The 72,089-nt window shown below is 40.4% G+C and overlaps 1 protein-coding gene across 3 annotated transcripts; it reads right to left on the bottom strand.

The window, feature by feature from the left end:
- Positions 1–27,493: 27,493 nt before the first annotated feature.
- On the bottom strand, positions 27,494–41,212 carry LOC131329089 (PH, RCC1 and FYVE domains-containing protein 1-like). Of its 3 annotated transcripts, none has more exons than XM_058362159.1 (9): positions 40,732–41,212; positions 37,768–37,875; positions 34,011–34,100; positions 33,796–33,882; positions 33,577–33,696; positions 29,953–32,052; positions 29,722–29,868; positions 28,341–28,876; positions 27,494–27,917 (listed from the first exon to the last, which is right to left on the bottom strand). In XM_058362159.1, the coding sequence occupies exons 1-9, from the start codon at positions 40,777–40,779 to the stop codon at positions 27,755–27,757; spliced, it is 3,399 nt and encodes a 1,132-aa protein (XP_058218142.1). In that variant the 5' UTR covers positions 40,780–41,212; the 3' UTR covers positions 27,494–27,754. The 3 variants fall into 3 exon arrangements, with proteins under 3 accessions (XP_058218142.1, XP_058218144.1, XP_058218145.1); XM_058362161.1 differs by having other exon boundaries at positions 37,768–37,854; XM_058362162.1 differs by lacking the exons at positions 33,796–33,882; positions 34,011–34,100; positions 37,768–37,875; positions 40,732–41,212 and adding an exon at positions 33,186–33,279 and having other exon boundaries at positions 33,577–33,618.
- Positions 41,213–72,089: the final 30,877 nt, after the last annotated feature.

The raw sequence follows: 72,089 nt of genomic DNA, 5'->3' as shown, positions 1-72,089 counted from the left end.
CTAGAACACGAACTAAGCGTGGACTCTTTCGTGATCTGTTTGCTCTCTCTAAGCCTGCCTCTATTTACTGAATAATAGAAAAACGTCGTCATTGACCTAGAGAGCATAACGTGTATATATAGCGCTACGATAGGGACCTAAGGAGTAATAAGTCTGGACTCCCAATGTAAATAAGAAAACCTAATCCCGCCCGCATTCTATTTCTTATTTCACTAATTATAATTCACCCCACTATAGAATTATAATTGCATTCTTGTCCTTATCTCAATTATATTACGAGCTCCATGATATTAAATACTTATTAATCTCCCCACATTAAGATTACAAATACTCGTTGATTAAAATAAATTACTAACAATCTCCCACTTAATTAACATCTTAACTTGAGACTATCCGCTTAACTTATTCGATATGTTGGATACAAATATCCACCTATAGGATTTGACATAATCGAAACTTATAAGCTTACTCAAGGGGTATCATCAATCTCTACCGGGACGTGGATTCCATCAATAATTAATAGTTGTCATATACATAATGTTGCTACCCAACTCACTGAGACTATTGATCGTATAAAGATCTCACTTTTTAATGAATCAAAGTCAACAAATTAAATATACACCTCTAATAATTATTTTTGGATTAAGAGCATAAGCATTCATAATAACCATGAGGTTCCAATTGTCTTATAAGGGAGTATAAAGACAATTACCTCAATGCAGTCCCATTCAATACACACAAAGTGTACTAGCACAATGAGTTAGAACTAGACCGTTCCCTGTAGTCAAGACAGACCTACTAAACATTGTACTATAGTCCTATCGATGGTGTGTCTAGTTCCATCTAAGACTGTGAACCATATCTTATATTTCACAAGAACCGATGATCCAATCTTCTGTGTGTAAGCCGAACTCTACACACCGAATCATCTACTTTGTAAAATAAAAGACACACATGCACAACATACAATAATATTATTCAAACATTGCCCATAAAAGATTCTCATCAAAAAGGGATAAAACTAATTAATACATAACAATATTAATCCATCATATAAAATCATAACTTTTACATAACCTCATAACAAACTCCCACTAAGACTCAAAGTCATACTGTCATGCATTTCACTCCCATTCCCTCTACGTGTGTGGGCAGCGTGCCCGGAAAAAAGAAGGGCAAATCGATGAGCGCGCTTTTCTGACATACGAACGCTCAATTCAGAGTCGCCACTTGGGTTTGAAGGTCCGACACCTAAGGAATCGAACTTGAAATGCTCACTGCGCTATTTGAATTTTGAAAAAGGTGAAGGCACTAGTCCGTCATAACCATATTTGGGTTCGGGAGCCAGGTTATGAGAGGGGAAGGGTTTTAAGGCACCCCTCTCGCCCAATCCAGAGATCGATCTCTACTTAGGCATTTGCAAAAATGTTTGCGATTCTATTTGATTAATCAATTATTTAGCCAATTATGGGTGGGGAATAGTTTAATGGGGATTAAAACTGTAACATGTTTGCAAGATGTGATAGATAGCATGTATGAACAGTTAGTATAGGATGAGAACAGACTGCTGTGGAAGTTTAAACAAACTAGGAAGCCCCTGTTTCGGAATGACGTGCGTAAGAAGAAACCAGCATGCACCGAACAAGTCACTGCATGTTGTTCACTCATGCGCGCACAACTCCAAGACAAGCGCGCGACAGTGAGCTCAAATCCACAGCTCTTATTCTCAAACCCTCTGGGCTCTGGAAGGACCAGTGCACACCTAGGACAAACCAAGCAGTCTATATAGCAAGGCAGACAGTTCTAAGCAGTTTAAAGGCTGAAAGAGCCCTACAAATTAACAAAACACCCCATAAACAGTGTGGGGACAAAATAATGGCCTAAAGCCGAGTTACCCGTGCAAAGCCACTCACTGGTCAGAGGCAGACTATCGCACGCTTATCTCACTCTGGCGCGCGACGGTGCGCGATGGTGCGCTCTGGCGCGCGATTGTCTGAGCCTTCTAACCAGTGTTTGGTTTACATGCTTCAAGGTTCTGGTACATGTCCAGAACGATCCCTGGGGTACTCCAAGACAACAGAAATGCAAATTAACTACAAGGCTAACAGTTTTTACTAAGGAAAGCAGTAAACTAGTTTTTTACATGCTTGCAGAGTGATCTATACGTAAATAAATACACAAAACAGTAGGACACCAATCCCCACGCGGTCCATCGCGCACAACCGCGGAATGTCTCGCGCGAGAGTTGGACCATCGCGCACTGGTTCGTACCATGACGGTTTTTGAAACCTTGCCAACTTTAGGACCAGGACTAATATTGATTACCAGCCTTGGCCCTGCCAGCCTCCCTCAGGGATCAGAACAGAAAACAGAACAAAGGTAAGCTATACCTTTGGTTTTTGAGTTTTGAAAGGTGTTTGAGCTTTGAATTGGGGTTGAGGTTGTTTGAGGTGTTTGAGTTGAAGAAGAACAAGTTATGCTCTTTGTGGTGCTTAGGGTGTAAACCTTTGAATGCCAATTTTTGTTAACCCTTTAAAAGAGAACAAAGGGGGATATATATATAGGAAGAGAGGGAGGTAAATCTGGTTGGTGCAAGGAGAGGAGCTCAGTCATTCCACAAGGCTGGTTGAGGTTTACTTGGTGGTTAAGCTTACCAACTGATAAAGGTGATGGGGACAGTTTGGACCGTTGCGCGAGGGAGTCAGTCCGGCGTGCGATGGTCAAGGGTCAAGCTTTGACTGTTGAACACCACCTGCAGTTTGACCGTCGCGCGATGGTGCGCCCCGGCGCAGGATGGTTGCGCCCTGGCGCGCGTGTACCACCTACTCACTCGTTGGTCAATGGTCAAGCTTTGACCATTGACCAGCACTTGTCAAGTTGATCTACGCGCGCAGGCTTCAAATCAGTGCGCACCAGTAGAGTTTTTGGCTTTTGAAGTGGCTTAGGCTAGGATTAGGTTCAAGGGTTTTGCAAACACTCAAAGCTCAAACACTTATCATTCCCGGGGTGTTCTTGATCCAATTCATCATCGGGGAATAAAAAATCATAAGTAAACTAATCTGGAAGCCCAGATTGGGCTGTCTACAACGTGACTATCAAAAGTCTTAGCCAGTAAGCTCTTCGTAAAAGGATCTGCCAAGTTGTTTGCCGATGCGATCTTGGTCACAACAACATCACCTCTCTGCACGATCTCTCGAATCAGATGATACTTACGCTTGATGTGTTTTCCCTTCTTGTGAGTCCTTGACTCCTTCGAATTAGCAACTGCACCGCTATTGTCACAATAGAGTGTAATGGATGATTGCACTGAAGGGACCACTTCCAGATCCAACAAAAAGTTTCTGAGCCAAACAGCCTCTTTAGCTGCTTCAGAAGCTGCCACATACTCTGCCTCCATGGTAGAATCAGCAATGCAATATTGTTTGATACTCCTCCAACTTATGGCTCCACCTCCCAAGGTAAACACATATCCCGAGGTAGACTTTCTGGAATTCCTATCTGACATAAAGTCTGAGTCTGTGTACCCATGAGGTACTAGACTATCTGACTGGAACACCAACATATGATCTCTAGTTCTTTTAAGATACTTGAGTATATGTTTCACTGCAGTCCAATATTCTTGCCCTGGATTAGACTGAAATCTGCTAACCATGCCAACGACAAAGCAAATATCAGGTCTAGTACACAACATAGCATACATAAGGCTTCCTACTACCGAGGCATAAGGAACTGCCTTCATTTTCTCCATCTCCTCGGGTGTTTTAGGACACTAATCCTTGGATATGTTGATTCCATGTCTAAAAGGGAGGAACCCTTTTTTGGAATCTTGTATGCTAAAACGGACAAGAATGACATCGATATAAGTAGCTTGTGATAAGCCTAACATCCTATTCTTGCGATCTCATATAAGCTTAATCCCTAGGATGTGACCAGCTTCTCCCAAGTCCTTCATTTCGAATTGGCCGGATAACCACACTTTCACTGAAGACAACACTCCCACATTGTTTCCGATGAGCAGGATATCATCGACATATAGTACTAGAAACACCACAACTTTTCCGTTGCGCTTCTTGTACACACATGACTCATCCGGACATTGATCAAAACCAAAAGACTTGATTGCTTGATCAAAACAAATGTTCCAAGATCTAGATGCCTGCTTAAGCCCATAAATAGATTTCTTGAGCTTGCACAACATGTGCTCTTTGAGCCCATTTAAACTACTTAGAATTGTATATAAGCTGTATATAGAACTGCTTGGTTTGTCATGGGCGTGCACTGGTATTTAAAACCGTGTCCAAACCGTGTGAAGTAATGACAAGGCCTATTTCCCAAAAAAGGAGGCTTGGTCAAACAAAGGCATCTGATGTAGAGATTACTAGTGTACGCTTATCTGCTATTTCTGATGATGGACGTATGCTGGTTCCAAACCAGCGTACACCAATCCAAAATAGCAGAAAACAGTTTCTGGCAACTACTGCCTTCAAATGATCATTTTTAATTCCATGGCCTATTTTGCACTTTTTTATGGTTCCAACAAGTCACAAGTGATATTTGGGACTGTGTCGAAGCATCAGATTCTGAATGACGCGCTCAACGAGGATTTTGGGCCTCCAACGGCCCGTTTCAAGTTCATTTCAAGGTTTTGGAGAGTCAAAATCCGTTCTAGAGATTTTTGCCAAGTTTTGTCATACAATACGCGTCATATGGACCTAATGTGACTATACGGGGGTGTTGGTTTCAATCCGGAACTTAAATTTGTTATCTTTGGCATCTTATGTCCATTTTTGCGACATTTTCCCAGTTTTTTAGTCAATTTCTTATTTCGGTATGCTTTTCTTGATTTTGTCGATTCGTACAGGTCATTGTACACCTATATGACCTTACAAAAGTGTCAGTTTCAGCTTTCAAAGGACATTTTGAGTTTTAGTCCATTAATACCCAAAATTTTATTATTTTGCATGTGTCCAAAGGTTTCCGTCGTATCCTAGGACTATTCTATCCTTTTCTTTCGGGCTAGGTCAGTCTGTACATATACACGTATGTCTATTTGTCAATGCAAGTTTGATATTAGTGGTTCGTTTATACGTTCTTTTATCAGTTTTCTTTACAAAAGAGAATTAATAAACAGAAGATGCAAATTTTATATACTACTATGTCGATATCCAAGAGCAAAAGGTGGAACAATGTATGTAGCAGCGCAACGGCCCAAGCAAAAGTAATATCAATGGGGCACATCTGCCCAAAAGTCAAAAAGGGCACGCAGGCCCAGCCATTCTCCAAAATATCAAGTCTAGGGCATGCTAGCCAGACATCAAGTTTATATCTATGCAGGCGCGCAGGCCCGAATCAAGTCAAAAAGACAGTAAAATGAATGAGGCTCGGTGATAGTCCTCAGTCGTCTAAAAGGGTCCTCGTCGTCATCGTCCTCATCCTCGTCCTCGTTGTTATATCTCTCTCTTGGGTCTATCTTGTACTAGGATCATCGGCGGAGTCGTCGGAGCCGCTGCTAAAGGCCGAGCACTCCTCCTCTTCTTCCTCCTCCTCACTCTCGCCCTCCTCACTTTCGCTCTCTGGAGTCCAAGATGTCGTGGCTCCTTTCCTTCTCTTTTGAATTGGCTTTAATTGTGTCAGCCTCTCTCTCAGCTTAATTTGGAATCTCGTCTCTTCGCGAGTCGTAGCGCTTTCTGCCCCTCTCTGCACACTCGCTGCCGGTTGTGAAGCGCTCACCTATCTCTGGGCTGTGGCATGAGTGGTAGAGGCGCTCACCATCTTCTTTGGAGGAAGAGGCTACACACTCTTTCGCCTAAGAGCCACCCTAGCTTGTCCCTTCATTGTCAATTCATTCAATCATTTCAGCATATATTGTGCATGTTGTATATATTAAATGCTAAAAATAGGAATCAAAAGCAGGTATATCATATATCAATAGCGAGTTTATCTAGTATCAAATGCAGAATTGAACAAGTTTCCGAGGATATACCTGAGGTCTCGTTTGTATAGAAGCAAGAGCTGGAGTCACTGGTGGATATTTCAGTCGCAGAGGTGTACCGCTTGCTATTTTGTGAAGTTCCTTCTCCATTGCAAGCATCAAGCGGACAGCCTCCTCCGCCCATTCTGCTGGTACTTGAGAGACATTTTTGGGAAAAAGTTCAGAACACAGTTCAAATATGGTACAAATGAAATGAACAAATTGGAACTATGTCTTACCGGTCTTGTGACCCGAGTAGGCTCATCTTGGTTGGCTCGAACTCAATTGTGGCAACCTCCCCCGGTGCATCACGTACCGCTAGCGTCCAAGAAAGCCAAGGTAAGCCAGTCGCCGCTGCATAGCTGGACCTCTCTCTCGAGTGAGCCATCTCATCTCTTGACCTTGCCTCTCATGGCCTGCTTCCATAGCTTCACCAGCCATGGCCTGATGCGCCATCACCCCAAGTGGCTCTGTCAAATACTGCCTCCAATAGATGGCGTAGTCGCGCTCCAGCCTTAAAAAGACTGAAAGGTCTGTCGGAACAGTAAACTGCTGCAGCTCAACCAGCGTGTACTTGCCTGTGTGGGAAGCATGAAGCAGAAGTGGCCCAGGGACTTGGAACTCGGACAAGCCAAAAGACTAACGTGTCACCCGGTCGCCCAAGTACCACTACCACCGGAAAGCCGACTCCAACAGTACTCGGCTCGTAGTTACTATCTTGCTCCTTACCACGTACTCCGGCCAAGGCACCACACCGCCCCATGTTCAATCAGGTTTTGTTAAAAGTAGGAGGATTGCTGATAATATTTTCCTTATCCAGGAGCTTTTGAGAGGGTATCATAAATCATCATCCTCTCCTAGGTGTGCTATGAAAGTAGACATTATGAAGGCATATGACAATGTGAGATGAGATTTCCTTTGGGATGTCTATCTTCCATGAATTTCCATCCCACAATGATTAAATGGCTTCAAGCTTGTGTTACCACTACTAATTACTCCCTTACAGCATCAATGGGGAAGTCATTGGTTACATTCTTGGGAAAAGAGGGCTTCGGCAGGGGGACCCCTTGTCCTTATACTTATTTGTCATTGTGCTGGAGATTCTCACTTGTCTTCTTAGGGAGAAATCCCTTCTTCCCGATTTCCATTTTCACTGGAGATGTGGAGCTACTAAGCTTATAAATCTCTACTTTGCAGATGATCTCATGATTTTTTGTAAAGGAGATCTGACTTCAGTCAATCACATCCAGGATGCTCTCACTGAGTTCCAGGCTTTGCTCGGTCTGTCACCTAGTCCTGGGAAGAGTAGCATCTATTTCTCTGGGGTCAACATGAGCTCTAGATTGGCCATCCTGGGTGTCTTAGGGATCAGAGAAGGCACTCTGCCTATTAGATGCCTTAGAGTGCCTCTCCTCTCCAATAAACTCAAAGCCTCTAACTGCCAGCGTATAATGGATAGTATTATAGCTAAAACTAAGTCCTAGGCTAATAGGGACCTCACTTATGCTGGCAGGATGCAATTGATTAAGAATGTCCTTTTCTCCATTCAAACCTATTGGTCCTTTCTATCTGTCATCCCAAAAAAGGTGATTAAGGAAGTTGAGTCAATCCTTTGGGCTTTTCTTTGGACAGGCCCTGACCTTAGGAAAACTAGTGCTAAGTTTTCCTGGGAACATCTGTGCTCCCCTAAACAGGAGAGGGGTCTTGGTTTCAAATCCGTGCAAGTTTGGAATAAAGCAGCTATTGCCAAGCACATTTGGTTCTTTATTTCAGGTGTGGAATAGTACATGTGGTGTCAATGGGTTAAATCTTACTTAATAAAATGGAGGAATTTTTGAAACCTAAAAATTCCTGGTGATTGCACTTGGGTTTGGAGGAAACTTTTGAACATTAGACCTTTGGTGCAGCCCTTTATGCTTAGTGTGCTAGGTAATGGCCATTCCACTTCTCTATGGTATGATAATTGGCATATCCACTTGGCCCTTTGGTAGACAAGTTTGGTCCCAGAATTGCCTTGGACTCTGGTATCCTTAAAGATGCTACAGTTCCAAAAAGTCCACCTCAGGATATGTGTTTACCTTGGGAGGTGGAGCCATATAAGTTGGAGGAGTGTCAAACAATCTTGCATTGCTGATTCTACCATGGAGGCCGAGTACGTAGCAGCTTCTGAAGTAACTAAGGAGGTCGTTTGGCTCAAAAACTTCTTGATAGATCTAGAAATGGCCCATTTAGTGCAATCAGCCATTACACTCTATTGTGACAAAGCGATGTAGTTGCTAATTTGAAAGAGCCAAGAACTCATAAGAAAGGGAAACACATCGAGCGTAAGTATCATCTGATTTGAGAGATCGTACTAAGAGGTGATGTTGCTGTGACCAAGATTGCGTTGGTAAACAACCTGGTGGATCCTTTTACAAAGAGCTTACAAGCCAAGACTTTTGATAGTCACATAGAGAAAATGGGAGTGAGATGCATGGCAGCATGGTCTTGAGTCTTAGTGGAAGTTTTTTAGGAGGTTATGTAGAAGTTATGGTTTTATATGATGGATTAATATTTAATTATTAATTAGATTTATACCTTTTTGATGAGAATCTTTTATGGGCAATATTTGCATGATATTATTGTATGTTGTGCATGTGTGTCTTTTATTCTACATAGTAGATAATCTAGTGTGTAGAGTACGGCTTACACACAGAAGATTGGATCATCGGTTCTTGTGGAATATAAGTTATGGTTCACAGTCTTAGATGGAATTTGACACACCATCGGTAGGACTATAGCACAATATTTTAGTAGGTCTGTCTTGGTTACAAGGAATGGTACTAGTTCCAACTCATTGTGCTAGTTTACTTTATGTGTATTGAACGGGACCGTTTTGAGGTAATTGTCTTTGTACTTACTTCATAAGACAATTAGGACCTCAAGGTTGTCATGAATGCTTATGCTTTTAATCTTAGAGGTATATATTTAATGTTATTGACTTTGATTCATTAAAGAGTGAGATCTGTATACGGTCAATAGTCTTGGTGAATTGGGTCGCAACATATGTATATGACAGCTATTAATTATTGATGGAATCCATGTCCCAATAGATACCCCCTTGAGTAAGCTTATAAGTTTTGATTATGTCAAACCCTGCAGGTGGATATTTGTAGCCAACATATCGAATAAATTAAGTGGACAGTCTCAAGACATTTGAAAGATATTGATTAAGTGGGAGATTGTCAGTAATTTATTTTAATCAACGGGTATCTGTAATCTTAATTTGGGGAGATTAATAAGTATTTAATAACGTGAAGCTCGAAATATAATTGAGATAAGGACGGGAGTGCAATTACAATTGGGCAATTTTTCGTAGTCGTCACTCTAGTTTTACGGTTGTCTCAATTTCGTCCCTATAGTTTGTTTTACGTTCCAAATTGGTAAAATCGTTAACACCGTTAATGAAACTAATGGAAAAAATATGATTAAAAAATTAAGTGCTCCAATTTTCAATCCAGTTGAACCGGTGCGAAGATCTTATTTTTCTGATCATTTTATCTTAAATGGTCATAATGGATTTTGGGCTCTAAGACCTTTCAATGAGCACCCTAAAAGAGCTCTGAAACTAAATAAGGAGCCTTTGGATGTTCGTTGAAAGGCCTTAGAGCTAAAAATTCATTACAACCATCTAGGATAAAATGATCAAAAAAAATAGAATCTTTGCACTGGTTCAACCGGATTGAAAATTGGAGCACTTAATTTTTTAATCATATTTTTTCCGTTAGTTTCATTAACGGTGTTAACGATTTTACCAATTTGGAACGTAAAACAAACTAGAGGGACGACTACGAAAATTTGCCGATTACAATTCTGTAGTGGGGTGAATTGTAATTTGTGTAATAAGAAATAGAATCTTGGTGGGATTCAAATTTCTTATTTACATAATAAGGAGCCCATATTTTTTTCTCCTAAGGTCCCTACCCTAGCCCTATAAATATACCGCTTTGTTCTCTAGGTCACACATTTTTTGAGAGATCAGAAAAATGGGTTATGAGAGAGAACAAACAATCACGTAGGGTTTTCCACAAACGGGTACGTGATTCAAGGTATAAGGGAATACAGTAGATGATCGTAAGGTACGGTTGAGCAGAATTCGTGTCATACAGCAAGGTGTGCTATAACAAGTTCAACCAACATTCGTGACGTGGGATTTGTGGTGAAACTCTTACTCCACCTTGTGGTGAAACTTTTTTTCCGCCTTGTAGGATTTTGAGTTTTTTCCCAACAAACACAACAATCACAGCCACCATGATCTAAGATTTGCAATCAATCACAGCCACCATGATTTGAGAACCTTTCATTAATGCGTCTGGAATACCTCATTCAATTAATACCTCTTCCAAAGGGACTTGCACGAGATAAAGTTTGAACCAAGCAATGGCCACCTGGATTGGCATACGACCTGTTAAGCCACGAATTTTTCATTAATGTTTTCACTGTTTGTGTACATTGTGTGTGCCTCTATAAATTGTGTCCAATGTTTCTCTTTCCTATTGTGTCCACTGTTTCTCTTATGGAAATTAAGAAGTAGTGTGCATTCCATACAACCATTGATTCATTTCAAAACAAAATAGATCCATTAATTTCATTCCATTTCCTTTTACATGTATCATTTGATCAAAAACTACTTTCATCCCCCAAAACTTACATATCATTCACAACTTACATCTACAACAAATCACACTTTCATTTCACTATAATTAGGATGAAGATGATTCTAAAAAGCAAATGAAGCTCCATTTGCTTTCTAGTGTTTGGAGCCTTGCCAAATGCATCACAAGCCATAGCCACATTTTCCATCTTCAATTGCCTCCAGGTTTTCATTGTTGAGTGTTCATCTGGGGTTGGGGTAATTGGTTGTACCAATCCCAAAATGTGCATTTCTCAACTGAGTAGGCACATGAATAGTAGTCTCCCTTTATTAGGCTCTGATCTAGCAAGCCTTCATTCCACTATGACAAATACGCTCCTATACTTGAGAAATTTGGTTCCACTGTTTGAAGAAGATATGCTCATCTTGTGCTGTGGAAGCTGAGAAAATAAAGACAAAAATGGGATAAGTGTTATGTTGTAGTGGTTCAATAGTTATAGGAATAGAGAGAGGGGGTAAATAGGGGGTATTAATGGCATTTAAAAGCAATGGAGGGGGTTCTGTTTCTATTGTCAGCAAAAGCAGGAGAGGGCAATGGAATTTCCAAAAACCCATGGGAGATCAGTGTATTTGTCAGAAACCTCAGGGAGGTCAGTGAAATTTCCTCCATACAGTAAGTCAGAGTTAGACATAAATATATAATAATGTCTTATTGAAGATATGACATTTTAACCATAAATTTTTTTTTGGTAAATCAGCTTGAAATAAAAAAGAGTCTAACCGAATATACTACTGTAGAAACCCCAATCCGGACCTCGAAGGTCTTTGAACATCCCGATGATGAAATAAAGGAAATGATACCTTTGAGAGCTTGGATAAAGGACTCCTTCAGCCCAAACCCCAAAGCCCAAACCAAAAGCCCTGGATTGGATCTAGAATACCGCGCGGAACACTTCTACACCGCACGGCATAACAGAATTCATTATGCCGCACGAGGTCATGAGGTTAACCGCACGACATTTCAGGTAAAGTTCTAATTGGCTCAGAAAGCTGTCGGCCACGGCCACTTGAGCCACAGCTACAAGTTGGCTAAGCTGAAAAGGCACTTCTGGCTCACCCAGAAAATACCTCCACCATTTGAATTCAAAATCCTTGGCTCTTGCCTATAAATACACCCCTCCACTCAAGGGAAAGGGTCTTGAACTCTCTTTCTCTCTCATCATGCTTTCACACCCACTCCTCACTTCCTAGTCTTGAAAAAGTTTGCTCCAAAAACATTCTCTGGGCTTTTCCTTTCTCAAAGTCCCCCATTTTTCTCATCACCATTAAAAGTGAGTCCTTTTACTCACTTTAAAATCCCAACTACCCAATATACCCATCTATTACACATATCCACACCTCTCTTTTCTCAACCGATCTTATCAATGCTCATCCACCGTCATCCGTCCTCATCCAAGCTCAAGATCGGCGGTAAAAACCAAGTTTCCTTGGGTTAGGCTCAGTCTTGACCCTGAGGGAGCTTTTTCTGCTGTCAGGCTTAGACCCCTTTGGTTAAGTTTTGACTCAAAAATCACTTTTAGAAAATAAAACAGCCACTGTCCTGAAGGCACCACGTCGCGCGGCGTTTCAATGCGTTGCGCGGCGTAGTGTGTTCAGACGCACGACTTTTCATCAGCTACTGTTTCTTGTACAAACTGTCTGAACCAAAGCTATCTTTTGTAAAGCATGTTTTGTTGTTGAGGAATCAATCATCAGTGTCTTCAGAAATAAGACCATATCTACAAGCCATGTTTCGTTTTATAAACAAGGTTTTCTTAAACATATCAAGTGGAAAAGTATACTAAAAGTTGTTTTACGTTCATGGCTTGATGAAATGGTATTGTCTTGAGACGATCCAATGATTGTGCATCTTCTGACACCTCTTAAAAATGTTGCATGTGATATCCTGAGAGCTGATGACAGTCTGATAATGGAATAGATACCCCGCACGACATATTGTAAAGCCGTGCGCGACATTACAGTATGCCGTGAAGGAGCTCACAGTGGTCCAGACAGTTTGTCCAGAAGCTTCTCTTCACTTTTATGCACTGTATCATCTTTATCACCTTTGTACAAATAGCACCAATACACGTCAACATGATATATTTCCCATGTCCCTTCCCCTCTTACTTGCTTATTAAAGAGCTTTATTTTCCAAAAGATTCATGAAAATTTTCTCTTTTGAAAATGTTTAGTAGAGATCGGTGTCATCGGGCGAGTGGGGTGCTTTCGACAAAACCTTCTCCATTCGTAATGTGGCTCCCGGACCCAAAGTCTAGACGTTTTTCGCTAGACCAAAAGCCTTTTTCAAATGAGTCATCGATTTCTCGGATCATCCATCTCAAAAATCCGGGTGGCAACTCTCTCGGGCGCGCTGGTCAGAGTCCACAACAGCCTATTAGGGGCATACCCCAGGAGGAAAGAAAGGAAAAAAAGAAAAAGAAGAGTAAGCAAAAGTAAAGGCCAAATCCATCGACTACTAGAAATAGACTACGTAAGTTTCAAGTCCATCTAGAGAGACGGAAAGGAAACTAACTAACAAAGTGATAAGATAACACTAATCTAAGACATTCGGCTACAAAAGAGGGCTTTCACACCGCTAAGACAGTTGCCACATAGGAGGACTAAGTTGATGGCTAATCCTTTGGCAATACACCATGAAAGGGGATGACAATACACCTTAGAAGGTATCTAAAACCTGGTACACATCAGAAGATAGCACCACAAGATGCACCCAATTTTAACCATAAATTATTCATACGTGCACAACTTTTAACAGTCAAATTTGGACGAAAGGAGAGAATTTGTAATCAACCATATATACTACTCCCTGTGTTCCCATTTTTTGGTTTTACTGTCCCGAAATATTGTCAATGTTTCAAAGTAATGAGCAAAGGGTGTCAAAATTACTCTTTCACCTTTACTATGTTGAAATTAAGTACTAGCAATGATAATGTGTGGGCACACGCCCCAAAAATCGCATTGACAGATGGGTGCACCCCTTTTAGCATGTGAAACGCTCAATTCAAAGTCGCCACTTGGGTTTGAAGGTCCACCACCCAAGGAATGGAACTTGAAATGTTACTCTGTATTGGATTTGAAAAAGGCTTATTTCCAATCCGTCGTCACCAGAATATCTTAGGTTCGAGAGCCAGGTTATAAGAGAGGAAGATTTTTAAGGCACCCCTCTTGCCCAATCCGGAGATCAGTCTCTACTCGGGTATTTGTAAAATATTTGCGATTCTATTTTATTAATCAAGTTTTAGCCAATTAAGGTGGGGGAATAGTTTAAGGGGATTAAAATTGTAACAAGTTTATAGGAATTGATAGATGACATGCTCGCTTTATTGAAGCAATTAGAATAGGATAAAAGAAGACTCTTGTGGGGATTTAAACAGATTGGAGGCCACTGTTTTAGAGTGATGTGCCCAGGAAGAGACCAGCATGCATTGATCAAGTCACTACATGCAGATCAAACTTGCGCGCGTCAATCCCAAACCTGCGCGCACCAATAGGTTTAAATCCACAACTCTTACTTTCATCCCTATGGGCTCTGGAAGGACCAGTGCACACCCAAGACAAACCAAGCAGTTTAATGGCAGATTAATATACAGTTATTGATGATTGAATGGACTTGGAAGCCACTAAAAGAATAATACACCCCATAAACAGTGTGGGGGATAAAACAATAGCCTAAGGCCAAGTTACCCATGCAAAAGCCAACCACAGGTCAAGGATGAACCAGCATGCGCAGGTCACCCACTATCGCGCGCAAGTTTGAGCCATCCTACCAGGGGTATTTCATTAAAACAAAAATGAGTATTGAAAGACAACTAACAACTTTAGCAAAGAAAGCAGTAAACTGCTTATTAGTCATGCTGACAATGGTGTATAAATAAATAATAAAGCAAAAGAACAAGGCCCCATTCCCCATGCAAGATCTGCATGCGCAGCCACAAAGTGGTGCACGCGAGCTATGAACCGGCACACATTGGTCCCAATCACAACGGTTTTTGAAACCATGCCAGCTTTAGGGCCAGAACTAATATTGATTACTAGCTTTGGCCCTGCCAGCCCCCTAAGGGATCAAAACAAAACATATTGTAGGTGTTTATACCTTGGATTTTTGGGTTTGAAAGAGTGATTGAGCTTGAGTTTGAGGATTGAACGGTGGTGTTTGATGGATGGTTTGTGTGTTGTTGTGTAGAGAGAACAAGTAAAAAGTTGGATGAGAATAGTTTGATCTTACTTTGCTATGACTTCTTTTGAATAAATAAGATGAACAAAGTTAGTAACCACTTGGAAGAACACCATGGAGGGATATATATAGGTAGGACTGTAAATGAACTGAGTCATTCACGATTTGTTCGAGACTCGGTTTGGCAAGAGCTCGTTTGAGTTCATTTCGTTTGCTAAACGAACTGAACCTGAACCTCAATTCTAGGCTCATTCCGTAAATGAGCTGAACCTGAGCCCAACGGTATTTAGCTCAGTTAGGCTCACGAACCTATACTTAAATTTAATTAATAATTCAATAGGGTCTATTTTTAAATATAAAAAATTTTAAGATTGTATATATAATTCAATACTTATTTTTCTCCCAAATTCTATACGATCAATGAGAGAGTTTGTGTTCACTTAAGTTTAATGAGCCGAGCCGAACCAAACCCGAGTCTTGATGAGCTCAATTCGAGCTTTGATTCGGCTCGGCTCGATTCGTTTGAGTTCAATGAGCCAAACTCGAGCTAAGATGTTCAAGTTCGAATCGAACCTGAGCCGAACTCGAGCCAGACTAGTACCTTAACGAACCCAACCGAGCCAAATCCAAGCCTTGAAAATTTTTGATGAGCCGAACTCGAGCCAAGTTGTTTAGGCTCGAATCGAACTCGAGCCGAACTCAAGCAAGACTAGTACCTTAACAGACCCAAGCCTAACTAGTTCGGCTCGATTTGGTTCATTTACAGCCCTATATATAGGGGATGAGAGAGAGAGAGAGAGGACTTCAACTAGCCATTAGATCGTTGGTTTACTTGCCTCCTAAGCCTCCCTCACATTAGATGAGAGGGGAAAGGGGAAAGTAATTGGATGTGGACATGTCTGGTTCGGAGACTACTTTTTTGGCAAAGTGGAAGCTTCTTATGTGCTGTACACCCCTAATAATGGCGACTGCATGCTGAATAAAGGTGGTTTGACCAGAGCTCTGACCAGCGCACGCGAGTATAAAACCTGCACGCACCAGTCAACAAGAAGGGTTGACCAGCGCGCCCAAGCTATGAACTTGCGCGCGCGAGTCAAAGCTAACCTGCCCTAATCAATGGTCCAACCTAACCGTTTGACCAACACCTAGCACTTTGACTGGCACACATTGAGATTGAACCAAAGCACGACAGTAGGGTTCTAGCTTGAATTGGCTAGGCTTAAAAAGGTATCAAACACTCAAAGCTCAGCCACTTAATATTCTCTCGGTGTTCTTGATCCGTTTCATTATTGAGGAATCAAAAATAGAAAGTAAACTAATCTGGAAACCCAAATTGGGGTGTCTACATTAGCCCCTCTTTGACAGAACTTGGAGCACCATTGACTTAGTACAAGTAACGTCAAAGATTCTAGACACCCCGCAAAGGCTATCCAGACTTCGAGAGCAAAGTAGAATACCGTTCGATGAATAGACGAGGACGGACGGATGGACCGGCATTGCGGACTGAATAGATGAGGATGAGTGGACCGTCATTGCAGATTGAATAGATGAGGACGGGTGGACCATCGCTGTTGAGGATAAAACTAAACATGACACATATAGTTCCAACAACCACGGGTAGGTCGTGTCAGGTAGGTTAAATTCCATCCATTGGGAATCAGAACCAATCTCCTTATCAAAGGCCATCCGAGACAGAGCAATAAGGTTGTTGGAAGATGTGCTTAAGGCTAGACTAAAATAGAGGGAATCGTTCGGGACGGGCGGACCATCATTGTGCATTGAACACAACAGGACTGACGGACCGTCGTTATGGATTGAACAAAATGGGACGGGCAGATCGTCGTTATGGATTGAATAGAACTGGACAAGCAGACCGTTGTTGTGGATTGAACAAACTGGCAGAGGAGCCTATGCGCCGATCTCAACAAGACATGTCACATACTATTCCAACAACCACGGGTAGGTCATGTCAAGTAGGTTAAATTTCATCCGTTAGGAATCAGAGTCAATCTCCTTATCAAAGACCATTCGAGATAGAACAATAAGGCTGTTGGAAGATGCGCTTAAGGCTAAACTGATTAAAGTGGGACGGGCGGACCGTCGTTGCTGATTGATTGGACAGGCGAACCATTATGGAAGTTGGTTGGACGGGCGGACCATTGTTGTGGATTGATTGGACGGGCGGACCATCGTTGATTTGGACGGGTGAACCATCATTGGAATTAGTTGGACGGGCGGACCATCATGGAAGATGATTGGACAGGCAGACCATCGTTGATTTGGACGTGCGGAGTCGGTTGCATGCAGGAATGACCTGTTTCATGAGTGAAAGATGCAAAACGTAGCATGTATATGATGATGATGACAACAATATGCAATAGATGCTTCCTAGATGTGAGTGCTTATGTACATGGGCCCATGCGTGTGTAAGCTTAAGCGCAGAGCTTCTTTCAAGTTTTGGACTTGAGCATTCAGAGCACGCAGCTCAAGCATTTGAAAGGTAGAGTCCGAGCATTCAAAGTACAGGCTTTGAGCATCCAGTACACGGTGGTTGGGCATTCAATGCGCATAGCCCGAGCATTCAAAGTGCAGAGCTTTGAGCATTTAAATGCGGAGCTTGAGCATCCAATACACAGTGGTTGGGCCTTCGAAGAGCTTCAAGCATTCAAATCATGGAACTTTGAGCATTTAAGCATGGGGCTGTAGAATAGATTAATGTGGAGCTCGAGCATTCGGAAGGTAGAGTCCGAGCATTCAAAGTACTGGCTTTAAGCATCCAGTACACAGTGGTTGGGCATTCAAGGCGCGGAGCCCGAGCATTTAAAGTATGAACTTTAAGCATTCAAACACGGAGTTAGAGCATTCAGTGCATGAAGCCCGAGCATTCAAAGTGCGGAGCTTGAGCATCCAGTACATAGTGGTTGGGCATTCGTAGAGCTTTGAGCATTCAAAGCATGGAACTTTGAGCATTCAAACACAGGGCTTGAGAATATATGAACGCGGAGCTCAATGATATGTTGTTTGCTATTGATTGGTGATTTCTTCCATCACTAAGGCGCAGGGCCAAATCTTGGGGTACGTGGGCACACATTGGATACTTGATATATTTTTCCTACTTTCAATCATTTGATATACAATATGCAATGATAATGTATACTAAAATGAATGTACAATTTAAAAATGCAAGGGAGAACTAGGGCGGCTCCTAGGGGACGGACGACCAAAACGACCACGACCACCAAACTACACAGGGCCCCACTGCCACCTCAGCCCCAGCTCAGAGACACGTGAGCACTAGACGACCAGTGGCTGGAGGTGTGCAGTTGAGAGAGAGGCCCACAAAGAGGGTGGCTCATGTCGAAGAGTCCTCAAAGACTCAGAGGAGGATGGGAGCGGAGCCCCAGGTGGTCGAGGAGATCGAGAGTGACGACGACGATGAGAACGAGGATGAGTTTGACGACTAAGGACTATCACTAAGCCTCTTTACTTTACTGTCCTTTTGTTTAGAGATTCGAGTCTGCGTACCCATATAGAAAAACTTTTGAGCAGGCCTGCGTGCCCCAACTGTATTAGACTTTGAGTAGGAATAGCATTGGGCCTGTTTGCCTCTTTTGATTTATAGGCTGATGTGCCCCATAGACATACTTTTGACCAATGAGCCCCTTGCATTTGATATTCGATTGTTGCTGGAATATGGATACTTTGGGTAGCAATATATAATTTGCATTTTCCAGTTTATTGATTCTCTTTGAAAATGTCTAAAAGAATGCATAAATTAACCACAAATATCCAATTTATATTAATGAATGAACTAAGCTGACACACAAACACGTATACGTACAAACTCGCTTAGCTCAAACGAAAAGGGAAGAAGAGTTCCAGGATATAACGTTAACCCCTTAGACACGTGAAATGTAATGACATTTTGGGCATTAACAGACCAAAACTCAAAATAACCCTAGACAAGTGAAACTGATGCTCATGTACGGCCAAAAAGATGTACAATGACCTGTATGAATCGACAAAATTGAGGAAAACATCTCGAAATTAGAAATCGACTGAAAAACTCAAAATGTTAAAAAAACAGACATAAGATGCCAAAGAAGACTCGTATAAGTCCCGGACTGAAACCTAACACCTCCACACAGTCACATTAGGTCCATATAGGGATGGCAATCCTACCCGCCCGGTCCCAAACGGGGCGGGTTTTCTACCCCATTTTCGGGTATCGGGTCAAGGTCGGGGTAAAATTTCCTAAACCCGCCCGGGTTCGGGGCGAAAGTGCCCCGCCCCAAATACCCACCCCGAAATTACCCGACCCGACGTATTTATATATATATATTTATGTATTTATTTATGTATATATACTATATACATGTCTTTTCATTTTTTTAGCATTAATTCAAAAAACAATGTCTCTTCACTGTCAAGTAGGCTAATTAAATTTAAAAAAGAAATAAAAATTGATATTTATTGGTGTTTAGTGGACTTTTTAATAAGTTTTCTTAAAATATTTATAATAAATTCTACACATAAAGAAATGGAATGGAGTATCTAAAATATTGATGGCAATTAAAAGTTTAGATAAAACCGCGATACCAAGACACAAAAATAATTTCAAAAGTTTTATTTTTTGGATAATTTTTATTCTTATTTAGCATTTTTTTTTACTTTTTTACTTATACTTTAATTTTTTTAATTTTTACAGGGCGGGGCGGGTAAACCCGTTCCCCGATCGAGGAGGGGCCGGGGTCGGGAAATGATTTTCGGGTCAGGGTATGCAAAAACCTGCCCCTCCCCGCCCCACCCCGTTGCCATTCATAGGTCCATATGACTTGTTTGGCATGACAAAACTTTGCAAATACCCCTAAAACGAGATTCAAGGCACCGAAGCCTTGATTTGAACTTGGAATGGGCCGTCAAGGGTCCAAAATCTTCATTAGACGTGATATCCCAGATCTGATGCTTTGAAACAATCACATATACCCTTAGTGACTTGCTAGAATTGATGGAAATGCCAAAACAGGCCTGGAATGGAAAATGGCACCACGGAGCCAGAAGCAGACTGCTGCTGTTTGCTGCAGGAATTGCAGCAACGCATGTGAGTCTGAAACCAGCGCGCATAACTGCAATTCTACTGCAGTTGCCTTTGTTTGACAGGTCTCCCTTTTGAAGGAAAAAGGCATTGGATGTGACGAGAAGTCAAAACCAGACAAGGCACCGACTGACTTCACACTAGATTTCACTAAACTTAGAATAAACTGTGAGCCGCTAAGCTTCTCAAGCATTTTGTTCTGTTTTTCATGCCTAAAATTTTTTAAAGCTTTTGCTCAGCTTTGTAATTTAAGTAGTAGTTTGAAATCAGATTGAAAGATCAAGGATTTCCCCCTTTTTATGCTCCAACGAAGCTTGTCTTGTTCACGACCTTGGCGATGCTCCAAAGCTTTAACCTGGTATCAAGTTGATTGATTGAGACTGAACCTCGAGAAGAGGTTGCCTACGTATCTCTTATCAAAGAATCAGGTCAAAACGTAGTTTAGGCCAAGTTTCACTCGAGTATTTTATCTCACTTTTCGACGCTCTAACTTTTGCCTAGTACCACCCACCCTTGTGGTTTTCGACCAAACGAGCTTCTCTCATGGGAAGTAGCTCTTGAGTTGATTCAGATTGACTAAGGTAGAGAATTCTTTGCCGTCGAAGTCGATGATCTTGGCCGCACCCCCAGACAGGATGGTTTTGATAATGTAGGGTCCGGAGCGCTTTGGTTGAAACTTTCTATGGGGATCAAATATCGGAGCATAGATCTCCTTAGCAACCATATCCCCCTCTGCCAAGCCTCAAAACTTCACCTTCTTATTGAATACACGGGCGATCCTTCATTGATACCCTTGAACATGATACAAGGCACAGAGCCTTCTCTCATCAATGATGGCACCTCTAGCTCTATAGGAAGTACTGCTTCCATCCCATACACTAGGGAAAACGGAGTTGCTCCTATTGAAGTTCAAATAGACGTTTGATACCACCAAAGTGCGAGAGGTAGTTGCTCATGCCAGTCCTCGGCAGACTTAGTAGTTTTCCTAAGGATCACCTAGACATTTTTGTTTGCTGCTTCAACCGCCCCATTTGTCTGCGAACGATAGACCATTGAATGATGTATTTGGATCTTGAACTCGTTTGGACCATCCAAGGGTTTTCTCATCTTTCAAGTTTATTGAAATTACTTCTTCTTTTTATAGGCTGAGCATGCCTTTCGTCTTTCCTTACGATGAGAAAACGTATTTCCTTGGGGATGTCTCCATCGAAATCTATCCCTTCATCGTCTAAGTCGACACAGTTTATGTAAAAGCCAGTGAAGTACTCAGAAGCAGGGTCACTTATTTCATAAAACCCCTCGGGATTGCCAAGTACAGCAGAAGACTCAAACTCAAAGTAGAAGCTATGACGTGGAAAGCCAAGAGACACAAACTCTGACTCAAAGTTAGACTTAGACAGACTCAATAGACGTTTTGTCAAACTCAAACTCAGAAGTGTCATCAATGCTAACTAGACACGGTTTGAAAATGAAATTTTTATAGGTACCTTTGGCTTCCACAGAGGGCGAGGTAAGATCCACGGGGGTATCAAGCCCAAGCATCAGCACTTTGGCTTCTCCAACTTCTTCGACCAAACCTTAAGTGAAATCCTCAAACAGCGACTCCAAGCTCCCTTAATCAAAGGTCCTAAGCCAGTCAATTTTCTCCTTTGATTGATTAAGCTTCCTTATGAATTCCTCCTTTGAAGGCCCCCCATCACTGTCAGACCAGGTGTAGGCAACGAAGACCTCAAAATCAGGTAGCATAACCTGAGTTTGATTGACTTGAGGGTAACGAGGGTAACCCAACACTTGCAACTCAACTCAGTCATCAGCAGGTGCTTTCCAGTTATAAACTCCCCTTTTAATTCCACAACCTACGGCCATCATGCTTTCCTCAGGTTTAAATGGGACAAACACAATTGGCTTGGGTTGATTTTCTGGGATGATGTAGTGGCTAGGGTTGAATATGGTAGAGCTAGGGTTGATTTGAGTGGAAGTGAGAGATATCTGGCTAACATGTGGGTTGGAATTGTGTTGAGGCATGGAGTTTAAGATAACATTGGGTTTTGATGGAGGTGGAGCTTCAACAGTGCCATTGTCAATGAGATCTTGAATGACATGTCGAAGGCGGTAGTAAGCATCGGTGAGATGGCCAGGCATTTGATGAAAAACATAGTAGGCATTTGGGTTGTGGGATGCCAGGAGCGTTCAAGGTGAAGGAGTTGAAAGAAGTGGCTTGATAAAGCTAGCTTCGAGGAGCTTCTCATAAACCGAGGACAAAGGTGCGGGAAAGCTGGAGAAGATCCTTGGTTGGGTTCTGCAATTGGGACAAGAGTCGGCAGAACTTTTACTCACTTCGCCACTGTATAGCATTGTGCTAGCAATGGAACACACTCTTTTGGCATTGGGTTTGACCTCGTCAATGCGCGCGTAGACATGGATCCAACGTCCTCCTTTAAGTGAGTTTTGGCATCATGGAATGCTGCCATGTCTTTGAACATGTCTAAGAGTTTCACTCTTGAGCATGGCTTGAATCCAACCGCAGGAGGGTGGTAGATTTGTGGAAGTTTTTTGATTTTGGAATCATCGGTATTTAGTCCCAGATCTGGATTGGACATGGCGGAGGCAAAAACCAGCCCTTGGACCAGAGTCATATGCTTGTCATTTTTTGGCTCATTTCCTGTAGAACCTTTTTCAACTCAACTAGCTCTATTTGCCCTACCATTTGAGGTGATCAAGGAAGGTGGAATTGAAGGAGAGGAAAATGATGATCTTTCCTGTGAATCTGGCTTTGGAACTAACGGTGAACCTGCTGGTGATGCCGCTGTGAATGACTGAGTGACAAGCTTTGCAAGCCTTTGAGATGGCCCCGGAAGACGTTCCCAAGTAGGTTTGGTTTTTCCCTTCGGTGCTCTCCTCCTTGGTGCAATGACTTAGAGCTTTGTCAGCAAAGTAAACAAGAACTCAGTGGGGCTCCTGCAATAGTTTATCTCTAAAAGAACAAGAGAATGCAATGTACATGTCGTTGTCGATGTCAACCCTAGACTCTACAACTAAAAATGAGTATGTCTCATGATACTCGGACGCAACAAAATCCTCGAATTTCTTTTCGACGGTGTGTCCTTTGATTATATAATTGATTCTAAGAGATGTCAAAATAGAATAAGCCTTTAACTATTCTTTTTTCGAAGTTTCAAATTTGGACTTGGAATAACTCGGTAGGGATGGCATGGCACCATAACTTGGATGCATGAGTGGCACAGTGCTGTTAGTCGGGGCGGTTGTAAGTGATGTGGCACATGTAACCTTTGATGATGTTAATGTCACGGCATCATCTCTTTGTTGTTCCTTGTTTTCTGTTTGAATCCTTGATTGGGCATTAGTTAAGCACTTAGAAAGTTTTCTTGATTTCCCAAAGTCTCACTTGATCTAAGAACTTTGTAACTTGACAACATGCATCATCGAGGTGCACGACTCTTCATCGGGTCTTGCTACGTCCTAGTAAGCATATGACAGACTCGAAAGAGGAAGACTCCCTAAAACATGCTCCTACGCAGAATGGTATGTATGCACAGTGCATGCGATAGAAAAAGCGGTAACACGTAACAGGATATAGGGGTTAGATGCAAATAATCTTACCCTGCAGGTTTCTGTCTTAGTTTGGAGAGTTCTAATGCTTTGTATATGCAAAGGCCGTTTTTGGTTTGAAAGGATTTTCTCGAACTAAAGTCCAGATATACCTCCCGCTGCAATGTGTAGCGCAGAGCAATGGTCAAACAGTAGAATGACTTATCATCATTCAAGGTTGTTGGGCGCTCAAGGACCCCGTGCTCCAGAAACTATGCTGATTATCCAAAACATGCCAACGCGGCTATTCAACATCGATGCAAGTGAAAATGGCAAAAGCTTAACTAATGAAATAGAATCTCCATGTTTGCAAATGCCTTTTAAAATGTGGCTCTTTCTTATTTAATCAATACTTTGAGAAAATTACACAAGTGAACAATCGGAAAAGTCTCAGTCAGGATTGGTCGGATACGAGGATCCTATTTAATCGCCATTCCGTTCTTTAGCAGTGTGGAGCTCACTATTTTGACCAACTTTTGAAGGATTGTTCTCAAGCATATTAAACTCTAAGTATAGACTGATAATGAAAGTCCATAGCAGAGTCGCCACTGTGGGCACACGCCCCAAAAATCACATTGACAGATGGGTGCGCCCTTTTTAGCGTGTGAAACGCTCAATTCAGAGTTGTCACTTGGGTTTGAAGGTCCACCACCCAAGGAACCGAACTTGAAACGTTACTCTGCATTTGATTTGAAAAAGGCTTGTTTTCGGTCCGTCGTCACCGGAATATCTTAGGTTCAGGAGCCAGGTTACGAGAGGGGAAGTTTTTAAGGCACCCCTCTCGCCCAATTTGGAGATCGGTCTCTACTCAGATATTTGTAAAATATTTGCGATTCTATTTCATTAATCAAGTTTTAGCCAATTAGGGCAGGGGAACAGTTTAAGGGGATTAAAACTGTAACAAATTTGCAGGACGTGATAGATGGCATGCTCGCTTTATTGAAACCATTAGAATATGATAAAAGTAGACTCTTGTGGGGATTTAAACAGATTGAAGGCCACTATTTTGGAGTGACGTTCCAGAAAGAGACCAGCATGCACTGATCAAGTCACTGCATGCAGATCAAACCTGTGTGCGTCAATCCCAAACCCGCGCGCGCCAATAGATTTAAACTCACGGCTCTTACTTTCATCCTTCTGAGCTCTGGAAGAACCAGTGCATACCCAGGACAAACTAAGCAGTTTAATGGCAAATTAATATATTGTTTCAGACGATTGAATGGGCTTGGAAGCATGGGCGGACCTACACTAGGTCAAGGTGGGTCACTTGACCCCACTAAGTCTCAAAATATCCCTAGAGCAGGTATAGTTTTGAGAAATATTTTGTAATTTTGACCCAAAAGATAATATTATTACCCTAAAAATCCCACAAGATTTACAACTCTTGCCCTCTTTGATTGTGACGTTATACAAAAAACTCAACGTTTTTTCTCTTTCCACAAAGTTTTAGAGTCTAAAGAACTCAACGTTTTTTCTTTCTCCACAAAGTCTACAAGTCTATAGACTTCTATACTCTGGTTTGTTTCTCTCTCTCTCTCTCTCCCTCCCCAAAAGCAAGCATAGGCTCCTGCAAAGACAAAAGTCAAGCAGCCTATCTAGATAGAAGCTGGGTAAGACAATTACCAATTAATGTAAAAAAGCTTGAATATTATAGTTTCTCCAAGTTCAAATTAAAAACTCTATCGGTGCACAGCCTATCTAGATAGAACCTAGGTCAGACAATTACCAATTAATGTGAAAAAGCTTGGATATGATAGTTTCTCCAAGTTAAAACTAAAAACTCTATCGGTGCATTTTGCATTGTGATAAGTAAACTTTTAGTGTTGTCCAATTTGTTACTCCCTCCCTCTCATTTTGTTCGTCCATTTTTGAATGTTGTTCTATTTTTTAATTGTTTTTATCTTTCAATTTATAATATTTTGCATAATTTTTAGAAATTCATATTCGAAGATATAAACAATTGAAAACTGGCAAAGATATCGAAAATAACAAACAAAAAAGGACGGATGGAGGAATTATGATAAACTTAGGTCTTATTGAAATATGTTACGTTTCAGCTTCTTCTTCTTCTTTTTTCTGCAGTTCTGAAGAGATATTTGAAAAAAAAAATGCCACAAGAATCATCAATTTCTACAAGTAACAATTTTTCTTAGCAACGGTAGATGAGTTATGTACTAATATGCTAATATGAATAGTTTCTACTCTTTGTTTTTCATTTTCGTATAATTCAATTCCTTATCCGATTTTTATGTATGAAAAACAAATTATATATGTTTTAGATATTTAACCCCACTATGACTAAATCCTGGATCTGCCCCTGCTTGGAAGCCACTAAAAGAATAGTACACCCCATAAACAGTGTGGGATAAAACAATGGCCGAAGACCAAGTTATCCATGCAAAGGCCAACCACTGGTCAAGGATGAACCAGCGAGTGCAAGTCTATCACTCGTAGGTTTAAGCCATCCTATTAGTGTTTGGTTTTGCATATCTTGGGTTCTGGGACATATCCAGAAAGACCCTAGGAGTATTCCATTGAAACAGAAATGAGTATTGAACGACAACTAACAGCTTTAGCAAAAAAAAGAAGTAAACTGGTTATTAGTCATGCTCACAGTGGTGTATAAACAAATAAGAAAGCAAAAGGACAAGGCCCGAATCCCCATGCAAGATTTGCCACGAAGTGGCGCGAGCGAGTTGGTCCCAGTTACAATGTTTTTTGAAACCATGCTAGCTTTAGAGCCAGAACTGGTATTGATTATCAGCTTTGGCTTTACCAACCTCCCTCAGGGATCAAAACAGAACATACTGTAGGTGTTTATACCTTGGATTTTTGGGTTTAAAAGGGTGATTGAGCTTGAGTTTGAGGATTGAATGGTGGTGTTTGATGGATGGTTGTGGTGTTGTGTAGAGAGAACAAGTACCAAGTTGGATGAGAATAATTTGATCTTGCTTTGCTATGACTTCCTTTGAACAAAGAAGATGAACAAAGTTAGTAACTCCTTGGAAGAACACCATGGAGGGATATATATATATATATATATATATATATATATAGGGGATGGGAGAGAGAGGACTTCAAACAGCCATTTAATGGCTGATTTACTTGCCCCTAACCCTCCCTCAGGTGAAAGTATTGGGATGTGAACATGTCTGGTTCGGAGACTGTTTTTCTGGCAAAGTGAAAACTTCTTATGTGTTGTTGTACACCCCTAAGAATGGCAATTGCATACTGAATAAAAGTGGTTTGACCAAAGTTCTAACCAACTCACACAAGAGAACTTGCGCACGCGAGTCAAAACTAACCTGCCCTAGTCAATGGTCCAATCTGACCGTTTGACCAACACCTGACACTTTGACTAGTGCGCACTGGGTTTGAACCGACGCACAACATTATGGTTCTGGCTTGAATTGGCTAGGCTTAAAAAGGTATCAAACACTCAAAGCTCAACCACTTGATATTTCCGAAGTGTTCTTTATCCGTTTCATCATAAAATAAAAAATCAAAAGTAATCTAATCTAAAAACCCAAATTGAGGTGTCTAGATAGTGTCTTAATGCTTTAAAGTGCAAAAGGAGAAAACAAAAAATGACACCTACAATGATTATGTCCCTTAATTAGTTGTAATTTTCAAAAGAGACCAAAAAATAGGGACAAAGGGAGTTCTGAACAAGAGAGATTCACAAACCCAGAGCCTGTTTTTTTGCTGTTCAATAATTTCCAGTTGAGAGGCCAAAATCTCACTCAATATGAAATCTGGAAATTAATAAAATAATTAATTGACAACCACAACCACATATACCCACAAATACACAAAACTCACTTACATTTGTGTCGGAACCCACACAAACTACACCTCTAATGTGTGTAGGGTCCCCTAATGAATGTGAGTGTTAGTATTTGTGCAAGTGTTGGTGGTTGTAGAAGAGTCCGAGCAAGACTATCATAATTTGTGGTCTTATACACACTACGATATAATAGACCGGTAAAGGGCGGATGCCCAACCAATCCCATGGAACGAAAATGGGCCAATCCCCCATAAAATTACATTGAACTGAGTAGAATACAAATTATGAAACGGGGAGATAAAGAAGATAAGAATACAAAGTACATAGCAAAGGGGGGTATTTGCTTCCGATAAAGTCTACTGCTTAACCTAAGAAATTTCCGAAAACAAGGTTTTGAGGGGAACCGCTATCCACACGGGTTGCTAAAGTTGTGAAGAGGGTGATACACCACCTCCCTCTGATCGGTAAGCAGTCTGGCCAGATACTGATGCCTTGTCCGAACCACGGACATTATACCTATCATAAACCTTTTCACGGTTCTCTGACCACCATGTCTCTGCTTGGTGCTCACCAAACCTTCTCCGACTGCCAATGCAAATAAGAAATATAAGATAGAAACAAAAAGCGAGTACAAATTTTTATCTAGTTGAAACTTCAAATTAAAACCTAGACCCAAGGACCAGCTGTTCAGCACCAGATTCACAAGGCAAATCCATATCAGGACCGGGTCCAAGCATAGCGCAACTGCACAATTACTTTGACAAAAAACTAGCAAAAAAATTAGAACCAGTATTTGTGGCAGTCCATCCACCATGGAAACCTTATCATATGGGAGTGTGAGTGTCCGACATTGAACGATTGATTGGTCCATGCAGATATATGCCTTTATCAATCCACCGCATTGGAATTAACAATCAAAAGCGTCTATAGATGAATTGGTTTTTTGCTATGCACCACAACAACTAATTCAATGCGATAGATGAGAAAATTAAGGGAAAAATCAGTTACCTGAAGCGCACTCTTTTAAGATCTCTAGTTCCATCCCGGAGAGCCACAAGGGTTATGTACACACCAGGCTCATACTGTTCAATCCATTCAGCCTCTACTTGGTTAGCACTACCGACCAATGCTGAATTCCTAGATCTCATGCTGTCACCATCTTGGATAGGTCCAGACTCTGTGCCGTCAGGAGCATCTGACAGAATAACCACTCCATTACCATTCGGAAGTCTACCATCTGGTTGGTCATGCCTGCCACTAGCATTCAAAATCCCCTGGCTTTGATGATTTGCGTTTGTTTCTGTGCTACCAGATTTGTAACTAGGACTCTTGCTTCCAGGGCTTTTCATTCCCTTTGTTGTAGCAGGGTGGTCAATTCCAGTGGAGGCAGCCAAGTGAAGATCATCAATAGAATCAGAATAACACACTCCATTTGAATCAGGGTAGTGAATTCCATTTGGCTCCAAGCTTTTCCGTATGTGAAACGCTCTCGTGCTATCGCCATCATCTACCTCAGGTGGTAGCCTTGCAGCCATATCTTTGAGCTGAAATTTTTAGCAGAATTAATACCAACAGAGCATTCATGCTCAATTGAAAAAAGAAACTTATGCAGAAAACAATCTTTGCAGGTGAAACAAAGGTGCAATTAGAAGTACAAATCTGTAAATGGCTGAAAAACAAACCCTCTCCTTGATTTCATAACCTTTAAAGAATAATAAGATCATTGAAGAACTGAGGACATTGAAACTAGCACAAAAGAATAACTCTAACAAGACAAGTGCAAGCCAAAAAATAAAATATGCATTACGACAAGACAAATGAAGCAGGCAAAAAACAAAGCTAGGAAGATCCATACACAATCCCCTAAAACATGCAGCCACTATATCCCTTGTATCTTTTACCATGTCAACTTGAATAGTAGTTCCAGACAATTTTCACGGAAAAAATCAAGTTCCAGGAGGAGTGTGTGTGTGTGTGTGTATATATATATATATATATACAGTCCGGATCTCCTAAGGGATCCCGCACGGCCTTACCGTGCGGGACTCCCCTTTCCCGATCGAATTGCAACGATCCGAGCCGCTCAAAGTGATCAGAACGTGATTTTAAGGGTACCCGCGAGAAATCAGCAAAAAAAATGATCGGGAAGGGCTTGATCCGAATAGTTTTTCATTGAACGGTTCAGTAAAAAACTGCTCGGATCAAGCCCTTCCCGATCATTTTTTTTGCTGATTTGTCGCGGGTACCCTTAAAATCACGTTCTGCACACTTTGAGCGGCTTGGATTGTCGCAATTTGATCGGGAAAGGGGAGTCCCGCACGGTAAGGCTGTGCGGGATCCCTCATTGGATCCTAAGTGTATATATATATATCTAAGCTCAGAAACTAACCTGTGCCATAAGTGATTTAATTGCATCTTTTGCAGCTTTTGACTTAGCCGATTCTTCTGCAGCTAGCGCCATCGCTTCCTGAGCTTTCTTCACTGATTTTTGAAGTTCCAATTCTTGGACTTCACAGTGACGTTGGAGACTCTCAATCTATGTCATCCCATGATCAACAAAATCAGAAGCCAAATACCCAGTCATACAATCTTTCATGAGAAGTAAAAAAAAAAAAGATACCTGCATACGTAATTTGTGAACTTCTTGATTCAAAAGTTCATTTGTTTTCTTCAAACTATCAGAGCTTTTGGAGAAGGAAAGTCCAGCGGTCGTAGGAATAGGTGTTGCAGAGCGTGGTGGGCTAGGTTTCCTAGAGAAAGGTGACACAGATCTAGAATTGACACCAGATGGTGTGACAACTGGTTTGGGAACAGTTCGACACAGATCAAGAGCAGTAGACATAACCACATCTTTCAGTTGTAATAAAGAAGGTGCTTGTGAGGGACGACCTAGTGACAAATTATCAGCTTTCTTTCCTTGTTTGGCTGCTTTGTTATCTAACTGTTTAATTAAATCAACATTGGAGGGCATACCCGACTTTGAGAATCTTAACTCAGCCTTGTCAATCCTGTCCTTATTTTCACCCGAAAGACGCGGTATAACATTCTTCTTGTTAATGGTAGCCACTTCTGCCACCTTACTTAGTTTGGCATGACAAGAATCACAGACACGATATGGCTTGCTCGGATTGGGAGCAAGGGCTGCTCTTAGTGATTTTCTAGAACTGCACGAATGGCAGTGCACAAGTCCACAGTTGTAGCAGTTGTGCCTTTTACGCGTAAACCCAAAAGGTTGTCTACAAGCTGAGCACTGAGACTGCTCAGCACCAGAAACCCATCTGTGAAGACATATTGCTGAGGTGTAGTTTGAACCACAAGCAATGAATTTAACATGTCTATCCTTCAATGCTTCAACCAAAGTTGGTGTTTTCCGGTCTTCTATATCTCCATGGCCCAGCCTCCCATTAGCTCCCTTACCCCACGTATAGACCTCATTCCTGGACGTCAAAACTGCCACATGATACGCACCACATGCAATCTCTTGGACAGATTCCCCACTAAGCTTATCTTCCACTAAGCAGGGTACCTTTCCATCAGATTGGGGATTGCCTAGCTGTCCATAAACAGTGCTTCCCATCGCAAAAACATGCCCTGATGTAGTCAAGCCAACAGTTAAGCTATGCCCACATGCAATTTTGTGAAAATTGTATTCAATGAGTGCTGGGACACAAGTAGGTTCAAGCCGAGGTTCCTTGTCTCCGTGTCCAAGGCGACTTTTATCGCCATCCCCCCATGTAAACAATTTACCAGACGAAACACTAGCACTAGACTGGGTAACGATAACCTCCACAATGGCAGCAGTATGCCACACCCCACATGCGACTGCAATTGTCCTCAAACCTGACAGAGAATCCACCTCTCTTGGATATGAAACACTTTCTCGGTCTCCATGTCCCAAAACACCAAAAGTTCCATCACCGAATGTAAACAGCTGACCTGTTGATGTTACCAAGGCTGTGTGCCATGGACCACAAGTTACCATGGCAATTTGAAGTCCCTCAAGAGGCCCAGAAATCCGTTTTGGTATCCAGTGACTCAAATCAGTACCATGACCAAGAATCCCAGCATTGTGTGTTCCATCCCCCCATGTGTAAAGTTCTCCGGCCATGGTAACAGCACAAGTGTGAAACTCTCCACATGCAACAAAATCAACACAACAAAATGCTAAGGATTCAACTAAATGAGGTTGTGTAACATCTTTACCAATACCATGACCAAGCCGTCCCCCAGATTCTTCACCCCAGGTGAAAACTTCACCTTGCCTGGTCACAAGGGCAGCATGCCTGACCCCACAGGCTATATGATGCACATCCAGAACCACATTGGCCTCCAATGGCCTAGGAATAAGTACATCAGCCCTTGTACTCGAAGAGTCAGCACTTTTATCAGCCCCAATCTTCACAAGATTATCACATAGGACCTCACCCCATATGTACACATCCCCTAAAGCATCACAATCGTCTGGAGCAGAACCATGACTAGAAGTGCTTGGGGCACTAGATACACTAACTCGAAAAGCATCTGAACCAGATCCTTTCACCTGCATATTTGCTTGGTCCAAAGCTACATGTGACCTTTCAGAATGGACAGAATTATGAGGCTGACAACTCTTTGGGGAAGAGTTTGTATTGGAACTGACAGAAACGTCTGGGGAGCTAATGTTTTGAGTGGCACTCGCAGGACTGTCACTTGGACTCTTTGAGGTCAGGTCTCTATTATGCTGAAAAAAAATGATCAAACTTTGAGCACCAGAAATGATGTGGTTACTGACGGCATGACATGGATAAGAAAACACCAAGGATAACTGGATCATGCCCCCTTAGCAGATTCGGTATATGGATTTCAAACAAAAGGATCTATACCAAAAGATATGTGCATGCCGGTTGTTATTTATAGAAGGACAAGTATCCGATACAGATCAAAAGCTGGAACTTTAAGTTTTCAAGTTTCAATAAAATTGGTCTAATAAAACCATTTGAGTAGCAGCACTGTTCTAAAACAAGGAATTAATCATCGCCGATTAATCCGATTAATCACTCGAAGGTGGCTGACCGCCCACTAGCGCCTAGCGACTTTTAGAACATTGAGTAGCAATAGCACTAAGACTCCATATAGGCAGCATACATCACTTATGTCACACGTCAATACCCATCCATGATTTACGCAGCTTATATTTTCTAAAAACGAGATCATTAAGCCAATAAAACATAAAATCAATGAAAAGTACTTTGATTAATTCAGATCGTTAACCAAAGAACACCTTGAATTGCATGCCCCATTGGTTATTAAGAAAAAACACCGCATAAAATGGGCAAGTTGAAGAAGACAACAGTTAATTACAGTGGCCAGTTGGTAAGACCACCATCTTCCCAAGTCAGAAAATCTATGAACTTGGGGACGGGGAAAACAATTCAATACAATATTCACAATTTGTTAGCATAGATCATGTGTTTGTGACAAATCATTTCCACCCTACAAGAACTTCACATGGAGTCAAAATACAATATAAACCGAGTGGATCTCTTAACGAATGTATACTTTCTTCCATTAATCAAGATGAATTTGTCTTTACAATGCTACTGGTAAAGTACTAAAGCAAATAACCAAGGGCTGGTAGCTACTGTCTATTAATAAGCGGGAGTGGGTGTTTCGTCTCCCTCTTGCTTTGTTAAAAAAGACGAAGATATACCTTTTTTTATTCTAAGTGCAAACATTTTTAGGCACCGACCTCCTGTCAATGTCTTTCAATGAAAGACAAGAAAATCACAGCTCTTGGGACTCTTTCCTTACCGAGAACCAATCATTAAGTGCTTAAAAATTTTTGACCTAACCATAATTTGGCATCCTGATTACCTGCTTTGTTTTAGCAATTTGATTTTTTCCCCTTATATCTTGGTTGTGATAGAGGCAACCAGCATCAATATTGCATGGAAAAGGGGATGATGAGCTACATAAATAACGAAAAATGTTGAGTAAGGATAGAGTAGAAAGACGGTGATATGCATGAGGGAAAAATCTAGCCAAAAAAATAATAACTCAAATAAATGAGAATGACGATAAAAACTAAAATAAACAATGAGGAATGAATAGACATGGTTGGCACGTGTGGGCGTGCCATAAAACTAGTGTCTCCCAAACATGGTCATAGCTACAGAGACAATGCTTGTTCATGGACAAGGTATGCATAAAAAATGAAGATATGCCCCAATGGAACTTGAAAGGAAGTTTCAGGGATTAGATTTACTTCAAAATAAACGCCTCCATCACTCCATCCATCAATTTTGGAGCGCCCGCCTTGGCCAGAGGGTACTAATGCTTTGAGGCCTGCAATCCACACCTCCGTCTCAACTTTGTCCTTGCAGATCTAAAAGAACAACATACCATGTTTACAATTCAACCTAAAGAATGATTAAGAAGCATTGATTGTGATATTAACATCAAAAACTTGATATTCCACACCAACCAGATCTAGAGATCGTTTTCCGCTGTTGTATATAAGAGAAAAGGACAAGTAGTCCTTCTCGGGGCGCAGATACCGTTGGAAAACAGCCTGCCATTACGACAAAAGATATTTTGTGAGTCCAATTTTCTGCCCCAACCCAATGATAGCTAAAGGTTAGAAGAATTGTTTACGATGTAAATGTCGAATAAATAAAGATTAAAACAGACAAATCTCACAGTTCTTTGCCCGGGAATGATTCTTGAAACTGAAGCTAACTTCAAACTTCTCTCACCACTACTAGAGATCCAAATTAAAGATGATTCATCCTGTGAGTTGAGGATAGAAGATGAGTTGTTGGAAGAGGAAACAAGTGAGCAAGCCAGAGAAACGTAAATGTGGCCAAGTTAATTACAAGGAACATGTGAACCAGCACATCAAAATATACAAGGATGACTTCGGTGTAACACAACAAAGCACATTAACACTCAGTAATAGCAGATGATGCGCTTAACAAGCACCTCGAACCGCTGCCACAATTGAAGTTTAAGTGTTCCCCACCAACCCGAACGTAATATATAGAGTCCTTTAAATAGGCTCTTCCTTGACATAACAAAAGGACAAAGATTAAGAGAACTACACTATTTCCTATGATTTCCAAACAATAGAGCTCTTTGAATAATCATTAAATCTGCCATCTAAAATCCTAAACCTAAATCAATAAATTTATAAAAAAAAAATTCTGACAGAAAAGTCCATGTTCCCTACGTTATGATATCGGACATGTCACGAGCAGAATGCCAAATGGACCATAAAAAATGATTCAATGTCAACATGAACATGCAATGCCACAGCAAAGCCAAGTCAGTCTGTGACATGCCAGAGCCAGATTCGACTCGAGAAAAGGGACCTTTTTGAGCCACTTTCTTTCTTCATTATTACCTGAACTCCGAACAAAATCCGAATTTAGCATCTTATTGTGAAGCGAAGTCCCACATCGCCTGAGTACCAAGTAATTGAAGTATATAAGCATGAAGACACCCTCACTTCAATAGCTAGCTTTTGGGATTGAGTTCTACCAAAGACCATGTAACGTGGAATCAGAGCTAGGTACTAGAGATGGGTAGGGTGCATGTCTCTTACCTGCACACGGCAGGTACAGCCGAGTGAGCACGATGCGTGTGAGGGAGGGTGTGAAGCGAAGTCCCACATCGCCGGAGTACCAAAGTAATATGAAGTACATTAGCAAGAGGGCACCCTCACTTCAATAGCTAGCTTTTGGGGTTGCGTTTTACCCAAGACTGTGTAAAACTGATTCAAATAAGAAAAGCTCAACTTCTATTTTGTAGGTTTCAAGTCTGGAGAGGGTCAAGAATCAAGATTACAGGAATTGCTAAACAATTGATTGGAGTTGCTGGACTTTTATTAGCACAACGCTAATGATTACCTACCGCAAACGAGCTTTAAAAGCAGTATTATATGTGAAGGTTGTAATTGCAGGGAAATATTCCCAGAGCATTGGCCAAACCAGACTCAATTGAGGAACCTGTGAATTATTTGCCACAAACAATTACGAAACAAAAAACACTTTTCAAACCAAATTTGTTGTACTTTTAACAATTTTTACTGTCTATCAATAGTGAGTAAGATATATTCGAGGTGCAGAATGTTACAGGTTCTGATGCAATAGTCAAAATCAGATCAGCTAATCTCTTGCTCTTAACAGTGGTCACATCGGTTTCCAGGATGGGTAAAACTGAATTTCGATGTAGCTTATCCTATTTGTGGGAAAGGTGGATAAGTAGGGTTTGTGGTGTGTGATTCTGAGGAGCTTTTCAAGGCTTCTTGATCTTTGCGGCTGAAAAATGGGAGATCACCATCGAGTATAGAGGGTTTAGCAGTCAGTGAAGTAGTCTTCGTTGGTGTGGAAATGGGTCAGAGCTCACAATTTGATACTTGGAGGCTATGCCCAAGACTTGATCAATATTATTGCAGGGAAACTGGCTGTCCAGCAGGGAATGGAACTGCTTATCCGGGATATCAACCTCCTTGAGCATTGCGGGCCCCCACTTAGGTTTTCTTTTGTGCAACGCACTGACAATAATGTGACCTTTTACTTGCAAAGAACACATGACTTTGGGTACAGTACTCGACAATGGTCTATATGGCAATTTAAGAACTAATGTACTGTTGATTAGCTTCTTACAATTCATGAGTAGAATTGAGAAATGTAGATACAATAGCCAGGGGAGAAAATTCATGTAAACAAAATTATCTAACGGCGTCAAATCTTTGACAAAGAAGAAGCAATCTTTGACTTCACAAATCGCACTACCATCTACAAAGTATGGTTTGCTTTTTATAACCGAACACTAATTAACAAATCAAGTTCCTTCATTTGAAAGGAGATCTCAGCAGATATCATATACGAATGGACCTAGATGAATTATGAGTCACAAAACATCATGCGATGGATTGGAACTCCCAATAGTATCCATTAGAAAACATCCATGTTGATTAACTGGCTAGTTCATTAAATAAAATCCAACGCCATGAAGTTTGTGCTTCATTCTGACCTATATACAACCATTCGAGCACAATAAGGGTACATTCGGCAAAACCTACAACAGTAGGGTACAGGTATAGCTGGGGTATGGTACAAAAATGTACTTTTCTAATTTAAAGCAATGTACTACATGTCATAATTACATGGAAAATAAAAGAAATAGTTAAGACCCCATTCGTTTAAGGGTTTTGGATTCTAATCATTATCCTATTTCTCTCCAATCATTACTCTCATTTTTTTTTTTCTCTCTCTCTCTCTCCAATCATTACCCCTACTTTCAATCATTACTCTATTTCTCTCTACACTTATTAACTATAAATCCAAATCCAAAAACCCAAAACCAACGGGGTCTAAAGGACTTAACCCATCATTAAGTATTAAAAAGACATACTTGAACGCCAAACTTATGCAACAAGTCAGAGTCAAGTATCATTACAATAAGAACAGATAGACCACAATATTAATTCCAAAAGCATGATAAGCACAAAAAAAAAAAAAAAAGCTTATCAAGCTACCTTCATCTCTGCATAATATTTAAATACTATTCTTGGACTGGGTACGCTTGGGCACATATTGAGTAATTCTAGAAACAGAAAAAAAGAGAAGAAAAATTCATGGTATTTTTTTCATCCATCAATATGTTTGTAGAAACAGTCAAGTAGCATACAAAGAATAGATACTCGAAAAGTGTCCATGCTGGTATGACGTAATTTTAAAATTATGCAGGATAAATAGATTGTTTCACCAATATTTCAATGTGTTAATGGTGGTCAGAGGTAAAGTAGGTAATGTCTATAATACAAAAGCATCAACTAACTTTGAAACCTATGAAGATACGCTTTGACTTTCATTACGGTATTATATGGATTAGGAGATGCATTTTGTTATCAATACATATCCTCGCCATATTGTTCTATCATTTCACTTTCAATAGTTCTTAAATTTTCTCTATGCCTACACTTTAATGATTGATAAATTGCTTTAAGCCTTCTCAACATCATACTGGTGAGTGTAGACTCTAATACCCAGACCAAAATCGAAAGCAACTAGCATGTCGTACCAATGCATGACAGAACCAAGTCTCGAACCCAGACTTCGAATCATGACTGGCCAAGCAACATAGCTTATATAATTCATCTTATATATGACAACCAAGGCAATGCAGTGAAATCCAAACCAAGTAAACTACGATAGGAATAGAAAACTTATAGCCAGTAACCTAACATTATGAGCGAAAGTACAAAAGCATAGTTCTATAAGCTAAAAATAAATATGAACATCAAGCTTTATCCATCAATTTTGAAAATTTTGACACCCGCTAAACAGTCACATGACGACTCTGCGAAAATTCTAAGCTCATATTAAACCGTCAGTTTAGGTGAAATCAAGTCTCTAACAAGACGGGAAAAGGAAATTAGCATCAAACTCACGTTAGAAAGTCTAAATGGACAAAATTTTGGCTTTCCCTTACGACCATATTTAAGCAATTGAGTACCCTTCTTCAGAGCAATTAATGCCTGCAAAACAAGACATGATAGCTTAAAGGCAAAAAGTATTTCCTTAAAGAATGAGAACAAAAATTCAGCAATGAACCTTGAAAAACTAAATGCCAATCTATTTCGTAAAACATGTCAATGAGTGTTATGATGTTTGAAAGTCATGGTTGTATGATGAATACGTAACATATCATATGGCATTTGATTCAAGACCATATTTTTTCTAGAACAAAATAACATGTTACGGTATTTGAATTTTCTGCACAAAAATCAGCAAATATACAAGCTGGCTATGCAAATAGGGTATCACATTTCATGAGCTCAATAGCTGTCATCAATTTGATAAGCGACATTTAAATACTCTTTCAGCATGGCACTTTTCTTTTCTGTTTTCACATGCCTAAAAAGTCAAAAGAATCACAAAGCCATGAGTGTTTCCACGGGTTTAAGTTTGACACCAAATAAACTACATAGCAAAAGAAACATCTACACTATATATTAAGGCAAAGTAGGGATTAGTGAGGAGGCCTGTGGATGCAACAAGTGGCATCATTTGATAGGATTGTCATCAAAATTTTAAAAGGGCACATGGGACATGATTTTATTATAAATTTTAAAAAGAGTAACATTGCATTCAAATTTTAACCGAATCTTACATATCTATATTGATATTCAAATATCAAAAGTTACTCGGAGAAAATAATGACATTATTTCCAAGAAAACATCACATGTACAAAAAGAAAAGCATCAATTTCCAAAATTAAACCTTTTGATAACAATACAAACTATTTATCTGATGTCTAAGGAAAAAATCAATTTATAAAAGTAAACATTTCCAGCCGACTTCCCCTATTTTAGTCAACATTAACATTCCATTTCAAAAAAAAAATTAAAAAACTTCCTCCCTATTTTTCTCTTCATCTTTGGGAAAAATATATACATATATAAACTCTATGAATGTAGAAATAAAAATCCTCTCATTCATTTAGCAATTAGAATGCATAGAGCAAGAGTTGTATTAGAGTGAAGATAGAATTGAAAGAGTACGTATACATGAGGGAGGGCTGGAACACTAATGAGAATTTGCTTTGATTCAAGTTCTGTAAATGGGTATGTTTGATCTACTTTTCTTTGACATATATACTTTTGAAAGTTATATGTATTTAGAGCCTCCACATTTTCCAAGACCAAAGATTATGGTTAATAACGCAATTGTTTTAGTTTGTCCATTTTTTTCTTTCATAGGTGACAAAGAAAAAGTAGATCCCATTTTCTATCTATATATTCCATAGGTAATAAGTCTCTTTTTACCATTTCCTTGATCACTTGTTTTATTTCTTACTTTTTGGGTCACTCCTTTATGTTTAATTGACTTTGTTGACACTTGATGCACTCGGGATGTGTTTGGATTTTGATCTTGTGAAGAGGTTTGCAGAGGAGCAAATGAAAAAAATTGGGGGAAAATAAGTAAATATAAAGGTACAGCCATTCTTTAGTGTTTAGCAAATATAAAGGTACACATCTTCCATCTACATCTTTAGCGTTCGGTTATTTGTTTTCTACGCATGAATTCTATTAATCGCATAGTTTTACAAGGTGGCTAGAGTTAATTATTCAGGATTACACATGCATGAACGGGTTAATCATGACTAGGCCATGTGGCGTGAGTTGATAGGTTAATTAACTATAAAATTTACAAACTCCATCTAAGTCAACTATTGTTATCACCTAATAATCCTTAATCTAATGGATCTCTAATGCTTAGCCGAATGCTTCATATTAAAGAATATTGCTTTCACTGTAGAGCAGATGTCCTTGTATGCGGTATTTGGGGTATGTAATCGATTTATCGAATTTTGCAGGTTGGGGGGACTGCCGGGGGGGGGGGGGGGGTGGGGTGGGGGGGAGATGTGGGAGGTGGGCTATTGTGACAGATTAAGCGTTAGGCACATAGATGAGATTTCAACATATCACAACATTAATAATGGAATATGAGATTTCAGGCATATAAGCGGTGTTTTCTGATTTGGTAGATTTATTTTGAGTTTTTTTCCTTTAGGTTAATGGAAGCAAAAAAATGTTCCCTCTACTTATGCTCTCAATGATTTTTGTGTTTTTTTTTTTGGTATTGTGCATGTTCTGGAGGTGATTATCTACACTCAAATCTTAGGAAGGTTTATGCTGGTAAATGCGTATTGTGAAAAGAAGAGAAGCTATTCCTTCGTAGAACAAGTGAGTTTATTTTCTTTTTCTTTTTTTCTGATTATATTCATCTATTTGGGAATATTAAGAAATTGATCTATTTGTATTACAGTGGAATCATTTTGCCTGAATCGCAACTGATTCCGGGTAGAAGAGAAACCTCTACATGTACAATATCATTAGTAGCTATACAAAAATTGAACAAAAGAACTTCAGTTATCATTTATTTACCCGACTTGAATCGTATAGCTATACAAAATGCAAAAACTTTACGCATTTCACATAACAATCAAAGAAATAAAAGCTCTTTTATGGTTGAAAGTAATCAAAGGTTATATTAAAATTATTCTTTTTGCTGTGATTCCTGTGCGTAGCACGGGTTTGCTGCTAGTTAGTCGAATTAATGGAGAGTATTCATTTGAATTTCGTAAGTGCAAAATAAGGAAAAACGCAGCCCAAAAGTTCACTACTTTATTTAAGAGAATTTAAGAAACCAAAAATAAATACTAGTACTTAATAGGAACCTTTAATTGTTCGTCCACCAAAAATCAGTGTTAATCCCCATCCGGATTGAGAAGAAAATGAAGCAGTTAAAAAAGTCAACACAATAATTAAGATCTCATTTTTATTTTTGCCAAAGTAGATACTAACAAGCCATAATTACAAACATAGGTATCTGAGAATAGTCCAAGTACCTGCTCGATGTCGCGGTGGGCATTACCGTAGCTAACAAGATCTGCCATTCCATGTGAGAGATTCACCGGAAAACCACCACCCGCTCCGATTTGTCTCAGGAGCTCCGGTCATCATCAACAACGACGACGACCACGCTCTCTTCGGAGTCCTCTACCATCAACCCTCACATTTCTCTCTCTTTCTCATCCAGCACAGAAAGAAACCCTAGAACCTCAGCTCGGAAAAAGGTCAGTAGTCTCAGAGGCGGCCGTGGACTGAGAGAAAGTGGTTTTTGGAGTTGCTGAAAAGCAGGTTTCCGGCCGATGCAGAGTAATTAATAAGAATATATGGGACAGGGAATATACCGGAAGACAGGTGCCTCCGGCGTCTAAAATAGAGAAACTGAAAACCACAGACGGACGGAGAGGAAGGAAAAAGAATCTGATTTATGGTGCGGTCCCGTCCGGGTAAGTACAGAGTCAAAGATGGAAAAAAAAAAAAAAAAATTAAACAAAAGGGGCCTAAAAACACGAGTACATAGTCAATGGGAGCCCTCATTTGCGAAAATTTTCCAGTGCGGAGCGAGTATATCCCACATGGTGCCCATTCAGTATTTCTAAGTCATCCGATGCACTTTTAGATGGCTTAGATTAAAACATTTTCCCTCCTCTCACCCTTTCTTTTTTTCTCTCCAAATCTGAGCCGTCCAAAATAACTTCGGACGGCTCAAATGTGCCAAGTGAGCACCACGTAGTACCCACCCCACATTCAAAAATTCTTCTCATTTGCTCAAGGACCATTCTAACCCGCGTACTAAATTTCTTCAAATGGTAAGACACTAACCCTTAAACAGTTAACAATGACACATCCACATTAATTATTCAAAACTAACGTTGATGTCCATGATTTTCTGAGTTTCTCCTACGCGATTTGTCGTAGACTGTGTCACCATTTTTTCCACCAAATCATTATTTACACACCCAACCTCGGTTCCGCCGCGTCGGTCTCCCAAGTATTCTCACAATGGTTCCGCTGTGCTGGGTTCCCATTGGCACACAAAATTTGCATTGGCTCATTTCCGCGGATAACCAAGTCATATTACCAATGAGGCTACCACGTCTGGCCCCATCGGCAATCTTCACAATGGGCTACCAAGTTCGGCCACATTGCGGTTTTTGCAATTCACACGATGGGCTACCAAGTCCGGCCATATCGCGGTTTCCATATACACAATGGGCTACCAAATCCGGTCACATTGCGATTTTCGCAATCCACACGATGGGCTACCAAGTCCGGCCACATCGCATTTTTCATACACATAATGAGCTACTAAATCCAGCTACATTGAGGTTTCAAAACATATCTTGTCATTAACACACCCTAGGTGTCATGTCTCTACTTTCTCGATTTCTGTGTCTCGTTTTCATGTAAAGACTTCGCATTAGGACCTTTCACAGATGTAATCATAAATCATTCATTGTAATCTTGAAACTAAACTAGCAAGATCATCCAACTCTATATTACTTTATCATGCTCATATCGCAACTTAAAGCATAATGCCACATGTACGAACACCTTTGAAGTGGATACCACTTATGCTTTATCACACAAGTAATTCAAGTGATCAAATATACATGTTCATAATCATCCTTAAGATCAAAATACGAATACTTTCAATCAAGTTTATATTTCCAAAATCCATTCTTTCTTTCTTTTAGAGAAGTTCAAAACAATATATGTTTTTTCGGAAAATAAGGTCGATATGTTCAACATCGTCATATTTCTTTTCAAGTCTTTAGTAAAACACTTTTCAATTTCTCATACATTTCAAACAAAACAACAATATATACATTTATACTTAGAGATAGCATATATGGGACTCTACGTATACTTAGAGATAATGAGGACGGAAAAATCTATCGTTCTTCTTGGCGGTAGGGCAGCTACGGAAGTTAGTCGGCTAACGGACGGAGTAACTTCCTACGGTAAGCTTTGGTAGCTTCGAAAGAGAAAAGGTTTCTCTCGAAATTAGTTCTTGACTATACTACTAAACTTTTTGGATCGAAAGGATGGTTGAGTGGCGGTCTTGGATGAGTTTCTTGAAGAATTCAAGAACTCAAGAACAAAGGAAGAACATGCAAGAACAAGGCAAGAACACAAGAATTTTTAGAGAGAGAAGTTGAAGGTTGAAGGTATGAGTTGAATGGCAAGTGAGAAGTCCTATTTATAGTAAAACATTGAGCTCTCTCCCTCCCTCTCTTGGCTGGCCCTCTCTCTCTCCAATCTCCCATGGATTTGTTCCATGGTCTTGTCCAATCACACCTTTAATCAAGCCAAAGCCTTGTCAATCCATCATAGGTGTAAGGCTAAGTGATCATGAAGGATTTTTAGGCCTTTAAAAAAGATCCTAAGTAATTATACCCTAGGTGGCAAGCCTTGCAAGTAAGAAGGAAATGATGGCTAGGCTAATATGTAGTCTTCCCATGTTTAGTCAATCCTAGGCTAGGTTGTAGTCAATTCGTAGGATGATTAAAGGCTAAGTGGAGTGCTTGAAATCGTCTAGGATTGGGTTGTCAAATTGTACTTAGGTTGAGTGTGAGGTTGGCTAAGAGATGTAAGTAAGGTTGCTTGCTAGAGTACACAAAACACATGCACACACACTCACTTCTCTCTCTCTCTCTCTCTCTCTCTCTCTCTCTCTCTCTCTCTCTCTCTCTCTCTCTCTCCCTTGTACTATGTAAGTAGGTATATATGTATATATATACCTAGAGAAAATCTAGGAAAGTAAGCCTTGGAGGATAATTATTAGGTTTAGGGCTATTAGTCTTAGGGTTGCATGCATGACAAGGCTAAGTTTGCTTCTTTTGGAAGTAAAATGATGGTTTCCTATGGTCCATGATTTGTCTTGTCAAATCACATATTCATTGGCAAATCTTATTTCTATTATCCAAAGGATAAAAAAATTCCTAACAATTATTATCCAATGGGTAGAGAAATAATAATGATAAGTAAGGTTGAAATGACTAGTCATGAGGTATAATGATTACCTCCCCAGGTCTAAAAGGTTTAATTAGGTTTAGGAGGGGTTCACAAGGTTCAAAGATGGTCAAAAAGATCCATCTATGGTTAGGAGATTGTAACTAGGTGAAATGGTAGTTCGGTTCCTCCAACTAATCGGTTTGAAACTAATTCTACTTGTCATGTAGGATTTCTGCCAAGAAATATAATTTTAAAGGACTAAGATCTAATTGTGATGGATTATTAGAAATTAAAAACAATCCAAGTAATTAAAATAAAATTTAAATAATTAACGAAATTTTTATTTACTAAAAATCAGGGTCGTTACAGCCCGTTACAGCCACTCTACCATGCTTGTTTTTCTATAGAATTTGTCAACTATTTTTATTTAACCTTATTATATATATATATATATATATATATATATATATATATATATGGTATTTTTTAAACCGGGGGTGTCACATGTCATCTCCCCACTAACTACCACTATGAGTGCTTTATACAACCCACCACACCCCATACAACCCATCAATCTCTTTTTTCTTCCTAAACCCCTACTACAACTCAATCCAATCTCTTCTGTCATTTCTCCTCCTTCCATCATCTTTCTCAGTGGAAACGAAGACATGGAATCAATGGAAGATTCAAGTCCTTTATTATTAGAAGATGGCCAATTTGAAGAAGATGAGTATGATTGAGCAATGGGATCTCCACCTTTGGAGGAAGCAAAGGCGAATGTACCTAAGAAGGAAGTTTGTGGCTAGGACACAGAGATTGTGGAGACAAAAGAGGTAAAAAAAAAAAAAATCATTTAAGTGTTAGCTTTTTGTTTTTTTTATCCTCATCTAAGTGTTAGCTGTCGACATTTTCAGACATACAACACCATAAACTTTTTCAGACGTACATAGTCCAAAAACATAAGCTTTTTCGGAAGTTAATGTTCAAAATTTTCTATTGAATTCGGAAATTAACAACATTGATGTCTGTATTTTATCACTATTTTCGGTAATCAACATCCGAACAACATCCAGAAAGCAAGAAGCACGAAAACTGCCATTCAAAAAAAAAAAGGAGAAGCACAAAAACTAAAAAAATTGGGTTTTGTTGGTACAGGAGTTAAAAACCGAAAATAGTAATATATTTCAAATATGTATAGTTCTAACCTCCGCCCAAAAGGTGTAGAATAATAGATAAAAAATGCATTGATATCCGATAAAAGTGTATCGATATTTGTGAAAGTTATTAATAGCTGTGAGATATGTATTAATATTCAAATTTGTTTGGAATTATGTATTTATTATCCTCCACCTAGTGGGCAGAGGTTAGCAAAATTGTTTGAATATTAACATCCAAATGAGATCTAGAGAGCAAGAAGCAAGAATTTTTTTTTTTTTTTTGGTTTTATTAGTTCGGAAGCTAAAAACCAAAATAGTAAAATGTTTCGGATATTAATAGTCAAAATGTATAATTTTTTACGAACATTAATGTCCGATATTCATCACTATTTTCAGAAAATAAAATTCGAACAAGATTCAGAGCAGCCAGAAGCAAGAAAACTTATAATTTTTGGGTTTTGTTGGTGTGTTTGGTTCTTGAAGGGCGATACTTCGACAAATGCTAGTTGCACAGGGCCAGGGCACTCTATGATTGTTGGAATTTGGGGCCGGTCCGGGACCAAATCGGGTCGCCCATGTGGGCGTGACCCGGTGACCCATATATTAGAGAGTCCTATCTCATCTTGTAGATAAGATAGGAGCAATTGAGGTAATTCTAATCTCTTAGGATTAGAAGACTTCTAAAGCATCTAGGATGCTCTCTCTATTTATTTCCTGCAGGATGTTCATAAAGAACATACACAAGATATACACACAATGATATACACCATAGGTATACTAAAAAGATATAGAGTTTTGGGAAACTCTTTCTCTTATTGATAGTTCTCTCTCTCTACCATTAAAGAGCAATCTGAGCTTTTGCCCCGTGGAATAGAGGGTGATACTCGATCCTAGTAGTATCAGTCCATCGCAAGAATTTGTTGCTGATTTGGTATGTGAACGAGAGTTCGTAATCCATCCATACCAAGGTCCGGCTCGGTTAAAGTTCGTAAGGTAACCCGAACCACCCGCTTCCGCACTATGGTTATATTTTTCTAACATTGGTATTAGAGCCTTAGTTGGATGTTTTCGTGCTCTTTAGTGCTTGAATAGCCATAGACATCTTGTTTTAGGCATACATATTAATCAATTTTCGTGTGTGTCGGACATTGGTCCGAAAAACATGATTTGTCAAAAGTTCTCGGAATTACCTCAAAATTTTACAGGATGTAGTCCATAACGTGTAGATCATATCTGGAAAGTTTTGTGTTGATTGGATAAACCGTTTGTGAGAAAAATCGAACCCTAGTTGTTTTTCCCGAAACTTTGACTGGGCAGAGCTTTTTCTGTGTTTTGATTCAGCATGTGGGACGTACATCATTGTGTAGCTCTTGTTTCCAGCTTTTCAACGATATATTATAAGCTTGATTTGGAGTTACGGATCAAAAGTTATGAAAAACCCTAACTTGGGAATGAAGTGTAGTTTTTGCACTCTCTCACTCTTGGCCCAGAGAGTGAGATTCACCCCTCACTGTACCGGTGTCATATGGAAAAACCGAGAGTACCGCTAAACTCAAAATTGAATTTCCTACGTTTCTGTGTATTTATTTTATTTTTCTGAAACGAAATTATTTTTCAAAATTTTAAATACAAGAAAAATGAAATTTTTGACTTGGTTTATAAGAGAGTGGGGATGCGTGCCTCCTCCGTTGGGAACCATTTTTTTTTGTGGGATATTATGCTACTATTTCCCATTGTTTGGGGTATGAGGTGTTATATTCCAGTAAGCATGGTTTTTTATTCTGTATTTTCTGTTCGTTATTTATTCAGGAAAATTAGAATAAAATTCTAGAAAATTATAAATTTTCAAATTTAACCTATTGGAATCAGAACCAATTTATAGGAGTGGTTGGTGTAATTTTTCAGTATGCGTTGTTTTTATTCTGTATTTTCTATCCATTGATAATTTGGGAAAATTAGAATAAAAATCTGAAAAATCATAAATTTTTGGATTCAACCTCCTGGATTCAGTACCTATTCATTGGTGTATGTTTATATTTTTCCTGTACATGTTATATGTTTTGGTATTTTCTACGTGTTATTTATTCTTGGAGAATTTGAATAAATCGTGAAAATTCACAATAATTGCATGTGAGCAACTGGAAATGTACAAAATATTGAAAACGGCATGTTTAATATTTTGGACGATTTTACATGTTGTATGTGGCATGTTTGGATAATTTTTGGCATTGTTCAATGTTTAAATTATTCATTTTGATAGCATGAAAAATACTTTTTAATGCATAAATTGTGTTGTGCACCATAAAAAATTTGTTTCATGCTTGTGATGTGCCATATCTAGTGGGTGGTTGTTCGGTAGAGAAAATATTTTTATATTTTTTTCGAAAACTGAAATTTTGCACATGAATTAAATTAAATTGTAATAATAAAATACTTAGAGGCACATGAGATAATTATAAGCTTTGCGATTTTTTGATCTTGCGACATGTATAGTATTATTATTTTCTAATTTAGATTCTTGCTGCAAAATAATTCTGTATTGTGTTATTATTAATTATCTCATGCGCATTTATTTGATACAGTTGAAATGGAAGCTAAGAAAGTTGTAGCTGATTTGACCCAGGTTGAGAAATTGAAAAGCGACAATTATTATGTTTGGCGCTATGAGATCCAATTTCTCCTTAATGAGCTAGAGGTCTTGGAGACCCTCGACCATGAGATGGTTGAGCCAAAAGCATAGTGACTCACCATAGTATCTTTGTGATCTTGAGGCCTTTGAAAAATGGTACAAGAAAGATCAGTGTGCGCGACTTACTATGGTACGCAGCATGCACAATGATTTGATATGTGAGTTTGAGTACTATGAGACTGCTTATAAGCTGTGGAAAGCTATCAAACAAAAATATGATATCAACTTCTTAACTAAGATGGTCTCAAACTTGAAATGTGATGATGAACATAAATCCGAGATCATGAAGGCTAAGCGCCAAGAGGCAACTGAGCCACATGGTTCATGCATCACAGTTGAGACTGTCCCTTGTAGATCTGGGTACCAGCGAAGGAAGCTAAATGCGCCCTTAAAAAAGGAGCTGCTATAGGCCTTAACCCTATTGACGCTGGTTCTTTTAAGCGCAATAGAGGTAAAAAGAAGAGTGGTAACAAAAACAAGGCCAGAAAGGCGTGCTTTTACTGTGACAAGTTGGGACACTTTGCTCGTGAGTGCACTGAGCCTAAGAAGGTACACCATTTTTTTTTTTTGTTTCTCGTGTTGACTGTTTTGGAACATGTCAAGATTTAGTTGCTTGATCTCCTCATTCGTGGGTTGTAGACTCAAGAGCAACCAACCAGTTAGCCAGGAAACGAGATAGGTTTATGGAGTATCGCTGAGTTCCAGTTGGAGGCCAAAGATTTTTCATGGGAAACAAGTCTAGTGTGTTAGTGCTGGCCATTGGTAAGCTGGACATGTGACATGGGCGCACTTAGTTTTTTTCATGAAGAACTTTATGCTCCAAGAATTTGACGAAACTTGTTATTACTCACTAGCATGATGGGTCTAAGTTTTTATTTGTGTCTGAGAGTAGCTAAGTGAGGATTGATTTGGGTACAATTTATTACGGTTTTGGATGGTTAGATAATACTAGATGTTATTAATTTTAATTTTAATAATAATGCTAGTGATTCTATTTGCTTTGTTACATCTTCTGTTGATGTTGATTTTGTTAAATGGCATTTGATATTAGGTCACATTGGGCAAGAGGGGGATTTGTTAGTCAACCTGCCCATTTGTGACCATTGTCTAACAAGAAAAACAATTAGATCTAGAAAATCATTCAGAAAACCATAAGGGCATTTGTTCCATTATAGCCTATCCGTTAGACATTTGTGGCTGAAATTGAGTCACGAGATGTGGATTCCTCGTGGAGTTTTTTCCTAGTAGATAAGAGCTTAATAGAGATGTAGAACTCTATGAGATGGAGAATCCAACGAGAGGCGCACCAAATTGTCCAGTTAAGAATGGGGAAGAAATTCTCCTACCTCTTGGGGATAGTGGGAGCGACTTGCTTAATCATGGATCAAATCTAATGGATATGGATTCTCAAGATCCTTTAGGCATAGAAGCAAACATTGAATAATCCCTCGTCGTCTATTTGAGATTGAGGAGGAGTTTTTCATGATTGCTTCTGAAGATGAAGGAGAGCCCAAAATAGTGAGAGAAACTCCTTTATCGCCTGCTAGTAAGGAATGGATAGCTGCAATGTAAGATGAAATGGAGTTTATAAAGATAAACCTTGTCTGGGACTTGGTCGATCTTTTGCTTGGGCACAAGATCATTGGGAACAATTGGGTTCTTAAGATCAAATGCGAAGCAGATGGTCCCATATTGAGCAATAAGACTCATCTCGTGGCGAAGTTACTCTAGCCTTAGAACTATTTTTAGATGGACGTCAAGGCAATAGGCTAGGAGCGCAGAGTTTGCAAGCTCCAACGGTCTATCTATGGCCTAAAACAATCATTCAGACAGTGGTACCTGAGATTTCATCGAGCCATTTGGGTTTACGATGATCAATGAAGGCCATTGCATTCATATAAGACGGTCCAAAAATAGTTTCTTGATATTGTCATTCTATGTTGATGACATTTTAGTTGGCTGGAATGACTAGGAGATAATTGTCGCCACACAGTTGTGGTTATCCTTCACTTATGAGATGAAGAAATGGGCAAAGCAAGCTATGTGCTCAAAGTTGAGATCTTAAGGGATCCTTCTAGGAAGATTCTTTCTTTAAGAATGTTTTTAGAACGATTTCGGAGACAAAGCTGCAAACTCATAAACACTTCTATTGTTAAAGGCGAGACTTAGAGGCTTAAAGTGGAACCTAAAACTCCTTAAGAATTGGAACTGATGGCCCACATGCCCTATTCAAATGCCATTGGCAGCTTATAAGTAGTTATTGGTCCAATCTTAGTCGTGATCGTTGACAAGCAGTCAATAGGATATTAACTTATCTCTAAGGGACTGCTGATTATATGCCTTGCTTCCAGAGTGTGAATCTATGCTTAGTCGGGTCAAAGATATTGTTGCGCAAAATGAAGTGATTATAAAACACATAGCTACGAGTCGCATAGTTGTATGCCCTTTGTTTAAGCCCATTGCTAAGGGGGCTTTTGAGACTTATGATAAGGTTTTAGGACTGCATAGATGATGATAAATGTGTTTTATTTATTAATCACTTCTTTCAGATTTTTGGGATATTTATGCCATTTGTGCACTTAATATTAGCTTATTATTGTTGCAATTTGGACAATTGTTTATTGAACAACACATACATAATTTAAAGATTGATGTCAACAGGTTAGATTGGCTCACTCACATGAGCAATCGCTTTCGGCGCTTGAGATAGCGAGCGAAGATGAGACGGATGGGTAGTAAGATATACAGGTTGGACTTGTGATATAGTCTGATAAGAAGAATCAGATATACCCACCATATGTCGCCTTGGTTGGAACCAAGATAAGGTTTATTAGCAAGAGACCAATTTCGGATAGTTCCCCCTATCTTGAGATTAACCTGTCTTTGTTAGCCAGATGTGAGGACTCATATAGCGCCATAATGGCAAGCTATCTGAGAACTCGGGTTGGGCGCTAGGTAGCGACTAGACTAAGGTCTGTACGGTGTTTGGGAGTATGACATCGCTTTTTGGAAAAGTAACTCCACCGTAGCATGTATTCATACTACATGTGCTTAGCGATCATTTTTTTTTAGAGGTGAGTGAATGGATCCTTGTTTCCTCACTGTGTGAGTCTAAACAGTCATTTAGATAAGCTGACTGCATATATATTAAATGTGCTCTTTGATTTTTGACTATGTCATGTAGTAAAGGCTTTGTGTTGCTACTCTAGCTTGACTACCTAAGACCACAAAATGTCAGGGTCCCATGGAGCATGTCTGGGAAAGCAGCAAGGTTAAAATGAAGTGACATGAGGGCGAAAAGAGGATCATTTAGTAGTACACCCTTGCAATATATTCACTGTCGACAACTCAGGTCGCTCTATTGGGATGCGAATCGGGTGTGAATGTAGAATGCATGATGTTGGGGGATCAAGCATGCTTTTTGGAAGGATTAAAGATGCTTGGTCCGGTGTAACTAAATGGATTCAGGGTACATGAGACACTCTTATGGGTTGATATCTCTATGCTGGCTTTTAAAGAGTTTCTAGTGTAGAGCTCCCACTTGCAAGTGCTCCAGCGATCGCACAGTTCATTAGCGTGTATGAGATTGCTTCTTAGTTGGGTAGATGGAAGAGAGATTGATACAAGTACTTGTCATGCCCATGCATGGACGAGTGGGAGATGTTGGAATTTGGGGTCGGTCCGGGACCAAATCAGGTCACCCATGTGGGAATGACCCGATGACCCATATATTAGAGAGTCCTATCTCATCTTGTAGATAAGATAGGAGCAGTTGAAGTAATTCTAATCTCTTAGGATTAGAAGACTTCTAAAGCATCTAGGATGCTCTTTCTATTTATTTCCTGCAGGATGTTCATAAAGAACATACACAAGATATACACACAATGATATACACCAGAGGTATACTAAAAAGATATAGAGTTCTGGGAAACTCTTTCTCTTATTGATAGTTCTCTCTCTCTACCATTAAAGAGCAATCTGAGCTTTTGCACCGTGGAATAGAGGGTGATACTCGATCCTCATAGTATCACTCCAACGCAGGAATTTGTTGCTGATTTGGTATGTGATCGAGAGTTCGTAATCCATCCATACCAAGGTCCGGTTCGGTTAAAGTTCGTAAGGTAACCCAAACCACCCGCTTCCGCACTATGGTTATATTTTTCTAACAATGATTATACGGACCATTTCACTATGGACAAGGTGAGTATTTTCCAACAAGTTCCTATTCTTAGTTATTCGGTGAAGAAAGTTTATTCTTGCTGATTATATGAATGATTTTTCTTCAACCATGTGTGCATAGGTATTTTCCACTAAAGAAGCGTTGAAAGAGTGGATGATATCGACCAATAGGAAACACGATTTTGTTAGAACCCGTGTTGCGTGGTCTCTTTCGAGTCTCTGCTTTTTTTCTTGTCCCCTGTTTTTGACTTTTTCACTCATGCAAATCTTATCCTCGGTCTCCGGCTCTTTGTTATTGTCTCGAAGGGGGCCAAAAGCAAGATTCAAGATTATTTCTCCCTCTAATGTGAATGCCCCTTCGAATTTGATGTGTGCTAAGATGGCCGAAGATTAATTTGTGACTGTATTCAATGGCATGCACAACCATCCTATTGTAGTCTACCTTAAGGAGCACCCATATATAGGAAGATTGTTAGACAAGGAGATGGAATTGCTAGTGGAGATGTCAACAACGTATACGGTTAAACCTAGGGAGATCCTAGAGAGCGGGAGAGGACGTCTAAGGGGTCCAAGAATGGGCAACTGGGGTTGATACAAGCACAAGAATGCTAGTTTGGCCAAGCAAGTTCACCATGCTTTATATGTTAAGACAAGAAACTTGAGAGTGAGACATGCTGTCGGGAGAAGGAAAATGACCTAACAATGAGGGTAAAGAAGGATCGGGGACTGCTCGGGCAGATGGCTCTGAAGCTCGAAAAATGGCTCTACTTATCCAAACCTGAGGGACACCTTCAGGAAGGTCAAGTTCCCCTTGCTTGGCAGAAATAGTCACAACCCTAGATAGGCAGTTACGGCGTCTGTTGAACATACGAGAAGGGCCTGCGCCTTGGTCGGTGTAGAGCTCAAGAGTAGGAAAAGGACATTGAGTACGAGGGTCTGGGCGGAGATTGATTCCATTCCTATATGAAGGAGTGTAATCGAGCAAGATGTGGGCGGCACAACCAAGCCCAGTACCAATCACACCAGGGATGCCATCATAGTCAAGAGCTCAGCTAATGTCCGTGAGATGGATTTGGAAGCTGATTGTTCGATGGCCTTTGTGTAGCCTGTTGGCGTTAGAGGCTGCACGAAGAAGTAGAAGGGAAACATGAGAACTCATATAAGAAAGTACGTGGTAAAATCCTGCTTGGGGAAACCCTCAAAGAGGAGTGGAAAGAAACTTACGTGGTCGGCCAAAACCGTGGGGCAGTGAAAGCCGATTGTCTTGTTGTCATCGCCCATTGGTTCCCAATTTCTGAGACAATGAGAAAATCGTCGTTGTTCCCTCGAGCAGAATCAGGTCTATGGGTTACTAATTTTCTATTGGCATTTTATGGCCTTAAGGTAATAACAACCCTAAGTAGTGGGAACAACACTGGACAAAAGCTGAATATCCCAAAACCTAAATTGGTGCTGAGAACCTTGTTTAAAGCCACCAACACATGACAAGCCTAAAGAAATTAATGGTGAATTACATGGGGGGGGGGGGGGGGGGGGGGGGGGGGGGGGGGGGGGGATGGAGTTTATAGAATGCCAAGGTTTGGCAAAGAAGGGATGGAGGGGAGATGGAACCCCACCTTCAACTATAGACAACATCGTGACATGGAGAATGTTTTTTTTTTTTTTGGGTAAATTAGCTTGAAATTAAAAAAGGTTAACCGAATGTACAGCCTACAAGGGGCATACCCCAGGAGGAAAAGAAGAAAAGTGAAAAAAGTGCGATAAACCATGCAAAACCCGCATGAAGAGTACAGTAGAACAAAGTAAATAACAAAGTGCAATGTGATTTGGTATCATTCCCCGTTGTGCCTTATCTCCATGCGGGTTGTACATGGAGAATGTTCTCATTAAAGTTATCCATATTCATGCCAACGGGGGTGAGAAGAAAGGTGAATGTCGTCGGGGACGTTGAAGCATACCTGAAAGGCAGCCATGGCCTTAGGAGTGTCACACAACCTACAAAATCAACTCATTTTTTAAAGTTCTCGTATTGGAGTTTCATTGTCTCAACTTAGACAACTAGGGCGTGAAACCTAGAAATGTAAGACTCAAAGATGATGATTAGAGTAAGTTAGAGCACTTACAAAGGGGAATCGAAGTCTATTTTAACGATGATCGGAGCAAAGACGAATTGGTAACATAAGTTTTGAAGAAGGCATGAACAATGAAACTGGCAGAAAGTACTTTTTGGTCTAGAAGAAGAGAAAGCCAGAGAGAAGTGGGATTTGAAAAGTGGGGATAAATTCCTAAAAAGCCCAAAAAATAGGGTGATGTTTGTCAAACATCACCCTAGAGACGCCGTTTGGGTTTCCTCGTAGAATAGAAACGTCGGTTCGCATTTAATGCCGGCAGAATATGCCTTGCCACATGCCAAAATTGTCATGCCCTCGATCTTTAACATAAATGAGGATAACTTCAAATAAACAAAATACTCTCGAAATACCAAGCCGTACCCAAAGCTTCAGTCTATGGCATTTCCACAAATTTCAATTGTAAGGGGAATAAATCCTCTTAGTGCTAACAATAGCTTTTTGATTGAACAGCCCACGTGCTTCTTCGTTGGAACCCTAATTCTTCACCGGAACCCTAACTATAAAATAGACAGGGGTAAACGCACATTTGCCTCTCGTCGGCAAAGGTCCTCCGATGTCTAAGTTAGTGTCACGTACTAAAGAAAACCCTAATTATCAGTATGAAGTAATTTGATTGCTTCTCTCTCTAAACCTAGAGAGAGAATGCACTCCCCAGTCAAAAATCCACCATGGATCCGATTCTGAGGTACCAAGCTCTAATTGGAACATAAAATTATGCTAGAGGTACGATTCCATAGCTGTGGGTTCTCTTCAACTTCACAGAGATGACCCCAGACCTGCTGGGATCCATCTCATCTTCACGGAGATGACCTAGAGCTCCTAACTCGTGGGTCTTTTTCACAGCAAACGGAATCATCGATCCTCTATCAGCTCCGACATAGCTTAGTAACCATTCCACCGCTCTAGCTGCACACGGCGGAGGGCAACTGCTCGTCGGAAATGGTGGTGTCCTATTCAGATCTGGTGGACCTTACAGAAAGTAGTTCAAAACCCCCGACATTTCTCCGGTGGTACATCGGTGAGTATGTGGTAGGAATATTCTGGCCGTACAGGGTCAGCTTTCTTTCCGGCGATGGCAGCCTCGGGGCTGGGCATCATTGACAGCGGCCTCGGGTTGCTTGCCGGCCATGGTGGTGTTCTATTCGGGCTGGCCCAAGCTACATCAGTGGGTAGCTACACCAGTGGTTATCACTGTCCGAATGGGACTATTGCCGTTCATTGTGAGGTAATCCGAGCTTGGCTCTCGCCAGACCTTCCATCGGCAGGTATCATCTTTTAGACTTGTCCATCCATATTGAGAAACTCAAATGGGCAGTCATGTGATTGGACTGAGATTGGGTTAATCTTTTGGATTTATCTCATTAATCCTTGTTTTAGCTAGATTTTTCGATGGGTAGCTGGTTTAGGGTATAAGTAGTAGATTGGTTTTGCCAAAAAAGAAAAAAAAGAAAAAATTTGCCCAATTCTGGGGCTAAGCAATTTCTCATGCCCAATTTAGTTACTAGGCTCATTGCCCAATTTAGGGCTCAATTGGTGTGCAACTTATAGTGGAGCTCCATTAAATTCCATGATTCGTTGATTCATTGGCCTGGTTCTTTAGCGTAGTGTGGTGTGACTGGGGCTATCGTCGACTAGATTGGTGGTCATGCACTGATTGAAAGGGGTAGCTTCACGGGCTGTCATTGATTAGATTGGTGGTCGTGCACTAATCGAAAGGGGTAGCTTCGCGGGTTGTCATTGATTAGATTGGAGGTAGTGCTCTGATTGAAAAGGGCAGCTTAGTTTCACCTGCGGTTCGAATGGCCACAATTCGGTGGTAATGCACTATTAATGGTACTTGAACTATCCCTTTTTTAGATTATAGCGAGCCTAGGAGATTAGGTTGAGGGTGTAGTAGTCTGGATGGAATGGGCGTGGTGTGCAGGGTACTTAGGAGGGTAACCTTATCAGATGCCGACATCTCTAGTTCGAGCCTCTTCTCAGTGCCTTGTCCCTCTGTAGTAGCTATTTTTTTAGAAGTGGGTATTATGCTTGTTAATTTGGGCTTCGTTGGATTATTAGTATTTTGGTTTGCATATCCCATCTCTGGGTCTATGGTGATTGGTAGTTGGCTGTGAGTGGGTTGTTTTCTGTCGAGCCTTGGGAATTTGGTTGAGGGAGTAGTAGTCCGGGCAGATTGGACGAGGTGTGCAGGGTTAGGCCCCTATCGGATGTCGACATCTCCGGTTTGAGCCTCTTTTCGGTGTCTTGTTCCTCTGTAGTAGTTGTTCAACCTTCCCTCGATGCCGAGTTGCTATGTACCGCTTCTCCTCAGTGATGGTTCTTTAACTGGTCGTTTTCCAACCGTGACTATTTACGTTATATCCTAGCTTGGCGGGATGTGTCAGGCAGTAGATAGCTATCATTATCTGTTATTCTTTGCATTACATTGTATATTTTGTATCATCCTGTATCCTAGCCCCGTTACTCTATCTTTCTTCACAAACGGACAGTGCAACGGGGGTAGGATACCAAACCACATTGCACGTTGTTATGTTACATTACTCTACTCTCCATGCGGGTTGTGCATGGGCTATCGCACTTTTTTCACTCTTCTTTTTCTTACTTTTTTCCTCCTGGGTTATGCCCCTTATAGGTTGTACATTCGGTTATCCTTTTTTTAATTTTAAGGTAAATTATCCAAAAAAACAAGTAATTTGATTGCAATAGAGTGTGTACCCTTTACCTCTAAGTTGCCTCATATATATAGACGTCCATATGCTTGCGCCCAAGCATCCTTGTAGACCTAGATTTCCTATCTCGTATAGGAAATCCAGAATAGATTGGATTCTCGTTCTCTTATCAGATTACTTCCCTAGTTCCTATGGGACTCTTTCACATAATAAGCCAAGCATCCTATCCTAATTAGGAAACTCAAATAGATCATTGATTCTCGGGATCTTAAATTATCACGTAGTATATTGCTTCCAGAATATTCCTACTGCCTCATCACATAAAGCACCATGGACTTTTTTGCTGTTTAGCCACCTCATTGTCAAACAGCTCATGCCAATCACTGGCTTCTCGTGCCATCATTGTCCCCCCCGCCGAGCACCCCTTTGGTTGGAGGTAGGGTCCAACGTGGACCCATGTATCACGTGTTCGGTTATTAATTGTACTTGTTCGAGAACACCTCCCTACAATTGCTCCCCAGCTTTGTCCGTCATCTATGTTTGGTAAATGACGAGTTAAAACTTCTTCATGTTATGTGCTATCATACATTGAAATGCCTTATCTGTGCCAAAATTTCGTTTGGGACAACTCCCTATCTGTTCAGTCCTTAGGCCAACAGTCCTGCTGTCGTCACATCCGCTTTACTTTTGGACTGGGTAGGCTTTTCTGCAGTGCCTTTTACACGTGGCGCACTCCGTACGGCTCACATTCAATGCAAATGGACATTTTCGTGAAATGAGACACACAAACGGCGTCTGGGGTGACGTGTCGCATACACTACCCCTACTAACTAGGGTATATATGGGATTTCGTCCCATTTCAAACCCACTTTCTCTCTCTAAGCTTCCCTCTACAAAAAAAAGCGAGAAACACTTTCCGCCATCCAAGCACTGTTCATCACTCAAAGAACCCTCCAACTAGGTTCAATCGATCTCCTCTTCGTAAGTAATTGCTCCCCACTCGATTTTTTTTTGTCCAGATTCTAGGGTTTCTACTGTCTCAGAGTCCCTTTCTCTTGTGAAACTAATTTTTGTACACTTAAAATGGGGAGATTTAAAGATTTTGTAACACCCCTTAAGCCATGACCGAGTTTAGGGCTCGTTTCGACATTCCTGACAACGTAACCACTGCTCTCGCTGATGAAAACGCTATTTGCGAGAGTTTTGACAATGATACCCTTTACATCCCCGTCATCACCGTCGTAGAAGGTGGAGTCAGATTTCCTCTAGCCCCCCTTCTCTGTTAGGTTCTGTCTCATTACAGACTATCCCTATGCAAGTGTCTGCTAATTTGTTTTGGGTTGTTATGGGCATAAACACCCTCAACAAAATGCTGGGTACTTCTGTAGGTTTATATGACATACACCATCTCTACAGCATCTCCAGAATAAAGTACGCCCTTACATATTACCTAAAAAGTAGAGACTCTAGGAAGAAATTAGTGATTGAGTTTCCTGACTTTGCTCGTGGAGATGATGACGACTTCTTCATCGTCATAAGGAACTTCGAGCTCAGAAATGAGGATGGTCGGGTGATAGGCTTTCATGCCCCGCACAGATTTGGCACCCCACGTTAGTTTCTCTTCAATAGTTTCATTTCTATATTGCCGAACAATATCCTTTTACATTTGTCTTAACTAAGAGTCATCGTTCTTGACCTCGCTCTTTGCTTGCTTACTTCTGTTCAGCCACGAATGCCAACCAGAGGCAAAACATCATTACTCCGTTGTTCCACATAGCCGATATCAATTGTGTTCTTGCTTTCAAAGGTAAGGGTACATGTCTTGATGGCCGAGCACTAGCAGCTCAGGTGCTCCTAAGCTACAGAACTTCTTACGACTGTTTCATTAACCGTCGAACCCGAGCAGCAGATGTTTCAACCCTCATTGGCTCCTTCTACCTCTACTCCGGCTGATACCAAAAGCACTCAACCTCACACTTCCTTCATACCGAAAAACAGGGCTACCACACCTGAAGAAGCCTCTACCTCCCAATCATCATCCAGGGGTTATTCTCCTTTGCCTCTTCCCGAACAAGAAATGAGTGAGCCGATCGCCCTCAGCAGTCTTCTGAACTTACCCAGCCACGGTCGGGGCTGTGGCTCTACTGGAGTTGGTCAGCGATCTGCAGCTACTCATGTTGCTGCTCAATCCAATGCCCTTCCTTGTTTCACCCCCACTCAAGAGGACGGTAAGGCTAGTCACCGTGATAAATGTCAATGTCCAGACTTTACATCCTTAGGTGCCGCACTTACCACCCCTCCTTTTGAATCGAGTCTTCTTCCTCAGAGCGCAACCGGATCACCCTCGACCTAGGCTCCCCCCACTCATTCGAGGGAATCGCCACATGGTGGTTGGAGATAATGCCAGTTCCAGCGACACCGCCTTCGTGTTGTCCCAGGCTCTACTCTTACCAGGGGACATGCAAAAAGAGGCTGAATAGAACCCAAACAGAATTTTGAAAACATTCATAGTTAGCAACATCAAGGCAATTCTTACCTTACTATTTCGCTCCTAGTTTTTGCATTCCGTGTTCTTATTGCCTCATAATGATGGTTTGCCCTCTCTAGTGATGCAAAAGATGGTGGTTATGACACAAAAGCTGAATGAGGTTGAACCAGAATGCTCTAGGCTAGCTCGTAAGGTCACAAGGTTACAGCATTCTGTCACCAAATTGGAGGGAGAAAGGAACAAGGCGTTGGATGCTGCGGGGTTTAAAGACCAAACTCGAAAGAACTAAGGACAGTCTAAGCCAGGCCTTTGTTGAACTTGAGTCAACCAAGACTGAGCTGAAGAACGTTAGCGATCAAGGCTATAATGACGACATTAAAGTTGCGACTGAAAGCTACAAAGCTCAAATGCCGAAGATAATCAAAAGGAGAATTCTATTCATAATTCAAAAAACTCAAGGAGATATTATTCGAATAAAGGATAACTCATGACAATCAAAAGGAGAATTCTATTCATAATTCAAAAAACTCAAGGAGATATTATTCATGACTCCTTACAACTATCTTGAAAGCAAAAACAAGAGAATTTTTTTTTTTGGGTAATTTAGCTTGAAATAAAAAAATGCTAACCGAATGTACAGCCTACAAAGGGCATACCCTAGGAGGAAAAGAAAAAGGGTGAAAAAAGTGCGATAAATCATGCACAACCCGCATGGAGAGTATAGTAAAATAAAGTAAATAACAAGGTGTAATGTGATTTGTTATCATACCCGTTTGACTATCCATTTATGAGGAAGAAAGCACAATGGGGTAAGATACAAAGTAATACAAGAAGTAATGATTATATGAAAGTTAACTACTGCCTGGCACATCCTGCCAGGCTAGGTTATAAGATAAAGTAATCACGGTCGAATAACGACTAGTTGATGAACCATCACTGAGGAATTGGAGCAACATAGCAACTCAGCATCAAGGGGAGGTTGAACAGCTACTACAGAGAAACTAGGAACTGAGAAGAGGCTCGACCCAGGGATGATGGCATCCGACAGGAGGCCCAACCCTGCACACCATGCCCAATCGAACCAATCTACTACTCCCTCAACCAAATTCCCAAGGCTTGCTAGAAAACAACCCCACCCTCAGCTAAATACCAATCACCACAGACGCCAAAGATGGGATATGCAGACCAAGATTCAAAAACTCCAATCTAACCTAGTATGTCAAACGTAATACCCACCTCTAAGAGAACAGCTACTACAGAGGAATTAGGCTCCGAGAAGACGCTCGAACTGGAGATGCCAGCATCCGACAAGGTTACCCCCTCAAGCACCCTGAACACCACACCCATTCCATTCAGACTACTACACCCTCAACCTAATCCCCTAGGCTCTGTAACGCTCCAATTTTTGGACACGTTAATTAAATCCTTTTTAATGGATTTAATAATTCATATGACTGATTTAAGAAATGAAATTTTATTTAACATAGTTTAGCAGCAAAAATCTCAAATACTAAAGTCAAAATTTCTTAATTATCTTACAACCCCAAAAATAAAATAAAATTTGACTAATGTGATAACATCTTTGGAAATTCAAATAATAGCATTTCAAACTAATAGAGCTTCTAAGGGTAAGACATCCAAGACTCGACAAACTCCCCTTCTTCAGCTGGGAGGTCCTCGCCTTGGTACTGATAAACTTGTAGAGGATCCGGTTCTTCGGTCTCTTGATATCCTGCACCCACTGGCAAATTGATCGCCAAAGCAACTGATTTACCAGGATACAAACATATCCGTGAGTGATAATTCACCCAGTAGAATAATCCTAACCTTACCAACCCTTACTCTACAATTAGCAGTTCAACAATATAACAATTGATAATATACAGATGGTATAGAATAATAGCACATCGTATTTTTCTTCACTATCTATCATCTCAAATGAAATCTAAGGAACCTCTCCACGCGATCCTTTCCTCCCACATCCACCAACTTTGACCGTCCCATGGAATAACTCTCCTTTTATTTGTCCTGCACCAGGGTTCTAAACGAATACTACTAAATTATGTACTCAGTCTGGATTCGACTACAACCATAATAAAGGAATAGCTCACCATGACAACTCAGCATTAGGGGTCACACTATCTCATCGTCAGGATCCTTTACTGTCTCCCAACTCTACACACTCGGTACTTTACCATACCCCTACACTGGTACTATACCGTATTCAGGGATCCTTTACCATTTCCCAAAATACTGTACCCGAAATCCTTTACCGTCCTTCACACACACACTGGGCACTGTACCGCATTTAGGATCCTTTACCGTATCCCAAATCCTATACCCGGAGTCCTTTACCGTCCTCCACACACTCTGAGTACTTTATCGTACTCGGGGTCCTTTACCATTCCCCAACTCAACTAAAGGTACTTTACCATACCAGGGTCATTTACCGGCACCCAATATCCTAAATCAACTTTACCATTTTATCCTTTACTTATCCACGTCTATATGTTCACTAATTGAAACCATCCCATGAATCCAAGTGCATTCTAGCACGAACAACATCAATAACATCTCGATTCATAGCATAATACATTTTAATGAGATAAAAAATACATATCAAATAATATTGTGCGAGTAAGTAAACACATAATATTTTATGATTGGGCCGATGCCCGTAACGTTCATTGAAAAAGTAAATTAATTAATTATAGCATGCACTTATTCTACTAAAAAGAAATCAACCACATAGTTTAGGTTCAAATTGATAACTAAAGTATAATCAGGGGCAAACTGCAATTTAAGAACATTATGTTTAAAATCAAAACGTGTATGCACAGTGGTGCATTTCTTATTTCCAAAAACAAAATAGAGTATTCTCGATTTTCATGATTTCCGATGCATACGTGCGATTTCTTCCATTATCACCTATTTAAATCTACATATAGGAATTATTTTATACTTAGGATAAAATAGGGAAGCGATTATACTACTTTTAATCCGGATAAAACGATTCAGTGGAGTCCGGTGGGTTCTCGTTTGGCGGCAAAAGATCGGTATTCTAGCAGCAATTTAGGGCTGGAATAACTTGACCAAACATCTGCTGTTTTGGACGATTCTTGTGTCTAACGCGAAGATCTTGAAATGCTCTACAACTTTTGTGAAGAAGTCTAAGCCTGAAAACCATTCTAAGTAGGAGAAAAATGAACGTTTAGAAGATTCGCCGAATCTGCCTGGAAAACAGAATCCGAGAATTTTAGCAAACTTTGAATGGCGATAACTCTATCAATTTTTGACCGTTTTGGGTGATTCTTGGGTTGAAATCGAATCTCTCGACCCCCTCTACAACATTCGTGAAGAAACTTAAGCCTAAAAACGATATCAACAATGAAGAAAAAGGCCATGAACAGAGCTACGTGATATGGACGAAAAACAAAATTGTGTGATCCCTCTTTTCTTGTTTCTATTTTTGCAGTGGACTAGGAGTGTTGTATTATGAGAGAGAAGTGGGGTTTTGAGGATAAGTATGGAGGTGATGGAATGAGAGAGGAGATAGAGATATAGTTTAGGGAGAGTTTGAAGATGAGTGGATAAGTGAAAAGATAGAGATAGAGGGAGAGATAGGTGAGGGATGGGTATCCAAATCCCATAAATTGTGGGATGGTTACTAAGATCTATTTTATAGATATATAGACACACTTATACATAGTTACAAGCTAATTAATAATGTATAAGCTAAACTAATTTTAATCACCAAAAATTAATCTAGGTTCTAGTTTAATCTAATTACACTTTTAAAATAATTAATCGATTACTATATACTATTTGATTAAAAAATAATTTCTTTATTCAAAAAAAAAAATAGGGCAAAAATCCGGGTCGTTACAAGCTCATCAAAAACCAAAAGTGAGGCAGTACAATAGCCTCAAAATGAGGATACAAGATACTGCAGGAGGACTAAAGCTATCCCTTTCAATCAATGACCAATCAAGGGAATTTTATTCGTAACTCCCACACAATCACGACATGCTCCTACTAAATAAAAGAAAACAAAGCTAAAATTTTTTAAACAAACAATTTCCTCAGGTTGTGGATATTCCAAGGCCTTGGCATCGGGTTCCCGTCCTAGTCTACCAGCCTATAAGCTCAAATGCTTGCAATCTCAGTAACTCAATAGGGACCTCCCCAATTGGCGGGAACTTGCCCTCATTTTTCACCTTGGTGTTGCCGAGCACCTTGCGTAGCACAAGGTCTCCAACACCAAACTCTCGCGGGTGAACATTCTTGTTGTAGCTCTTCATGAGCTACTCTTGGTATGAGGCCAAGTATACCAGGGCTCTCTCCCTTTGTTCTTCTATGAAATCCAATTTAGTGGCAAGTGCTTTATCATTACATCCAGTCTCAACCAAAGCAATCCTATTGGTTGGCAAACCAACTTCCAGGGGTATAACAACCTCTGTTCCATAGGCCAACGAATAGGGGGTCTCTCCCGTAGACATTCTTGGCGTTGTTCGATGCGCCCATAGGGGCAAAGGCACCTCATTGGGCCACTTGCCCTTCTTTTCCAAACGCTTCTTGATCCCGTCAAGAATGGTTTTGTTCGAAGCCTCTGCCTGCCCATTGCTCCAAGGATAAGCAGGGGTGGAGTAGTAGTTTCTTATCCAGTGCTGGGAACAGAAAGCCTTGAACTTTTTCTGAAATTGGGCCAATTGTCAGAAATCAATGAGTAGGGGACCCCAAATCTCATGATAATATTCTTCAAAATGAATTTCTCCACCATTGGTTCCGTAATCTTTGCCAATGGCTTTCCCTCGATCCATTTCGTGAAATAGTCTGTCGCAACAAAAAGAAATTTTCTGTTCCCACAAGCTTTGGGGAGTGGACCCACAATGTCCAGACCCCATTAGGCGAATGGCTGATAAGCACCCAAGATTGTATAATATTGGTACTTTAGTCCTCTAATTTGTAGCATTTTTACTTATAAAGTTATCGTTTTTATTTGGTATTACTCGTAAGGTAGTTTGTTTAGTGATACAGGTAAAATATTCTAAAAGGCATGTTTTGACGACAAGGCTAACCCCCGAGGGTGTCTGAGTACCCGCATCATGTGGAACTTCTGCCATCGAGACTTGAGGGTGCAGGAACGAGACATTGGGTGAAGTTCGGGGCCATTGGGTGCCAAGTCGTGGGGTTGAAAAGAAAAATTGGACTTAGCTTCATGGTATCGATACTTATTAAGGCTATATCGATACTACTAGCTTACAAGCCAAGGCAGAGATTGTTGTATCGATACAACTCATAATAAGTATCGATACCACAGGCTTTCGGCCAGATATTTTGTAACGCCCCCAATTTTGGGCACGTTAATGAGGCATTTATTACATAATAAAGAGAGTCTGGCTCATTATTACATCATAAATACATCATAAACAAAGGGTACATTTATTCAACAAGGAAGGAAACTAGGGTTCCTAATACTACTCTGCTTGCTTTTCCATCCAAGCAAGCTCTTCTGCTCCAAAAGCTTCCACAGTGAACTGTTCGCCTTGAATATCTACAAGGTCTGACACATTATACTAGCATCGCCACCGATATAATATGTCAGGGTTACCAAAGGTAACACCATGAGCTACAAAAGCTCAGCAGAACAATCCCATACCCGCTAACCCATAACTTACAAACAACAGGTTATACCATCATCAATTCCCACATGATACATGTATACACAGCTAACAACGATACATCCATATTCGTTAATCAACTATCATTGGTGTCCAAGATTTTCTGAGTTTCTCCTAGTGACTCATTGTAGACCGTGTCAACATTTTCACATACCAATCCATCTTTCAAAAATCCTTTGTTTAACACACCCAACCTCGGTTCCGCCGTTCCGGGTTCCCGAGTATCCTCACAATGGTTCCGCCGCACCGGATTCCCATTGGCACACATCAGCATTGGCTCCTCTTCGCGGATAACCAAGCCACAATTCAAAACCCTCGGTTCCGCTGCTCCGGGTTCCCGAGTATCCCACAATGATTCCGCCGCTCCGGGTTCCCATTTGGGTTTTCGAAAATTCATCCCTCGGTTCCGCCGCTCCGGGTACTCATTGGGTTTTTCACAAATCTTTCTTTTACACACGCGCACACACAACTCACATTATGCAACCAAAACCGGTCATAATGTAGTTTCAAAATATTTCCTTCCTTGGAACATATTTTCCTTCATTTGACCACACCCTAGGTGTCATGTTTCTACTTTCTTGGTTTTTATGTCATGTTTTCATACAAAGACTCTGCGGTAGGACAAAAGCAAGCATGAATCTAACAAGATCATCCAACTCCATAATATACCACAAGTAACACAATCAATTCACATATGCAACTCAAACTCCTTGAAATATCAAAATACGAATACTTCGATCCAAATAGTAAAGTTTTAACTTTTCGAAAACCGTTCTTTCTTAGCAATTCAAAACAACAACGTTATACTTAAGTAAGTAAGTAAATAGGAAGCAAGTAAGGATTTCCTTACCGTTCTTTTAGGCGGTAGTAACGGCTTACGGACAGTAATCGGCGGTCGGACGGAGTAACTTCCTACGGTATGCCTTCATGAGCTTCGAAAGAGAATGGTTTCTCTCGAAACTTCTTCTTGACTAACACTAATCTACTTTATGGATCGAAGGGTGGTCGGGTGGCGGTTTAGTGACGGCTTTGGATGAGTTTTTTGAAGAACTCAAGAACAAAGTAAGAACAAACTAGAACACTAAGATTTTCTAGAGAGAGAAGTTGCTAGGTGAAGGTGTGAGTTGAATGAGAAACATGGGGTGCTATTTATAGCCAAAATCTTGAGCTCTCCCTCCCCTCTCATGGCCGGCCCTCTCTCTCTCCAAATCCTCCATGAATTTGCTCCATTAAGTTGTCAAATCACATCACATGTCATGCCATGCCTTGTCCAATCATATCTTTGGTGTAAGGCTATAGAATCAAGTAAGATCTTAGGCTTTTTAGGTGAATCTAGATAATTACAACCTAGGTCTAGCTTGTAGTCAAATCTTAGGCTAACAAAGGCTAGGATTGTGTCATAATGGCCCATCAATAGGTTGTCATAAGGCAAATAGGCTTAGGGCTATTAAGTAGCTTGGAGTGTACTACACATTAGCACACACCTCACTTTCTCTCTCCTCTCCCAACCGGCCTCCCTCTCTCTCTCTCACTCCCACGGCTCTCTCTCTCTCATGCTAGTATACACACACACACACACACACACACACACACACACACACACACATATATATATATATATATATATATATATATATATATGTATATAACCAAGTACAACTACAATTAAGTACTTTATGAATCTTTCTAGATTGCAAGTATAAGATTCCCTCATTAAATAAATCAAATAAGCACATGTTTTTATTAAACTATAATATTAAAGTACAAAAGAATCTCAAGGTACAAGTTAAATCTTCTAGTCTTACAAGTACAAGTCAATTAAAGAATGACTAATGGTATTAACCAATGGGTAATAATTTTCCTAGCGGGTAAAGACCAATAGATAAAAGGAGTACAAGTACTTTTATACTTAAAATAAGATTTCTTAAAAGATTACATGTCCTATATGTATTTTAAACAAAATATAATAATGAAAAGGTTATTAACCAATGGACAAAAGTTACCCTAACATTATGGACCAAAGGATAAAGAATAAAGTAAGTTTGATAAGAAAGTTTAAAGTGACAAGGTTGGCTTCTAGGAAACAAGGTACAAGATTCCTTTATTATGACTAGTCAAAATCAAATTTATTGAAAGATTCCTTAGTCACATCGGTATTTTATTGGTCAAAAGACTCTATTATCCAAGGGTCACTAACTTCCCTAACGGTTATTACCCCATGTGTAACGGATCCAAGGAACTAGGTAGTTGGTTTCTAACTAATCAGTTTAGAATCTAGTTCTATGTGCTCGGGAAACTACTTAGCCAATGGTTAAAATTTATGGACGAAAATCTAATTATCACGAAATATCGGAATTATAGAAGGAATATAAAAAGTAAAAATAAAATTCAAATATTTAACGAAATTTTTATTGACCAAAATTCAGGGCTGTTACATATTTGCTGTTTTTTGGGCTTTCCACTTATGGAATACTTACTACTTTTAATATGTTTTTAGATATTTGTGGAGAGAGAAGTTGATATGTATAAAAGCTCTTCTCTCTCACTTTAGTTCATCACCTAGGTTTTTACTTTATGCTCCAAGTCTTTTAGAGTTTAAGAACTCCATAGCTTTCAAGCTAGTTTCTTCAAGAACACTTCAAGGTATCAGTAGTTTTTTTTTTTGGGATAAATTAGCTTGAAATTAAAAAACGTTAGCCGAATGTACAACCTACAAGGGGCACACCCTAGGAGGAAAAGAAGATTGAAAAAAAAAATGTGATATCCCAGGCACAACCTGCATGGAGAGTACGGTATATTAAGTAAGCTAACAAAAGTGCCATGTGTGTTGAGATCATACCCTCGTTGCACTATCCATCTAAGCGAAAGGATAGTACAACGGGGTATGATATGTAGTGATACAGGTAGAATAACTTGAAAGCTAACTACTACCTGGCACATCCCGCCAGGCTAGGAAATAAAATAAATAGTCACAGTCAGAAATGACCAATTGATAACCACCACTAAGTGTAGGTGGACAAATTCAAGTAGTGCTCTGAATAGCACTGGAATGCAATGGCTTCACGTGCCTCTCGAACGGAACCCCAGTTTGTCAATGAAACCCTCGTCCTGCAAAACAGACAAGGAGTGAGTGCACCTTTGCCTCTCGTGGCAAAGGCCCTCCGATGCCTTTGTTAGTATTTCGTACTAATGGAGCCCTAATTATCAGTAGGTAAATATCGAATAATGCAATGAATTACGTACCTTTTGCCTCTAGGTTTACCTCATATTTATAGATTTGCATATGCTTGCTGGCCAAGCATCCGTGTTGCCCTAGGATTCCTAACTCGAATAGGAAACCCAGGATATCAAGGATTCTCGTTTCCTTTATCAGTTTATTTCCTTAATCCTTGTAGGACTCTTTCCATAACAAGCCAATCATCCCATACTCGTTGGGTATCTTTCTTAGATCCTATATTCTTGGGATCTCACCCTTTAACGAAATACCGGTGATTCTGGACCCTTCTAGAATGTTCCCTTCAATAGGACTTCTCTTTTTGTTCAGCCATCTCATGGCCGAACAGATGGCCTGGACCAGTTACTTCACATGTAACTGGTCCTTAAGAAACAATGGAGACCATATGCTTTCCTCATTGTTCGGCTCTTTGCCGAACAATGTGTCTGAACAATGTATCTGAACAGTGGCATCACATGTCACTTTCCTTGTATTTTGGTCCAATAACATCTCGGGTTATTGCACCGAGATTCGTGCAACCTCTCTGGACCATTGACTTCTCATGTCACTGGTCCATAGCGTGTTGACCTTTTCTTTGACCGTGCTCGGGCCCGTTTTGTACCTGTTCGGTAATACCTCCCTACAATTGCTCCCCAGCTTTACTTGTTATCCTTTACTTAGATGACGTGTGAAGCTCCTTTACCGAGCAAATTCATTCTGCTCCTGCACCTTATATATTGGTGCAACTTATCATCATTTTACCATGGCAAAAACATCTTTTCGTTAGGCCATCGCAAGCTTTTAATCCCTAATCTTTACACGTGTCGATCATTGTATTGCTCATATTTAATACGGACAGACATGTTTTTGGGAAACGGAACGCTCAAACGGCGTCTGGGGTGACGTTTCACGTACGCCACCAACTTTTAGGGTATTTTTGGGTTTTCGTCCCGTTTTCAAAAACCCCAATCTCTCTCTTAGATTCCCTTCGCAGAAAGAGACGATTTCAAGTTTTACCCGCCATTGAAGCTCTGTTCATCATTTCAAGACCTCATCCTTTCTGCTCTTAGGGATTCAATCGACTATTTTCGTAAGTCACCATTCCTCTCCTTATTGCTCTTTTTCTCTTGGTGGATTGTTTACAATCTCTAGATAGGGTTTCGTCGTCCTCTTTCTTTAAACTTCAAAGAACCCCAAAAGCTTTTCTGGTAATGGGGAGATTTCGTAGACACTGTAATACTCCTCAAACCATGGCTAGTTTCAGATCTCGATATGGGATTCCTGACAACGTAGCTACTGTTTTGGCTCCTGAGGATGCCATTCGTGAAAGCTTCGATTTCGACACCCTTCACATTCCAGTAGTAGCCGTCGTTGAAGGCAGAGTTAGATTTCCCTTAGCCCTTCTGCTCCGCCAAGTCTTAGCATATTACAGGCTTTCGCCAATGCAAGTTTCTGCTAATTTCTTTCGAGTAGTTATGGGCATAAATACCCTAAACCAAATGTTAGGGACTTCTCTAGGCTTGTACGATATTCACCACCTATACAGTATTTCCAGAACTGGGGACGCCCTCACTTATTATTTAAAAAGTAGGGATTCTAGAAAGAAGCTAGTCCTTGAACTCCCTGACTCTGCTCGAGGGGATGACGACGACTTTCTGATCGTTACGGGCAACTTCGAACCCAGAGATGAGGACGACCAAGTGATTGGTTTCCATGCCCCTCACATTTTCGGGAGCCCACGTTAGTGCTTTCCCCTAATTTCATTTATTTTGTCCTTTTTCATAGGAAAAGCTTTTTCGTGCTTCTAATTGCTTGTGCTTTGTTTTAGCATCAAATATTAACCGTGGTTATAACATCATAACCCCACAAGTTCACGTAGCTGATATCAGACGAGCACTTGCATTCAACGGCGAAGGGACATACCTTGCAGGCCGAGCAAGAGCAGCTCAAGTATTTCTCAGCTACAAAGCTTCGTACGGTGGGTTTATTGATCGGCAAACCCGAGCAGCTGACATCTCTGCAATAGCTGGTCCTTCAAGACCAATCCCCGAACAAGAAGAGAGGCGTTCCCGGACTCCTCCAATCTCTGACGAACCTATCCCTCTTGCTGAGGAAGCTTCCAGTTCCACATCCAACTCGTCTTCCAGCGGCCATACCCTCTCAACTTTAGAGATGAACCGGCCAATTGACTTGGGCAGCCTCCTCACCATTCCTGGTCGAGGTCGTGGTCGGGGCCAAAGTATTCAAGGTCGTGGTCGTCGCCCCCAGACTCAAACCGATGCTCCTCCTGGATTTTCTCTAGAAGAAATTGAAGCCCTCCACAGAGAAAAACGTCAACGGGTGGAGGAATCCCAAGAAAGACCCCCACCATCCTCCTCATCTCCTGCTCCAGCATGGGCTCCCTCTTTCTCTCATGGGAACCGAGCTATCACTGCTCGGGACACTGTTGAAACTGAAGGGACTGCACTTGCATTGTCCCAGGCCTTTCTGTTGCCTGGGGATATGCAAAAAGAAGTTGCAATGTCTCCTGACAACCTTTTTAGCTCTTTCATGTCCCATAATGCCAAGGTAAAGTTTCTTTTTGTAACCATAGCGTATATAGCGTTTGATATTTATGTTTATCACAGCTGTTGTTTGATCGTTCCAGGTGATGCAAAAAATGGTGGCCATGGCTCAAAAACTCAGCCAATCTGAGCCCCAACATGCCAAACTGGTCAGCGAGAACAACAAGCTTCAACGCACCATCATCAGGCTTGAGAGAGAAAGAAACCAAGCCCTGGGAGAAGCTGATGGACTTAAAGGACAACTGAAAGGAGCTGAGGATAGTCTACATCAAACTCTGAAAGAATTGGAAGCGAGCCAGACGGAAGCCAAAGCTGCTTTTGAGAAGGGGTATAACGAAGGAATCAAGGTTGCCACTGAAAGCTACACAAGCCAAATGCCTGGAATTCAGGACCAAGTTTGGGTGGCTTCCTGGACTGCTTGCCTTGCAAAAGCAGAGATTCCTGAATCATCTCACCTTTGGACCAATATGGATTTACCAAGTGCTGCTGCTAGCTGTGAGGAAGATATTGCAGAGGAGAGGGCTGAAGAGCAGGTGGTGAACGTGTCTGAACAACCTGTTACTGAAGTAGAGCCACAGAATGATATGACCAACCCTGGCCAAAAGGAAGTCAGTGGTGGTCCACTTGAAGATGAAAATACCACAGAAGAGCTGGCTGCTCCAGTAGCTCCTACAATTACTCCTGCAGCTGTCCAAGATCTCACAGAAGACGAATAAATTCAATCGTTATGTGTCTTGACAATCTGTTTTGCCACCTGTTTGAATTGTAGTTTTGTGACGTCAGAATATTTGTGCTAAAAACTCGTTTAGTATTTCGTACTTGTCTTATGCACATTCTCGTATGCTGTGGACTGTTTGTGCATATTCGCGTATGCTCTATGCATGTATTCATATGCATCACAGGGGTTTTAAGTTTCTCGTACTTTGAATATTTCGTGGCTAACATATACTTTTAAAGTTTATGCATGTCTGTCCAAGTTTCTCGTACTTCAATTTCATACAAGTGTTTCTCGTATGTGTTTAAGTTTCACGTACTTAGAACAATTCACAAGTATTTCGTACTTGCGTTCTCACAAGTGTTTCGTACTTGCGTTTAAGTATTTCGTACTTGCGTTCTCACAAGTGTTTCGTACTTGCGTGTAAGTATTTCGTACTTAAATGTTTGAAGTTTACACAAGTGTTTTGAACTTGTGTTTAAGTATCACGTACTTAAATGGATATCCTATACCCTGCTCCCCAATACGAATGAGGGAAATTAATTTCGTAATTCGTATTTAAAACAAATACTAAGAAAGCAGCAGGTATATAAAAAAAGTAACTTTATTCATAATCTGCAAAACTCAAAAGGGCGTTATTCGTACCCCTTGCAGCTAAAATAACAAAACTAGAACACAAGAGAGTTTTATTCGTAACTCTCACACAATCACGATGTGCATAAAGAAAAATTTATTCATACAAAAAATTTTCTCAGATTATGGACATTCCAAGGTCTTGGCACTGGGTTCCCATCCAAGTCTCCCAATCGATAAGCCCCAATGCCCGCGATTTCTGTAACTCGATATGGGCCTTCCCAATTCGCCCCTAGCTTTCCCTCATTAGCCACTTTAGTATTGCCGAGCACTTT

Source organism: Rhododendron vialii, chromosome 6a (assembly GCF_030253575.1).
Source record: "Rhododendron vialii isolate Sample 1 chromosome 6a, ASM3025357v1".
NCBI classification, from domain to species: domain Eukaryota; kingdom Viridiplantae; phylum Streptophyta; class Magnoliopsida; order Ericales; family Ericaceae; genus Rhododendron; species Rhododendron vialii.
This window is presented reverse-complemented; position numbering and strand designations above follow the sequence as displayed.

Excerpts from the sequence above, each read along its gene's own strand:
- LOC131329089 (XM_058362159.1), bottom strand. The coding sequence starts at position 40,779 with ATGGCAGATCTTGTTAGCTACGGTAATGCCCACCGCGACATCGAGCAG. Across the intron at positions 33,883-34,010 it reads TCATTCCCGGGCAAAGAACT|GCTGTTTTCCAACGGTATCT; the intron begins GTGAGATTTGTC and ends TCGTAATGGCAG. Across the intron at positions 28,877-29,721 it reads TTAAATCACTTATGGCACAG|CTCAAAGATATGGCTGCAAG; the intron begins GTTAGTTTCTGA and ends TAAAAATTTCAG.